The following is a 72,089-nucleotide window of genomic DNA, read 5'->3' on the forward strand; positions in this document are numbered from 1 at the left end:
GTGTGTGTGTGTGTGTGTGTGTGTGTGTGTGTGTGTGTGTGTGTGTGTGTGTGTGTGTGTGTGTGTGTGTGTGTGTGTGTGGTTGCTTTGGCCCAGCATGCCCGGTGACCCTCCACCTTTGTCCCCACAGCAGGCAGTGTGTGTGATTGTGACAAACACAGGCACTTTTTGGCTCTCAGGGTGAATCTGTTTGTACACCTGCCACAGATTTCCCTCAGCAACATGCACACAAACATCCTGTAAATGCTCCTGGGGGTTGCTGCTGCTTCTGCTGCTCTCACTGTCCATTCAAATGACCTGCTGGGCCCACCCCCCCTACTTTCAAACACTCTTGTCTGTATTCATTACTAGGGAGCCACTGCCTGAGCATTGACACAGCTTTAACTGTGCTGTGCGGCCTGGGAGAGCGTTAGTATTCATCAACAATACAGTTGTATTCCAACAAAACTCCAACCATGTCTACACAAACAAAAAACTCCAATACTTTTTTAGTTTTTTAATGTTTATAAAATAGGAGGACCAAAAGCCGGAATGCGGGACTTTAACATAAAAATGAACGTGTACATCAACCAAATGAGTTCACACAATGCTGTGTCCACCTGCCAGCAAAAATCTCTGTATTTCCAAAACAGTCTCACGACATTTCGTGTTAAAGTCACGAAATTAATCTATTGATTCGTGTTCACCAACACGATTTCCCCATTTGTTTCGCGTCACACAGAACGATTTTAAAAGCAATGTAAATAATAACAAATTAGAAGGAAAAATGCCACAATGTTCAGGGGTTGTAGAGTGTTTGGCATTTGGTGTTTCCCACATTGGCAGCCGGAGTGAAGACGAAGCAGTAGCTAGAAGTTTGTCGGTTTTAGGGGGAAAACCCTAAAAAGCTTCCAAGAAAGGTTATGTTGGATGCTCAAGATAAAAAAAACTACTCTGCATTCAAAGAAGGAATTAAAGTCGAATAAAGAAAATGATTGACTGCAACAACAGACACAGATCGCCATTGCTGTAGCTTTAACTCTTTTGAACGGTGTTGTTTTCTGAATGTCCATTTGTAATTGGTTATTTTTAGGTTTTATGGGAGCATTTTTCCGCTATCCTGTACACTAGCAGTTTGAAGCAAATGTGTGGCCAAAACAACTTTCTAGATAACTGTTGGGCTAACTGCTGAGTGTTGAAATAGGCCCTTTATGCTTTTTAGGTTTTCCCTTTCCTGTAGTGTGTGATATCGTTTTTTGTGAATGTAAATGGTCTGCAAAAGCTTACCTGTGTTCCCTCCAGAGGGAGTTTCTCTCCCACACACTCCCCCCCCTGCCTGAAACACCTCCTGACTCCTTTGTTTACTTCTGTGACCATTACATCGCGCTTCTATTGGATGGCGCTCCAACACATTGTATGTGAAAGACTAAGAGGCTTGACATCTCTAAGCAGTTGACCAATCACAACTGAGCTGGCCAGCTAACCAATCAGAGCAGAGTGTGCTCTGGTGACAGACGGAGGGTGAAAAGAGGTGCTGCATCACAGGCAGTATGAGAAAAATAAAGAGATTGTTGAACATTAAAGCATGTAAATATGTCACAATAGAAGCTCTGGCACTTTTCCCAGAATCCTTGCAAAGAGAAGTAAATATGGTAGCTTATATCCATAATGTTCTTCCGCTCACTACTCAAAGCTCATGACTAAAGGAAGAGAAGGAGCAGGTCAATGGAGAGCTTTGCTTTGATGCTAAGCTGCCCACATTACTCTGCCAGACTATACATGCATTACCACTTTGTGAAAGATGTGTCCTTAGTAATACATGTTGTATAATTCAATTCCCCCACTCATGTCTGATGTACTGTATTAGAAATCAGATAAGGGCTGTTTGTTCTCCGCTGTAATCTCGCTCAGGGCTGCTCTACCTCGGCGCCGCTGTCTCTCTGAGAGCTTGATCATTGTTCGCTTTAGCTGTTGATAAAACAAGGCCTCAAAGGGTTGAATGGATACACACACACACACACACACACACACACACACACACACACACACACACTCTTTTACACACACACAAACAACCACTTCGTTTTTCTAAAGTTCAAATGGGCTTGTGTGCATTTTTGTTTGCATTTTTTGGGCTTTTAAGGCCTTTTATTTCTGCAACATCAAAGTACCATTCAAGTGTTTTTGCACTTTTAGCCCTGTTATGTATACTTTTGCATTCCTCTCAACCATTTCACAAAGAATAGTGCTGTTTATTGTGCTTACTTCTTTGCAGCCGTTGGTTTAAATGTATTTCAACTTTATTATTACTTTATACAAATTAGTATTAGCATGCAGAATAACAACAAAACGACAACAAAAGTAGACCCCTGTTAAGAGGCCTGTCAGGCATCTTATCAGTGACATCAGCATGTTCCAAGATCTGAGCGATTAGCTGTAACTTGGTGAGAATGTATTATTTCACTGTGACTTTAAGATGTACACAGGAAAGAGTTAAATGTTTGGGTCCGCCTCACTGCTGGACTGGTTGAAGGCCTTGCAGCTTCCCTACTTGGCTCTCTGCCCATCTCACTGCCTGTCTGTCTGCCTGTCTGTCCCTCTGTCTGAGCAGCTGGCTGACTGTGCTACTGCATGAATAATGCTGAGCCATGGTGCCCTGCTGCCTTGACAACCAGTGGAGAGAGAGGGAGGTGTGTGGGGGGGGGACTGTGTGGGTAGAGAGCAAATATAGAAAACAGAAAAGGAGGAGGTGGAGAAGGAAGATGGTGCTGGGGGGGATCTAATAAAGTGAAAACACTGAAACACTGGAAATGTAGGGCAGAGCATGAGAGATAGGAGAGGTTTTGGAAGTAGGGAATTCTTTATTTGGGGCAGAGGAATGGAGAGCACATGCAAAGCATCAGGAGGAAAAGTAAGGGTAAGAAAGAGAAACGAGAAGGAGGAAAAATGAAGAAGAGATGAGGCTCAGCAGTTTTGGGATGCATCAGAAGTCTGCAGCTGCAGCAACCTGTTTTACAGTGTCACCAGAGTGTTGCATCATGGGATCAGGACCAGGGGGACGCTCACATTGCAGGATGACATCACCCCTTTATCGAGTCAGCACTTAGGGAAGGAGAAAGAGATGTGTGTGTGTGTGTGTGTGTGTGTGTGTGTGTGTGTGTGTGTGTGTGTGTGTGTGTGTGTGTGTGTGTGTGTGTGTGTGTGTGTGTGTGTGTGTGTGTGTGTGTGTGTGTGTGTGTGTGTGTGTGTGTGTGTGTGTGTGTGTGTGTGTGTGTGTGTGTGTGTGTGTGTGTGTGTGTGTGTGTGTGTGTGTGTGTTCTGTCCGTCTGTCTGTCTGTCTGTCTGCCATCTCATCTCAAAGCAAGCTGCACAAAGATCCAGATCACCAGATGAACAGAGGCGTGAGTGTGTGAGATATGGGTTAATTGCGTGACTCTCACGCTCAATGCGTGAGGGTTGGTAGCCCTGTTGCAGTAGGATGTTGTCTGTAAGTGGGAATAATAGTGTTTCTAAGAAAGTACAGTTTGGTATGTAAGTACGTTTTATTTATGGCCCAGACAAAAGTGTGTGAAAGAGAGTATGATTGTGCGTGTAAAAGTGTTTAGCAATATGTATAAAATAGTTTGTGTGAGATTCTGATATGATTTGTAAGACCACGTATGAGTTGTGAGCTAGACGGCCTCTCGTATGTATGTGTGTGTGCGTGTGTGTGTGCCTGCTCTGCTCCGTTCTGTTCCCCTGTTTGCCTCTCTGACTATCCGCTGCATCCAAAAACAGAAAGATAGAGCAGTTTGAGAGGGGAGAAATCATCCCTATTTTGAAATGCCACAGCAAAAATACATTACAGCGCAACAGTAGAAATCATATTTGTAGTCCTTGTATCATTCCAAAAAAGCACACAAGAGGATGACATGAGAGTTTTCTCCCTATCTCTCTTTCTGTCTGGCTAAATTTGGCATTTGTTATTTTCAATCTTGCGTTACAATATATAATGATTTCCCTTGTGGCTATTCCAGAGCCTCTGTTCAATGCCCCTGGGTACAAACAGTATGAATATGATTTAATTTAGATTCAGCAAATAATCACACACATGGCCTCGTACTAAAATGTTTTTTACATTTACATTTGTTCCTTTCTGTTACTCTTATTCTCAATGCTGTAATTATTTCACTTTTGACTGTCCCAGAGATTCTGCTTAAAGTCCGTGGATAGGTATGAATATCATTTTCCAAATTTGTATTAAAGAAATAATCACATCATGGCACTGTACTTAAATGGCCTTTCTCTTTTCCAATCATGCCTTGACCCATAACTGTTACTTTATTGTGCATTTTCCAGAGCTTTTCTGAATTTAAAATCAGCATATATCAATTAATATGACCTGTATGGGAATAGAATTTGTCATAGTTTTGTGATTTATATTCTCCCCTTTCCCTGATCTGGTTATGTTTTCTACTGATTAGATAAGTCTGGAGAGACTGATAGCACTGTTGCCATTGTTAGTATTGTTAGCACCCTTAGCGGCTAGCACCCTTAGCAGTTAGCCACCAGGTCTTTGTAGAATGGTTAAGAGCAATCAATTTGATCTGGATTATATTTTGAGAACCTTCGTTAAGAAAAAAAGACAATCATACATCATGGATCCATTCTAAAAGTATGGCTGTTATTACATCTTACATCTTGATTTCAACCAATCCTGCTACTTTTCACCGTATCCTATAACTTCTTACATGTTATCAGAGCTTCTCTCCAAAAAACAGTGGTATAAAATGGGTTTTCTGAATGTAGGAAGAGCAATAATCACTAAAACCCTATTATTTATACTCCTGCTCTTGTAATTATTTCTTATTTATCCATCCAAGCTGGGCAAATAATCCCACATAGCTATAATAAGTGAATTCCTTGGTTTTCCTATCAAAGACTTGATGTATGAGAACTCTCATATCACAAAAATGATGGTCTCAAGGATCCTTTGGGGTTCCCGATCAGAAAGTCAGTGTTCATTGGAGAAAATTGCACTTTGAAAAGCATTATGGTTATATATTCATGTAGAGCAGGGGTGCCCAACCAGTCGATCGCGGAGATTCCCAGTCGATCGCGAGATGTGTCTAAAAATAGACAACAATATTCTGTTTTATCGTTAATGTCCTATAACATAATCTTCCCGTGCCAGAATAATGCACTTGAACACACCAAAGCTTTGTGATTGGCCGGCGTGACCCCATGTGTGGGGGCGTGGCTGGTGGGCAGTGGGCACTATTTTGCTGACGTTCTCCGTGTCAACAGGAGTGACAGTCTGCACACAAACAAGACCGCAATTATGGCAGAAGCAAAAAAGCCCAAAATATATAATTTTCACTCCGAGTGGGAGGATGATCATTTTTGTATCTATTCCAATTCAAAGTCTATCTGTCTCATCTGCAATGTGAGCGTGGCTTTATCGAAGAAGGGTAATTTAGGAGCGGCATTTCAAAACAGTGCCCAAACGCTACGAGACGGAATTCCTTCCTAATTCTGCCCTACGCTCCCAAAAGGGGAGGGGCCTGAAATGACAGCTAAATGTACAGCAGTCCATTTTCACCAGGCCCAACAACAAGAGCAAGGCTGCTACCATTATGGGGGTTATTCCCTATCTTTATTCAAGAGCGTGGTATTTAAATTTGAGAGCATACTTTATGTATTTATTTCCCTCAAACTCTGTCCTCACACTCAAATAGTGCCTGATTGCACTTAGATTTGCTCTGCTTGTGCTCAAACTGTACGCTTGCACTCAGATATATTGCTGCTCAGAATTATTCTGTGCGCGCTCGAAACTTTTTCTGCTCTCAGAATTATTCTGTGCGCGCTCTAAACTTTTGTGCAACAATCCTGTCAAAATCCCTCAACCAATAGGAGGCCAGGTGTCCTTGCGGGTGCGTTCGCTTTACTTATTACAGCGTCCCGTCAGGGCGGTTACTCTTTGGTTTATAAACTCCAGACTTTTTTTTGGGGGGTGGGGGAGGAAGCACAGTTAGTATATATATATATATATATATACCAGCACCTTACATAATAGCTACGTTCAGTGGCGTACTGGGACTAAAAATCATCCCGGGAATCTCGACCGGCCCTCGTTATCGCTAGTAAATTGTCAACGGGAGGAGGGGGCAGCGCCATATAGAGAGCTCTGGGAGGGGGGATTGCTAGTGAATTTTCCGACCGGCCCACTTCTTCCTCCAGACTGTTGTTCTGCTCCAGCACTGTTGTGCTACGGCTTGGTTCGGCCCGACGCGAAGCGGAGTGTCGACAACCATATTGTATAGATATTCGTATATCACGGCCTGAAGTGAGCTATTGCATTTATAAAACGGTTACCACGTGTGGCTGGCAATGTGAAAGAAAAATACACACTCCAATTTAAATAGTTTTTATTATTAAATAATGATGTTCAAAATAAAATAGTCCCTCCGTTGCCTTCTGCACAAAACATAGTGCGAGGTGGTTGCTATGCAACAACAATAACAGCTAGAGAACATAATAGACAGACAGCATTGTCGTCGTTTAGGTGTTTTTTTTTTTCTGGAGATAGACACTTCTCAAGCCACTCCTCCATAGTAAGGCCACCCCGGAGGTCGAAGTTAACCTTAAATGTTTCCATTTTAAGCTTTGTTTGTTAGTTAGTTTCGTGACGGACGTAATGTAACAGTTGTAACCATATGGTTGTAACGGTTCTCAGACGCGGAGGGATACTGACTTGTGAAAAGTAACTACAATTATACCCGGGATATACGCTCATTATCAGGGTTGCCAACTCTCACGCATCTGGCGTGTGACACACGCTTTCACTCTCAATCTCACGCTCTCACGCTGCCCAAACTATTCTCACGCCAAAACAAGAATACCGAAGACTAGAAACGGTTTTGAAAACTTTTGTCATGTAGTGATCATCTTCTCAATAGAACATCTTTGATAATGTCTTCTGACCAATCAGAATCAAGATAACGGCGTGGTGTTGTTGCAGGAAGTCCCGACGGAGAATACTTTTGCTGTAGTACATCTCTATACATCGGTACAACATTACGTGTTGATAGAAATCAACACGTAATTAAATAAGACGCACGGTTTGATGATTGATATGTGTGTGGGCTGTCTTTCATTTTGACACACAGAACAATGGGGGCTATCCACCCTTATCCACTATGTAAAGTCATTCACAGCCTCTCCTCTTGTCTCTGTGAGGAGCAGCAGGTTCAGCTTTCAGAACAAAGTAACACAAAACTAAAATGGCATTCATTTTTTTTAAATATTTAGTAGGGCCGGGACTTTAACGCGTTAATTAAGATTAATTAATTACACAAAAATTAACGCGTTAAAAAAATTAACGCATTTTAATCGCACTTATTTTTGCACAGCGGAACGTTTCTCACTGGATGAGTTTCAGGCGTACCGATTATACTGGAGCACCAACTAACGTTCATGACTTCAGCATGGGACTTCAAACAACAACAAACCACGGTGAACAATAGTCAAACATGAACGAACAAGCTGATGAGACCGCTTTGGTCGGCCCCGTGGATGGAAAATGTTGTTTTAAAAACGGACGGATGGAAGCGTCGACAAGAGCACGGTTGTGTGCAAATTATGCAAAAAAGAATTTGCATATCACCGCAGCACATCAAGCCTAAAGTATCACCTAAATGCAAAGCATGTAGCAGCTAGTGTGGACGTTAGCTCGACTCCGAGTGCAAGGAACCACACCCTGACCCAACCCACACTCAACCAGATGACTGGTTTCAGGGCCAGGATAAGTAAGTCCACGTCTGAGAAAATAACCAACTCCCTGGCTCACTGGATTGCACTCAGGGCTCGACATTAAGGACTGCCCGATGGCCCGGGGCCATCTAGTATTTAGCTCGGGCAATGAAGCCTCACCTGCTGGTTGCCCGATCGGGCAATCTATTATGCCAGTATCATGCAGCTCGCGGATCCAGTAATGAGTGACCCGACAGTAAAACTAAACATATCTATAACTAGTTTAGGTAGTTTGAGAGGTAATTAAAATAGCTACGTGTGATATTCTAACCTGAAGTGTGTGTTTTGTTCCGCTCACCGCTGCATGTGATCATGCAGAGCTGCGTGTCGAGTCTCGACTCGTCAGCAGCAGCTGATCTCTCTCTCCCGTCAGATTAGACTTCACTCGCGTTTATGTCCATATCGATCAGATACAGCTAGTTCTAGCTAATGATATGACTACCTGCTTATTAAAAGACAACTACACAATAAGTGTCGCTATGCAACAGGGTGAGGCCACAAAGTATAGCGCAGCATTATGCATTTGTTTACATGTCCACCGGAACCCCGAGGCATTACCAACAGATCAAAGCACAATCAACCCATCCAGGACATCTCTTTCTCCACATTAAGTGTTACATTAGAATTGACTATTCTTGTCTGTCACATACTCTTCTTGTCTGTCACATAAGTGGCGCAACTGAAGCGGTATTGCTCTAAAGGGAAATTATTTTGACCGAAGATATTTAGATTTGCCGGCTAACGGGAACTCTGACGTGTGCTTCGCGGATGCGCTCGGCTCCTCTCGACTGCTGCTCGGGTCTGCTCGGTCAGCTTCCGGATGAGGAGGCATTCGTTCGACCAACTTACAGTAGTTAACATTAAAACATTTTTAACAGGGGCCATAATAGTGTAAATAATGTTTGTTTTGGCAGTTATAACTGAATGTAATGTTTTCTACTTTTTTCCATCTGGGAAGGCATTTGCCTTTTTTCAGAATAATTCTGAGCAGCAATATATCTGAGTGCAAGCGTACAGTTTGAGCACAAGCAGAGCAAATCTAAGTGCAAGCAGGCACTATTTGAGTGCGAGGGCACTATTTGAGTGCGAGGACAGAGTTTGAGGGAAATAAATACATAAAGTAAAAGTATGCTCTCAAATTTAAATACCACGCTCTTGAATAAAGATAGGGAATAACCCCCATACTACCATAGCATCTTATCGTGTCAGTCACGTTCTTGCGAAACACATGAAGTCTTTCAAAGACGGCGAAGTTGTGAAAGAAGCATTCCTGGAGGCTGCCGACACGCTTTTTGGGGGACAGTAAAAATAACAGTAGCATTTCAACAGGTTTTTGATATAATAAAAACTCAAGTTAGATACCAGCTAATAATCAGCTGTAAGTTTTAATTTGAACTTATTCATTATAATTATTGTACAAAATGGTATAAGAAATGAATGCAAACTTAAATTGATTATAGTCTATTATCAATTCAGGTTAAGAAACTAGTGTTGCTTGCATCCTATTTTAAAGGCATTTTTTTTTATACTCTACTAAAATGCAACAAAAAAGGGTTTGATTCTATTAATTTTGTCTTTTTATTGCACTTTGGTAGCAGATTCCTGTGTAGCTTCAGATCTGAGTTGTCTTATTAGTAAGCCTCATTTATACTTTTGTAGCAACACTATTTTTAGTCTTTTCTTTTTTCCTGTGTCATATGTGGCAGCACTGTTCAATGTTTCTTGAAAACATGACCCACTGTAGTATGTGACGTGTGAATAAACTCCAACTCTGTATCAACAACACTGTTGTGTAACTTCAGTTACATACTTGTATGTGTGTAGATTAGAAAGAGGTAAGATAAAGGATCTGCAGTATTTTATGGAGTATTAAAGGTCAGTTGACAGTTTTATACAAGTAGTAGTGTGTATTTACCTGGTAGTAGGCTGTCAGTAATGGCTACTCCTCTCTATTTGGACTGGTAGATCTCGGCAGACTAGCAACTTTAAAAGTAGCTCTCAGTTCAAAAAAGGTTGGGCACCCCTGATGTAGAGCAACACTTAAATCAGCTGTTTTACAGTAGACCGCGACAGTAGACTGTTAAGACACAGACACAAACTTCTCAGCAGGGTGTTTTGAATAATTAATACAAATCCTTTTAGTTACTGTGAGACTTTACTTCTGCCTGTCTGCCTGCAGTGTAAGGCGGCCTGACTTTGTACAGGTGGACTGGATCAGTCAATGCCGTGAAGGGAGCTGAATCCACTTTGAATAATAATGAGTCCTCTGGTTTGTTGGACAGAGAATGGATCAGGAGGGATAAAGAAGAGGAGAGCCCCTCATTGAATTAGCTGAGCTGGAAAGTTTGAGACAGCAAAGCTAATCGCTGCCTGCACACAGCTCGCTAAGACCAAAGCAGCCGATGTAAATCCAATGAGCAGGGTCCACCGGAGGCAGCGATGCATCAAAAGGCCTGATCAAACCAGCCTCTTTGTGTCTAGTCCATAATGTTTAAGCTTGGTCTTACCCCGGGATATGTTCATTCACTCAGGAGAAATGTACACAGCAGGGTTTTTTTTCTAAACTTCTTTGTTCTAGATGTGTAACAAAGCTGTGAATCTTTTTTTTCTCACCTAGGAATCGCATAAATGTTCCTGAAATAGGTTTTGCACAAGAACAATTCACTGTGCTTGTGGTGAGGTCCAAAGAGGACATAAGTTAATATTATTGATAAAAGTTGTTTTCTTGTGATCACAAGGTTACTCGGTTATCAACATAAATGTCAACACTATCTTAACAAGTGCCATCATGACTTTTTCTTCTCGTTTTACGATGTCGACATCACAAGACAGGTCACACACAATCAGGAAGATTACCGCATGGATGAAAGCTAAATGATTTGGTTGTGTTGGGATCTACATGATGGCTTGAAGTCCCTTTTAAACTGCTGCAAACAATAAGAATTTTTTTATCAATTTGAAGCCGTTTTCTCATATGATCTCCAAAGATGTTTTCAAAATCTGGTCTGCACATTGTTCTTAGTTCCAATTTCATAAATATAGCACACAAAAGCACTGGAAATACCCATTTGGTTTAGGCGAAGGGGGTTGGCCAGGTAAAACGTAAAGAACAGGACATGACGCAAGTATGGTCCTGTAGCTGGTTCCTAATTTGTCATAATCCACCAAATGTCATGCTGTTTCCTGAATCAAGCCTTAGATACAGATGTTCTGTCTCCCGATTAACACTTTTATGTTGGCGTCTTTGTGTAAATTACCTATCTTCTTCATCCTCGGATGTTTTATCTTCCTTAGTTTTCACGCCAGCAGCAACAGAAGTGTATCTCCTAATCACTCGCTGTGAATGCCATGGACAATGACCAGCTCTATTTGCAATCAGGCTAAATGGGACATTAGACCAACTTCCAGACATTAGGCTCTCACATCTTCTGATATCCTAATATCTTCAGGTTTGTATAGTGCATAATGTGAAATGGGCTTTTTGTCCAGGTCATTTTCTAGTTTATGTCGTTTTTATTAAGCAACTAGTCAGAACAGAGAGTATTCCTATCCTTCACATATCAGCGGCAGTACTAAGGGATTTTGTCATGTCAGTGGCCATATGTGCAGTAACAGGAAATATGGCCTCTCTGCATGGCTCACTACAGTGGCATGATCCCAATGACACCATGACTGTGCATGCTCTACACACACTCTATATACAGTTATCTACCTATGAGGCCCTTCTGTGACAGAAGACAGTGCTTGGTCCTTAATCAATGTCTATTCCTACTGTTTACCCTCATTCAACCTATTGTGGAACTTTGCAGTTTGAATAATAAAGAAGTCATCAGAAAAGGTAGTGTGTTACCTAAAAAAATTAAACTGCCACGAGGCACCAACTAGCGAATCATACGGAGGGAAACTATCCAAGTCCAGGCAATAATGTTGTTTTTGTGCATTTTATTCCGATGATCCAATGTCATACAGTAAACAATCCTCCCCTTTAGCCTTTCCTGTGGCTCTCCTCGTGGCCAAGTCACAGGGTGCCCAAAACCACTTTCAAAATAAAAGCATAAGGAATTTATTTAATTAACTAAAATAATTACACTAATAATAATGAATGTACTATAAACAAAAACTGCAAGAAAATAAATGTTAAACTATTAAATTAAATAAATCAGTGTATAGCTCAAACAGGTAGGAATACAAGAGCACAGACATATACACACATCCTGTAGGTAACACTGAGCTTGTCTGACCATATTTAACTTTTTTAATCATAAAGCAAGTCACGCCATCATGTGTCTTTTGACTGTTGAGTTATAACATTTGCCTAGATGTTGAATGTTACGACATTGAATGATAATAACATATACTAATGCTTTGGCATCTTTTGTTCTCAAACTTTTATCGGATTCAAGCCAGCACCCCTTTAATTGATCCACCATCGGCTGAGCCTTAAATATATCTTGATATTTTCGACATTATTTTCTACACCTACTCCATAAAGAATGAATGTGATCTTTGTTATCTTTGGAAACTTTTGGATGTGGACCAAAAACAGGCTGTCTGCAGATCATGAGTCTGTATGGTGTCTCTGGCAGAGTTTTAATGGCTTGGCAGTGTGTGAATGCTGAATGGAATGTTGCAAAAAACAAAGGAACAAAAATGTGAGCATTCAATCACTTGCTACGTTTAACGATAATTTGTAGCATTGATGTAGGCGGATGACACATTTTGTCCTGTCCATGCACCCTAAAAAAAGCACTTATTCATAATATATACAAAAGTGCCGTGCCATATTACGTAACTGTTCTCAGTGTGTGTGCTCTCCCAGACCCCACTCCAACAATGTCTATGTTTAGCAGCCTATTCGTGTTTACATTTCAATTGTACTTTCCACTCTAGTTATTACAGCAGCAGACGAAATATGAAAAGCGCTGAGGGCCATGGATAATAAGCACAGAAATAGAGCTGACAGTGGGCGAACCACAGCCTCATCATCACTGTACAGTCAAACATCCCCCCACTCATACATTTATGGGCTTTTATTTCCACAAGACAAACATGTCCCCCAGAACTTGAGGACAAATGGAACTCCTATCTCCTTTGCTCTCTTCCTTTAGCATCCTCTTTCTGTCTCTTCTTCATCGTTTGCTGTGGTCTAGTACTGCAGCCCCCCCCCCCTCCATCATTCTTTCAGTCTACTGCTTCTGTTACTCCCATGACAGCAAAAGCTCAAATCATAGGCTTTTTTTCTTTAAAATAAAAAAGAAGGTTTAACCACATGCTCAGTGCTGATAGATGTTCAGTCAAGATTCCCTGACACCGGGAAACGTGTCAGGGAGATAAACACCACTATTGTGTTGTTCTCTGAATCGCTGCTTTAGAAGATACACATACAGACCAAGATGCACAGAAAGATGCTCACTCAGGGGACCAATTAAACCTATAAAACACGAGCCGGAAAACTGCCCTTTTGTTGATGCATACAGTAAAGAAAAACTAAATGTCTTTAAGTCAAATAAAAAGGTCCCCAAGTAAGAATATAATATCTCCAAATGCTTCTTTGGAATGCCAGTCAAAGTGTTTCAAGGCTGTTCTATTCGCATAAATTCTAACAAAAGACAACAAATATGCCTCCTAAATTATGTCTGTTTTGCTTACGTCACACTAAGGTGATGTCATATTGCACATGCCAAACGTCCGGAGGCTTGACAGAAATAGAGTAAAGATATCCTGACTTTCAGTCCTGATTACAATATGCATCAAGTACCAAAAACAATGGATCCAATTATAACGATATATAGCATCTCTTCATTAGACCCTTGTTAAACCCCAGCCCATATCCTCATGTCAAAGACTCCAGCTCAAATAACACAGTTAATACCCGACGTGAAACCCAGTTTTTAAATGTTGGCAACATTTCTGACCATTAGTCCCCAGACTAATATAATGCATCAGCTCCACTCTTTCTTTTACCCTTCTTCAACTTGGCACTGTGAACACTTGCAACTCATGGTACAAATGGATGCAGATGACAGTCAGAGAGAGACATTTCTTTGTAACCAAACCTAAACCCTTATGCTGTTGGTGTGACTTGCATATGAATGCAGAATCTGTATCCAAGGGGCAACATGTTGGTGTTTGAGAGCGTTCTAGTTTATAGTACGAGCAGGCGTTGAGCTTGTGTTGGCTGAATGCAGGCTTAAAGTCCATGTGAAAAGATTTGGCTACTCATGAAAGTAGACATCTTTGTCTCACAACTCCAAAAAAAATGCACGCATCTGAATTCCTATTTGGGGCTTCACCAGAACCTTGAAATATTTCACATGACTAATGCCGTCAGACCTATAGATGATAGTTCGAAAGTGGTTTTCACACCATGCTGAAAACACAATATTGTAAAAAGTATGTCGACACCGGGACATAACACCAATATATAATAGCTTAACATGTGATTCCAATTCTACAACAGAGCCTTCCCTCTTCTGAATTCAAGCTTTCCACCCATTCAGCCTGAAGAGCATCATTATTCATCCCAGAGGTATTGGATAAGGTTGAGGTCAGGAGTGTGTGCAGACCAGACAAGTTCTTCAACACCAAACTGGGAAAAAACATTTCTGTATAGAGCTGGTTTTATTCACTGGAGCGTGTAATGTTGAAACAGAAAATGGAAGACACAAACTGTTCGAAAAAACCCACTAATGTCGACAACACCATAGTATACGGTTGCATTGAGATTCCCGTTAATAGACACACACACATTAATGCAGATAAGCTGGTGGTTAACAGGTGTTCGAGGGTCACCATAACTCCATTTAGCCAAGTCAGCATTTGTGGCCCTTCGCGTGGCGTATCTCATTTCACAAAGTACAATAGATGCTAAAAAAATAGATTTTGGGTTAAATTATTGTATTTTGCGATCGGACAAAAGACACCGTGTTCTAATGTGGAAGCAGTTGCCTGGGGTGCAGGTGGCACATGACCTTAGATAACATGTAAGTTAAAACAGATGCAAATCTCTGCACACACACTGACTCAGAAATTCAAAGATCCCATCTAGTTTACCAGACTGCTTGTTCTACTAAAGCATGAAACCCTGATAGACAAACAGGTGGGTCCATGAGTTCAAATATATGCTATAAAGCACACATTTTTGATAAAAAATTGTGAAATTTGAAGAGGTCAACCGGTGTGTTACTTTGGGTTTGACATGCCTTTATAATTAAAAATCATGTATGCATGGATTTGTACGTCCCTGCTGCATTGAACTCAGTAGGTGGCATATGATATGAGCTTCCAGACAGTGCCTTTGTCTGGGCTTAAAGCCCCTAAAAAAGAGACATTGTTTGTGCCTCAGTGAACGTTTTGGTTTCTATGGTGACAGAAATGGCAAACTCAACACCTGATTCCCAGGAGCTCACCTGGGTTCTCTCTCATGCAGTTTCTCTTATCCAATTTGTCTGTCACCCACACACACAAACAGGAAAACTACATTCATTGTTTCCCTTAAAGCTTGGGTAAATTTCATTGGAGAAACCAGAAAAAGTCAAGCTGGATTTTAGCGTTAGTGTCCAACTCTTTTTTCAAAGAGAGAATCTAGCAGCACTAGCTCCAAAACATGCTAAACCTAGGTTGTTTTTCTTTTGTTATCGACATTTAGAGCATTAATAAAGCAGAAATGTCTACCTGAGCAGAGAATGAAGTCACATTCAATCATATGCTCTGAATTCTGTATGGAGTGGCGAAGTTACGCCCATCTACTTCCGGTCCATGGGACCTTATTTCGGAAAAATTATGTATTGAAGTCAATGGAGAGAGAAAACTTATCTTTCGATCCCGTTTGAATTGTGCCACGAATTACACATAGGATGTTTGTCAATCTTAAAAAATCATTTCAATGTCAAAAAAGTCACAGTTTGTTGTAAAACTGTTGAAATATAAGACTATGAAAAATATGCAACTAGAAAGACTACAAATTCCAGAGTCGCGTAAGTGATGTCATAACTGATGTCACAATTGTTTTCCTCCGCTAAATATAAGAGATAACTAAGATAAGATAACTTTAACAAGATGCCTGTGTGCTTAGTACCAGGTTGTTATCATACCATCAATGGGTCTTGCTCGTTCTTTCGCTTCCCGTCTGATGAAAGGACCAGGAGTGGCTGGCTGGATCAAGTTAGCTACCTAGCTAGTAGCAAGCACGTTAGTTAGCATTACAGCCTTAGCCCATACTTGCCAACCCTCCCGATTTTCGAGGGAGACTCCCGATTTCATTGCCCTCTCCCGGTTTCCTCCCGGGGTCATATTTCTCCCGCATTTCTCGCGATTTCTGACAAAATTGGATTTACTCAGGACTGTTTCCACTCGGACTTTAATACAGCTACACCATTGTTTGGTTTCCATGGTAGCGCGTCTCTTTAGTAGCGCAAGCAACTGAAAGTCTGAGAGGGTGAGGAAGATAAGTCACAGAAAACAGAACAAGAATCGACAAAACTCCCCCCTGCTCACTCCTTTCCTGTATAACACAGGTCCGGCGCACACATATGCTCCATCAAGACATTGCACTTACAACTACAATAAGCATGTTAAGCTAATACAGCTCTGGCGATCCACTAGCACCCCCCCCCCCCCACGGTGGTTTTGAGATCCTGCCGATTTCTGAGGTCTCAAGGTTGGCAAAAATGCCTTAGCCTTGTCATTTTTATTAGCCTTAACATGAAGTAACATTAAGTCACCCAAAATGTTAAACAGTAAGAGTAGTAGTCATATTTTGTGAACCCTTTGAAGAGTACTGTCACACCGGTGTGATTATTCTATAATACACCAATTAAGCCCGGGGGAGAAATGCTAACGCTACATTAGCATCTGCGATCTTTTCTACTTCATGCTATCTGCACAAATGGTTGACATTAAACATTAAAAAGATCAGAATCAAAGGAAGGCAGGCAGGCAGCTATGCATGACATTCTTCTGGACGTGTTTCATTGTGGTGATAGTGAGGGTAGTCAATCGTTTTGTTGACAAGACAGTAGTGACGGCCATCTTGGTGACGTGTGTTGTTGTGCAAGACCAGAGATGTAGTTCATTGAGCGTTTCACACAAGCAAATGTGTTACTTCACAGTTTTACGACACATATTTTTTTTTTGACTGGCAAAATTATCTTTTAAATTGACAAACATCATATGTGTAATTTGTGGCACAATTCAAACGGGATCGAAAGATAATCTTTCTCTCTCCATTGACTTCAATACATAATTGATAATAATCCGAAATAAGGTCCCATGGAGGTCCACCGGAAGGGGAGGGACTTCACCACTCTATAGAGAACCTCTAAGTATAGAGCTGGAGTCATGACATAGCTAGCCTAGCTTAGCATTGAGACTGGAAGCAATGGGAGACACACTGTAACTTGGGTCAATGACTGCGTACTGTACAATTCAAATCTTCCATGGCATTTATGTTATTTTAATGAGTGAACTTTAAGTACCATCTGGCACACCTACCATTTATATTTTGTAGTATTTTTGACAGAGTGGAGGCGCACTGACAGCTCTGCAACAAGGAAGAGAATGCTGAAGCAGGTTCCCCAGCATTAGCATTATTCCAATGTTACTTTTCTGTCATCTATTAGTGCATTTAGCCAAGCTCGAAAAGTTGTACATACATTTTGCCACTTGCTGTTTATTATTTGCATTCTGTTGTTTTATGCGCATATTGAAATGCATCTGAAAACTCACAGTTGGAGACCTACATAATTGAAATTTGAAGTTTCATTTGGAGTCATGGGAGGGGCTGATTCATATGTGACTATGCTATTATGTGATTATGCATACACTATGCAAATAGGCCACTTGATGCCACTCGGCTCTATTGTTGGGGGGTTAAATGGGGACCAGTGTGCTGATGGCCGGGGACAGCGCAGATTAATACTGTTCCCATGGTCCTCCTCCCTCTGTCTGCCCCTCCTTCTTCCTCTCTCTTTCTCTTTTGTATGACTAGAGTCAGTTCCTGTGTCATTGTTAGGGATCCATCTGCCCAGCCACACACACACACACACACACACACACACACACACACACACACACACACACACACACACACACCACACACACACACACACACACACACACACACACACACACACACACAGAGCAGCAGCAGCAATTAAACCTCTTTGACACACTTGACAGAGACGAGCTTTAGGCTGTGTGTCCGGCACGAGCCATCTGTGAAACACACACACACACACACACACACACACACACACACACACACACACACACACACACACACACACACACACGTAGCCTACACTTTAGATGTGTGTGCCGCATTTAAATAGATTGAATTGACATTCATGCACCCCTCCCCCCAACTGGGGCAACTGGACTCTCTGTCCACTTTTTTTTGTGATGGACAGAGGAGACAGACAACTTTTGACGGACAGACGGATGGATGGGTTAACGGAGGTGACGGTGGATGGTGGTAAAGGGAGGGGAGTATATGGATGGATGGCAGATTGGGGAGCAGACCTTTCAATTATTGTTGCTCCCTGAAGTAGGACACCCGGCAGACAGTATATGTAGACAGAGCAGCTGTAATTACTGGTGGCAGTCGCCCCCATCTCAAGATATTGCATTGATATTACGCTGTTAACAGGAGATTACCATGTGGAAGACTGGGGGTCTGGGCTCGTCTGTGTCTCCACTGTGTGCTTTGGGGGCATTTGATTATGATGGGGCCATTGTTCTTTTTCTTTTTTAATCCTAAAAGTGCTCCACTTGGCACATGAATAGAAGCATAGATAGGGAATAATAGATAGATACAAAAAATTACAATTTTTCATGCATATAATTTTTTGGGGAAACGCAACACAACAGGAGGGTTAATCAGACTGTCATTACAATTGTGTGTACACACAGAACCCCCCCAGGGACTGCTTATGCAAAAATAAAAATATAAGTGGGACTTCCGGGTTTTAGGACGCGTCACTGTGGCACTCTATAGAATGGGACCGAATCAGACTGATTATGATTTGGACCCAATCTGACTTTGATCCAGGGTCTGGGTCAAGGTTTGATAAGCCTCTGGGGGCAAAGGGCAATCAGATGTATCCACCATGCATGTAGGCCAAGCCTTCCTTTTCCATGTACTAATCATTGTTTATATTCAGATCAGTGATTTGTGAAGAGAATGAAGTTGAAGTCGAGACACCACATCTACAACGCCATTGTTTGACAAGTAGCCAGTTTACCATCTTAACTGTGGTTTTGACGACTTCTACAGTTGTTTATAGAGGACTTCCTTCCCATTTAACAGCTTAATTTCATCTATTGTTAATACTAATAATTACATTAAAAAATATATATTTAAATATGATCTACAAAGAACAAGCCATATAAGTCCTGCAACAGAAGTGATCCCACAATCCTGAAAATCCATCATATCCATTTTAGCAGGTGTGTGTTGTGTGTTTGCAGTAATCCCTGTATTATAGGCTTCCTAATACATGGTTGCACCTCTCTAGCCAACACATCCTCACTCCCAGGTCGGCCTATGTTGACGTTATGTCAAGTCCCCTGCCGGCTTTTTCCAACGCAAGGGGGGGGGCCTTAGCGTCCATTTTCAACGCGAGGGGGGGGGGCCTTAGCGTCCATTTTCAACGCAAGGGGGGGGCCCTTAGCGTCCATTTTCAGCTTTCCGGGATGTCCATGTGCTTCTATGGACGCTCATGGAAGCACGGCATTCGTTTGTGTCAACTGCCCTTAAAGGCAATGAAGACACTACACTACCCAGAATCCCCAGCTATCGTTTGGACTACACCATGTGCTCTGTTTGACAAACCCCGTGATAGTCCTCAAGCTCTGTGATTGGAGAGTGTGCTCCGAGGGTTACCGAGCCTCGAACAGCACTTGAAATGGGATGGAACCACGGCAGACTGTTCAAAACTGGATTTGTGACCCCTCCTGTTGTTAATTGATAACATTACATTACATTACATTAATTGATAAGCCTGAAACATGCACTTGTCAAGGTTCATAGGCACATTTTGCAAATATGGCAGTAGCCATCGATCAGCTTAAGATAAGATATACTTTATTGATCCCAAGTTGGAACATTTGCGTTACATCAGCATGTGTAACAGTTAAATATGCAGTGGTGTTTATTTGTAAATCATTTAGTATAATCACACAAATTCTGTGTTTTATATTTAACAATTCTGTGTTCTTTATTTATTGATTGTTCAATACCTGACAAGGCCGGAGATGAAATATCTGCATACATCTTATAAGAGCATAATACATTATGTATAATATCAGTTAAAATAAGTGCTTCAACATAGTTAACATTGCTGGAGGTATGCACAAATATTGATAGATGTCTTGTAATGCACTATTGAGGAACCTGCGACCCAAGTTTTTCATTCAGTGCAGAACTACACCATAGTTGTGTAGGCCTATATGATCTGTCAATAAACCTTAGAAAATCTTGAAATCTTGAACGGGATGTGCAAAATAGTCATTATATACAGTCTTTAATTAACTATTAGTAGAGAATAACGAGTAATGAATATACTTTATAGGGATCCTATTAATATCTAATAATAAAAATAATGAAATTCAATAACATGCTTTAACCACCAGGTGTCTCTTTATATCATCTGTGCACCTTTATGGTGTAAATACAGCCTATCTACCAATTGGATCAAATATAAAAGTGAGCCGAATTAGTGTTGATACGGCAAAGAGACGTATTGTGTGAAAAGAAATGTAAGATGTTGTTTAATGGCTGATATATTTATGATCCACGTCACGTTTTCAGTTCCTCATGTTTGTCTTCTCATCAGGGCTCTATAAATACAGAACTACGGCAGATATGTAATATTTAATGCAGCCGAACCGTGTATTACAATGCCGTTATGTGATGACTTTCAAAGAGAAAAGCAAGCACACTCGGAATAAGGTATTATTTGATTTTCTTTAAACGTTTTCGGTCTGTTTCCGGTATTTGTTAATGACGATGTGCTGTGAGATGTGAGACTGGAATTGCACAGGGGGAAATAACGTATCTTTAGATGCGGATTTTGTTAACTAATATGTTTGCGCTGTGGACCAACACTATACATTGACGGGGAAGGGGGTAGCAATAAAGATAACACCATTAAACAGTTACACAACATAACAGAAATAATATCGATAGCAGCGTCCCTAGCAACCACCTTGGTAACAATGAAAACGTTGGACGCAATTTCCTGAAGTAATCTTCGTAATAACTAGCAAACTAAAGATCATGTACATCCACTGCACACATAATCTGAAATAACAACTCATATTTCTCGCATCAAATGACATCAAAACGCATTTTAATAGCCAAACTAACTTTAAAATAGGCATTTTACATCCAGAATAAAACGAAGTTCGGCCATGTTTTCTTTTTCTGCAGGGAGAAATGATAGCTGGGGATTCTGGGTAGTGTAGTGTCTTCTGCCATCATTTACTCCGAAAAAAGATTTGTTTCTCCGAATCGAAGGGGAAAAATACAAAAGCATTGCACACAATTTAAACCAATCAATGTTGTGTAATTAACAAGGATAATCTGGTGTTTTTTAGTCGATGAGTAGTGCAGATATCACTGTAAAATCAATCGTCAGTAAGGGGAATATTTACTTCCGGGTGTACAATTCTCCGCTATCCAATGAGAATGGACGCTCACATTGCCTTTAAGGGCAGTCGACACAAATGAATGCCGTGCTTCCATGAGCGTCCATAGAAGCACATGGACATCCCGGAAAGCTGAAAATGGACGCTAAGGCCCCCCCCCTTGCGTTGAAAATGGACGCTAAGGCCCCCCCCCTTGCGTTGAAAATGGACGCTAAGGCCCCCCCCCCTTGCGTTGGAAAAAGCCGGCAGGGGACTTGACATAACGTCAACATAGGCCGACCTGGGAGTGAGGATGTGTTGCTCTAGCATCCCTAAGCTTATGTTTAAGCTCCCATATCATTTGCTGTAACTGTACTTACCTGACTGTAGGCAGCTTGGTTGACGTTGTAAATGGCACCTTTTCCTCCACTGGAGTTAAACAAGCCCACTAAACAAACCTCCTCAACACACTGCCATGGAAAGGGATCCTATGATCAAAGAGGGTATATTTTCCTGCACTGTTTTAGGTTAATTTTTATCATATGATAGTTTAATACATTTGTCATTACCTTGCCTTGAGCAGGCAAGGGTTTAGTGTCACGCAAGTCACACAAGGGTAGCCGTGGGTGTGTAAACTTGAGGAACAACCTACAGTCACAATCTATAACCTCAGTCTCTGTCTCATTGTATGTCTTCTCCCTACATTGACCATTTTCCTAAACAACATTGTAGTGATTGGAGTTTTTTTAATGTGTTGTCCCTACCTTTTAGTCTGCCATTGTTTGAAGTAATTGCAATATTTTATGGAAATCAACTTGAAACTTGCTTGGCTTGTGTATTCCATTGTCACTTTTCATACAAATGCTGCTTCAGATGGAAAGTCTTCACTGCATTTCCATACAATGATCATTTAAAACACATTAGGTCATTGCCAATTATCCCATTGGTTCCTTTTGAAGGTTGAGTAAATGTTTGGTTTATTTTCTCAGTAATTTCCTAAAACAGCTGGGTACTGTCAGTGCATTGGTTGGGGACTATTTTCAGTGTCCAATAAATCCACATTTGGTGCTCCAGTGTGAAGTGCAGCGAGAGGATGTTTGCGGAACTGATTCATGGTAATGTAATACATGTCACCCAATGCAACAGTGTGGCTCATTGTTGTGTATTTAATAGTTTTGAGCTCTATGGTGAAAAGGAAGAAGATCAGGCTGTCATACATTATACAATATACTTAGTAAGTATACCTTTATTGTTGGCTTAGTTTTATGGTGAAAGAAAGCACATTCATACATGTAAAATAAATAGGTCTGCTTTTGGAAAACATAAGAATATATAATTTGTAATACATGGGCTAAGGTTATAACATGCACAAACACTGCCAAGGTCCTTTAAGAATGTGTGGTTGCTCCTTATTCATGTAGTTATGTCACATTCCAAAGTGGTTGCAGCAGTCAGTAGTTTGAAGTGACATACAGCCAGTCAGTGGGAAGGTGAGGATCTCACTGGAAAACCACTGAATTTGTAAGTTGCTCTTCAGAGGCTGAAGTAATTTCCCTATTGGCTTTCAGATGCAGCCGCCTGAGTTTGCGCACAGAGGCTTGATCAGCGTTAGGCCTGGGATAAAAAAAAAGGCGATCCACTAGGTGTACATAGTTTTAATATAACAAAGGCAGAATGGGTGAGTGTTATAATGTACGCATAATTTAAGACGCAAAGTAATGTTAAGCGAGATTCTGCTAATGTGTATTGCGTAAAGGATCTATTCATATTAAGTTTGTGTGTGTTACAGTAAGATAAATTACATCCCCCCCTGTAAACCGTGGCGCAGTGGTTTGTCCCAGCCGTTGTCATCCTCTGCCAGCCTCCTCCGTCAGTGCTCTTCTTAAAATGAAGCTAGTAAGCCGGCGATACCAGCGGAGAAGAAGGAGAGGGGACTGAAATGTAGAGCTGGCATCTACTTTCCCACCGTTTAAAGGACGCTTTTATATAAACATATACGTATACAGGGCATTCATGAAGAGCCCCAAGTTAATAACACTATTATTATGTCGGAGGGAGCAGTCACAGCCCGGTGCTTGCTGTACACAGTTCGTCTATTTATTCAAGTCTGAAGCAGGAATTCAGATAGAAGACTTTCAAGTAGATAGATTAGCCTATCTAATCAAGTGTTTTTATTAATACGTCAGTTTGTTTTTGTCACCAGTTCGCATTTTATACGCTTTTTTTCCTTTTTGTGGAGAAAGATTGTCAGGTTAAGCCACACGAAAGCAATGTATAATACAGTCTGGACGTCGGAAAAAGGCGATGAGGAAGGAGACTGGAGGGACGTGATGATGCCCTACTCCACAGAGCTGATATTTTATCTGGAAATGGACCAACCGCCAGGTAAGCAGGCCTGCGCCGGGCAACAGAAGCTAATATCGGACTGGATGTTGGGCTGGGGCTTGCATGAGAGTAGAGGAGGTGCTGTGTTTGGTTTGGTGCCTGTTCAAATTGGTGAAAAGTTTTTTTAAAGCGTACATCCTGGTGCTGCTCTAACAGTACTTCACGACATTTGGGTCGATTTTCCTGAGGGATTTTACATACGTCTGCTCCTTTTAAAGTGATATATTTTGTACATTACTTTTTGGCAGTGCCTCAATGTTGCCACAGTCGCCTAGCATATTCCCTTTTTGTTCTAGTAAATAAGCAGGTAACTTGAGCTTGAAAGAAACACTTTTGTCTTTAAATTTGACTTAAAATTCAGTTTCCGGTACCAATGACAACGCTTTGAACACAATTGACTCCATCTGTCCTGCTCTAATAGGCACCGGTTACATGATAAATGCTCCATTATACATGTCTGCTTATTCCTGCTGTCACACAGTAACATCAGCTGCAGCTATTCAAACCTGCACTAAGACTCATTCGGAGACAACAGTCCCATGTATTCTGTGCATTGGCAGCCTAACTACTCTTCAAACCATCTGCATATAAAATGACACGATAAATGAATAGTTAAGATGGCAGACATCGCACTGCAAATCATTTTGGACTAAAATGCAAAAAATAGCATCTCAATTAATTGTACCCGAATTTTCTCCTCTTAACCCGGCAGTTAAGTGTTGCAACTACTTGCAAATGTAAATCTGATATTACTCCACAATCAAAGTCTTTATGAAAAGGCTCTATTCGGATCATCCTGAAATTAGCTCTACCCGGTCTCGACTACAGGGAAGGGGGGATGGGACACGGAGAGTAGACAGGGACCGGGAGAATGAACACAACTGGGAATAAAACGTCCCGAGCGTTTCATAACCATAACATCGCTCACTGACTCGCATTTATAGGTCGCTGTGCCCCTTTCTAGCAAACTGTCTCCCCGCAATTTAATACGTTTCATTCATTCCTCCATGCATTCATTCCTCGGCAATTTTGCCAGTGTCATTTGACTCCCAGCCCCCCTCTCTTCTCCCCTCGGTGCGCTGAATGGATCATGGCGCAGATGTGGGACGTTGTTTCCAGGAGGCGCTGTTGAATGCAGTTTGCCCAGTAGCTCTGTCCCCTTTTTTGTATCCCTCCTCCTTTCACTCACCCCATGATTCTATTGAGATGTACAGTATATTATGCAGCCACCATAAAGTGCAGTATTATGTCTTATCGTTGCTGAGATGATATCAACAAAAAAAGAAAAGCCTCTTAGGTTAAGATGCTTTATCAACGATGTACGACCATCAGATTGCAGAGAATTTAAACTACATATACAATGTAATTTCACTTTATGTGAAGTGTGTGTCCGTAAATGTGGGAAAATATCACTGCAGATACATTTTTAGTAGGTTATTGCATCCTTGTGCAATGTTGATTCCTCAATTTGAGGTATGTTGGAGTGAAGTGGTGCAATATCTCCACTTTCTGCACATTACAAGTCAACTCCTCCTTTTTCCCCTTGGCTGAACAAAAGACCAATTCTTTGTCTTGGTCACTCTATCTCCATTTGACGATCATTGTGTTGGAGCTACAGTAGAGTGAATGGACTGTGCTCCTCAACCCAACACGTCCGGGCATGTGAATGCAACACACTTGCTCTTTGCTGGTGATTCACATACTTTGCTGCTGCTGCTGCTGCTGCTGCTGCTGCTGCTGCTGCTGCTGCTGCTGCTGCTGCCGCCGCTGCAGCCGCCGCCGCCGCTGCTGCCGCCGCCGCCGCTGCTGCTGGCCCTTGCCTTATATAGTGCCTGGAGCCATTCATTCACGCATACATGGGGTCATTGTCGTGGCTGGAAAAGACTGTTGAAAATCTGCTAATGTTGTCCAAGCTTAGCGGAGCATTTGGGCTCATTTCATGATGTGAACAATGCAGTCAGCAAAGACGCATGTACACAAATAAGGTGTACTTGGCATTTGTAAAAAAGCAGAATTAATTGAAAATGCAGATGGACTTTTGCTGTTACTCATACCTGCGGTGTTTCGCAATCTGCTTTTTTGTGTGTCACCCCATTTTCCGGAATGAGCTCATCCTGTCTGGATCTTTTTGTTGCCCACATATATAACCAAGCATCAGCTTGTCTGCGCCTCAACATATGCAAACTGTGTCTTTGTCTTGGCTTAACTGGCATGCATTCTGAAGAGCTACGGTTACGGGAGAAGGAGGCAAAGAGTGGGTGACGGGGAGGCTGAATGAGGAGGAGGAAGTGGGACACATTAGGAAGAAAGGATGATAAAGGGTTACGAGAAGTAGGGGAGAATGGAAGACTATAGCGTCCCACCGATGTTCATTAGAATATGTGTTAGACTGGAATCGAAACGTGAAAGCCTCGGTGTGTGTGTGTGTGTGTGTGTGTGTGTGTGTGTGTGTGTGTGTGTGTGTGTGTGTGTGTGTGTGTGTGTGTGTGAGGCCTTTGTGTGCAGGATGATTAGCACAGGTGGAGTGCCACTGCCCCCCTAGGGGAAGGGCAAAGCCTGCGTTTCCACTGGCAACTTAGTGGATGTGTGGTGCGCTGAGTCTCATCATTCAATGGAGAATGGGTGGGATGTTATAGTTAAAGGACCAAACCACAGTTTTTTTGGCATGTCTTGGCCAATTTAAAGCAAATTCCAGGTCGTTTCTATAAACATCCACACAGCATGAAAAGCAACTTGCACAGTCTTGACATTTGCCCTAATATGGCTCTTTATACATTTGACATAATGTCTGCATTTGATTTTGTGAGATGTGATGATGCAAGCCATTATGATGCAACACTCACATATATGCACCAAAACTGCCTCTTCTTAGTGTTGGCATACAATGAATGGCTAGATAGGGTCCTTTGTCTATGATGGTATGATCATATTATGTTGAATTGAACAATAAATGGTATATATTATGGATTTGGCGCAAAGTGAAATTAGTTTTGCAAATAATTTCATTTTTGATTGACCATCAATTTAAATATGTGAAGATGTAATATTGTGATATATATTGGAAAACATGTAATTGTTCAAATTGTGATCAACCAGCCCTGCATTTGTCTGTAGGGCCAGATTATAATAGATTTTTCTCCATGAGTGTGCTCACCTGCAGAGGGGGAACATATTTGTTTCAATTGTATCAAGCAGTCAAGTGCATAGCATAATCAGAAAAGGCTACCTGGGCAACAAAGCAGAACATCTTTGATTTGCAAAAGGCTTATACTTTGCTTTGTTCTTTGATCTGGATAAGCAGCAGTATAGACCTGCTGCTGTTGATATAAAGGGCATTCACAGTGGAAATGTCAAAGCCTCTTTACATTCAGAGTGTAATCATCTGGAGGGTGGGATTAACCCGTGGCCCCTATGCGATGTACTATATGTCCATATATGTGTCGCTGGGTTATCAGAGCCTTTAATCAGGGTCATCATCGTGTTCCTACTCAAATCCAAAGCCTGCTCATTGTCACATATATTGAAAGGTTTGTTTTGTCTCAGGTTAAAGTGGTACAGCTGCTGAGTGAAATGGTGGAGTTCTCAGGGGAAGGTGTTCACCACAATGTCGTGGCTTCTTAAACTGGAGGATGTGCAGCTTCTCTTTGTCCTAATATTATTACAAGTAGAATATCTGTACATGTTCCGACTGTTGGTCAGACATTTGAAGACTGCATCTTGGACTTTGATGAGCATTTTGCTATCTATCAGAGTGATAGATGAAATATATATCAACAATGGAATGTTTTGTATTTTGCAGACCTTCCTGTGCATTTAGTTGTGTTTTACAGCATAACAGTGCCTCACATTAACTGTGAATACGTGAGTCTCTGAAAGGCACATTCATCCGTCAGTCGCACTGTTCAATAGGAGACAACCTGTTGATTTAGCGCTCGATACTGCTGTGTGTACGAGTGTGTGGTGTCCCAGAAGGAATTGATATTACCCTCGGATAACTCCACCTCCCCTCCTTTCTTCCTTTCTTCCTCTGGTGAGGTCACGCCCCCCATGCCGCCTCCTGATTGGCGGAGGGGGCGGGCCTCCTTGCAGGGATTAGTTAGCGTGTCGCCTGTCTTTTAGGATCAGCCTCGCTCTGCTCTTTTCTTCAGTCTGACTGAGCAGAGAGCAGGAGGAGGAGGTGGCGGTGGAGGAGGAGGAGGATTAGGAGGATGAGGAGGAGGAGGAGAAGAGAGCAATAGAGAGAGAGAGTGAGTTAGAGAGAGAGAGAGAAGAAGAGAGGAGAGAAACAGCTGAGAGACGGGTGACAGCATGCAGCTAACGGAGAGTACGATGGTTGAGGACGGTAAGAGGCTGATTTAGTCTTTTGGTGGCTGTTTTCTTCTTTGTGTCTTCTCTCAGTTCATCACCATGTCTTTCCTTTAAGCCTCAGACTTCACTTCCTGATCCAGTTTGTACAATTATAAGCATTTTCTACTAGTTTAGCACTTTTTTTCTTTGTTGACAAATAAATATGTTCTCCTTTTTTTTAATGTTTTTGCTGCCCCCTCTTCTTTGATTCTTCTTGCAGCACATGACCTAAATGGAGTGTCTGTGTTTGTCTCTATTCTTACTCTGTTGCTTCGTGGGCTTTTGTACTCAAGAGTCCTGCAACTGTAAGCTTACCCACGCAACTACCTATGAAGCACACATGCCAGAAATGATGTGATTCCACCTCCTAAAATGTGACCAGTTAACGATTTTATACATTGTCAATATAATATATTTTAAGATTTTCGACCGTTAATCTCACAAATGATTAAAAGCTGGGGAAATGATGACACTTTTCTTACAGTTAATATTCAAAATGCATGTCTACTGTTGCAGACATGTGGACTCAGATTGAAGTCTTAAGCTCTTAAGCTTGTCCATGTGTGTGGGGTGCATGTGCGTGCTTTCACAGCCGTGACGCTGAAACACACCCCCATACTGTAGAGGCTCACACACACACACACACACACACACACACACACACACACACACACACACACACACACACACACACACACACACACACACACACACACACACACACACACACACACACACACACACACACACACACACACACACACACACACACCACCTGCAGCTCCCTCCTCTGCCCAGTTGTGAAGTTTTGGATACAGGTTGAGGAGCAGGCTGTGTTCATGCCACATGCGTTTGAGTTTTTTTGATTTTGCAATGTGTGCAGTCATTTCTTAGAGTGTAAACTCTTGTTGCAGAAAAGACCTTTGTTACTGTGCTCACTGATCAGCTGTGTGCACTTGCATTATTTTTGATAGCATCCCCAAAGGATGACCGCGGGCAGCATTGATGCTTTGTGTTTGTGTCAAGTGTGAGTGTTTGTCATGCGTGTGTGTCAGTCCGTGCTGACAGTCATTGTTCAGGAGAGCTGTGGTTTCTCCCTGCATGTGTGGTGACAAGTGATATCGCTGTGTGTGTGTGTGTGTGTGTGTGTGTGTGTGTGTGTGTGTGTGTGTGTGTGTGTGTGTGTGTGTGTGTGTGTGTGTGTGTGTGTGTGTGTGGCTGAGCATTGCTCCTTTGTCTGGTGAGGGGGAGGGGGGAGTAAGGAGGGGAGGGAGGCTGCGCTGACGGTCGCCTTTGTTCATCGTCCCTCTCGCTGTTTTATGCAGCACTTGTGACTGACCGTTTGTTTTATAGACTTAAAAGTGATACAGTTGTTTAATAAGAAACATTTTCATAATGTGTGACATGTTCAGGGTCCGTCCTCTGTGGTAGGATGGTTGTCATTAGTTAATTTGACTTGTTCTGTGCAGGAAAGATGTTTTAAAGAGCACAGGGTTTGCCTCTCTAGGTGTTGCAGAGTGGGGACCTTAATGCTATAAGTTTCCAATGGACCTGTGCAACAAAGGGGTGTGTGTGTGTGTGTGTGTGTGTGTGTGTGTGTGTGTGTGTGTGTGTGTGTGTGTGTGTGTGTGTGTGTGTGTGTGTGTGTGTGTGTGGTCCTGTTTCTCATTGTAGTGCTGACTGGGTTAGTGAAGACAATCCTTACGATGGTTTCAATAACATATACACAAGCATTTATCGGGTATTATGATACATGTTTTTACTCGTTTTAGGTTCTTACTTGTGTGCGGATTTGCTCCTTTTTTTCCTATTGTAAATTTGATATTATTTTTATTAAATGAATTTAGCTCATTTAAGATTATTAAGATTTAATTAATTGCTAATAGATAGATTAGCCTATTGTCCTTTTTACGATACCATCCTTTGTGTGGTCCATGTACTTCCACACTTGGACACACACACACACACACACACACACACACACACACACACACACACACACACACACACACACAACAGTGTCTTTCAGTTATATAGGAGCAGTGTTTCACTTTGTTACCTTTTTTTATTTTTTCCTGAAATGTTTAAATAGTGCACGTGCTTTTATTTAATATAAAGTGGACTTTTACTCTGTCTATTCTTAGACGTGTGTGTGTGTGTGTGTGTGTGTGTGTGTGTGTGTGTGTGTGTGTGTGTGTGTGTGTGTGTGTGTGTGTGTGTGTGTGTGTGTGTGTGTGTGTGTGTGTATATTAAATGCTGACGGAGGGGAACAGTGCAGCTGCAGAATGACAGCTTAGGCTTCTGTAACTGACTGACTGCCGTGGTTATGTGAAAGAGGAGGGAGGGAGGGAGGGAGGGAGGGAGGGAGGGAAGGAGTGAGGAGTCCCAAAGTGAGAGAGGAAAAAGGGAGAAGGACAGCAGGGTAGGAAAAGAACAAAGAGAACAGGAGAGGAAACCGAGCAGCAGCTGTGCTACACATTCCTCTGAACTGAAGCTCGTCTGCTGTGTGCGTTTCTACCTATTATTATTTCATTCGCCCTCCAACCTGCTTTGATGAGATCTCCTCAGCATGAAGTTTGCAAAAGGTCTCCGGCTGTTCTTCTGCTCTGCAACACACACTGCTGCACGGACACAGGTGTAGAATGACCGGTAACAAAGGGGAAGGTGAGCTAAAAAGCTCCTTTATGGAAATCAAAATATGTCAAACAACTCCAGAAAATGTCCTTTGTGACAAAGGGGACCAACCAAGTTTTGTAGCCCCCTAGTGGCTATAGAAGCCTTTTTAATTTGCCTCAGATCTCAGACAGGTTACATTTGTTTATATTGGATAATTAATGCAAACAAACCAGAGATTAAAAAAAAATTAAAAAGTAAATAATTGACTTAACATTTATCAAATGGATACAATCATGCCTCTATAAAACTTTATTGGCATAAATAATGTATGTCTGTTCTCAGAAACACGTGGAAGTAGCAGCTGTTTTTGTTTTGTTTTGGACATAATAATAATAATAATGTATCACCTGTCAGATTGTTTGTTCCACTGCCCCCAAGTGGCCAAAATGATTTTAAACAGCTTTTGATTTAAATACATTTCCAGAATAATTTATTTTATTTGTTCATTCAAAGACAACATAATTCTTACCCCATGTTACAGTAGAGTCTGGGGGGGGGCACACTAACGATGTGAAAAGGTTGCAACTTATCGGGACAGTGAGTAATGACCGTGCTGCCTGCACATACACTGACATCATATTTGTCTGGCCTTATTCAGCTCTGCCTCTGTGCATTGTGGGAATTCCCCTGTCCTTCGGTGGCATTTCAGGGTGCTTTCATCAGCGGACTTTCCCTTTTTAAAAACCCAAACAGTGTGTGCCTGGAGACTTCTGAAAACCCGTGGGGTGTGTGTGTTGGCATTGTGGGTTACACTGTTTGGCTAAGAACTTTGCAGCCAGTTCTCTGTTTGTTAGCATTCAGTCAGTTTGAATTCACCTTCAGACTATTTGAACGCTGCTCCGGCTTTGTTATCATTGCCCAAACTTAAAGGTGCAGTCTGTAGCTTCAATCCACATAAAAGACAAACGGAAGGCATTTCATTGTGAGGGGCCCCATTATGCTTGTTGGGGTTCTGCCTTTCCTGTCGTGTGTTATATTGTTTTTGGTGCATGGTCTGCAAAGGCTAAAATCCCCAAATGTCTAAACACAGGCAGGTAAAATAACTGTAATAACGATACTTACGCAATGTTCTTCACAGTATTTCTCAAATTGCTTCTTAAAAGGCACACTCTGTTGCACATGTATTTGATTATTTATTTGATAAGGAATCAACCCTAACTGTTGAAAGTTTTATAAAATGAAGGGCATCAGTCATGGAAAGAGCGCTGGGTGCAAAGCAGAAAGTAAAAGTCAAGTTTCTGTCAGATGTCTTACATAATCAACCACAGCGTATGAACAGGGGGCTTCCCTCCTGCAGCTCAGTGGGAGGACGAGTTCAAAGGCAGGAGAAATTGTGTGAAAACAAGAGTCCTGGCAGTTGTTACACACTTTCTTCCTCAAAATGTCCTCCATGCAGCCCATAGCTTTCACTTTGCCTGAGTGTGTATTGCAAGTGGTTTATGACTCAATAATTACTGTGATGATGTATGGGCTGTATTTGTCATGCCACTGTTTGCCTTTGTGATTAATAACAATGGGGTCACCAACTGCCCCGCTGCTGCATTTATGTGTGGATATAAAACAGCTCCTATGTTGTGATTTGCATATAACAGGTGTGCAGAAAGATCTCTATGTCTGGTGTTTGTGTAGCGAAGCTCTAAAGTAATGAAATATGTGAGTAATGTAACAATGCTTCGCCTTGACTCCATCTGCAGTAATATATAGGTGGCTGTAATGTGTACAGTCTTTCTCACTAATAACATGTCCTCTCTTCCTCTCCTCCAGCTCTTCCTCCAAAACCAGCAAAGCCACAGCAGCCCTCCTCAGTGGGGGGGGTTGGGGGCAGCACCAATGGCACCAAGGATGTAGGAGCAGGAGGCTCGCTGCAGGAAGCCGAGTGGTACTGGGGAGACATATCCAGGTAACCCTCACACACTAACATACTGTGTTTAAGGTAGGCAGTACATCTGCTTGGCCTATTGTTGCAGATCCTCGTCAAAAAACAAGTATCATTCAATAAATATAAAAAAAGAAAAGCAAAAATCTGGTCTCAAATTGCTCTACTTTTGGTTTTATGTGGGAAAGCTTGTACATTTGGTGTGTGATTCAGGTATGAAATGTGGTCCCACCCACAACTATCTTAATATACAAGTATTCATATTTATGAAACTAACTTATAGAGATGGACAGGAATTGGTGAGTTTATTACCCCATTACAGTTAAAGACAGTTCATTATTTATAGCAGTAGCTTGGCCAGAAACAATGAAGAATACACACAATACAAATCTATTTCGACAGAGAGCTCAAATCAAGAGCTCCTCAGGTTTATGTAGTATTCAGTATACAGTTACATTCCCAGATGTTTGCCATCAAATATACCTGTTTCATAAGAGTTGAGCAGAAATCCTTTTCATAAATGTTCTGTTTTCTTAAGTTACAATCATGAAGCTGCTGAGTCTCACGCTATTGTCACCGTCTTACCTTCATAAGTGCAGGTTAGCTCTCAACCACAATCCACACATAACTCCACCTACAGCGCAGACAGCCAGTCTGCCACCGTTTTTACACACACACACACACACACACACACACACACACACACACACACACACACACACACACACACACACACACACACACACACACACACACACACACACACACACACACACACACACACACACATACACACAGAGCAGAGAGACACTGTTGGCTGGGACCTGTCCTTCCAGTCACTCCCGACATCATCTAATTGACACACCGTTCAGTTTGAGGTGTGTGGCTGCGGGGGGGAAATCCCCATCGCCTGCCACTGATAATTGAAGGCAGACCTTTCAAATGAACACCATCTGTACACGGATCACTCAACCAACTCACTCTATGTATTTTTTTCATTTGTCTTCAGGGAGGAAGTGAATGATAAGCTCAGAGACATGCCTGATGGCACTTTCCTGGTGCGGGACGCTTCCACAAAGATGCAGGGAGATTACACGCTCACACTGAGGTAAGGCCCTTTGTTCCCACCAAAAATAGGTCATATCTGCAGCTATTTTTCAACATGAAAGCCCACTAAAATAGGCAATAGGTTCATTTCCCAATGACAGTGGGCAAATACATGAATTGTCCCAGGAATGAATGGCGACTGCAACCTTTCCATTTACACACATAGGCCAGATGTTGGTGGGTGTTTTTGTGCAGTTTGTACCAGTCATGAATGCACTGTGTTTAAAACCACAGGGGGATTAACGGAGGCTGGAAGGAGTGGTAGATGACTTATTCTGCTCCACTTTAATGCAGACATCCAGATTGAGGGAAATCATGTGTTGAGAAGCATTTTAGCCTACGCAGCATCCTGGTAAATTGGAACAAATCGCCCACTGAGTCTGAACTAGGGGTTGTTTGAGTGTGAATATTGGGGGGAATCATCAGTTTCTTGATGCATTCTTCACTCTAAATGTTTTGTTCTGTCTGGTTTAGGAAGGGGGGCAACAACAAGCTGATAAAGATCTACCACCGGGACGGGAAATACGGCTTCTCCGACCCGCTGACGTTCAGCTCAGTGGTGGATCTCATCATTCACTACAGACACGAGTCCCTGGCTCAGTACAACACCAAGCTGGACGTCAAACTCATGTACCCCATCTCCCGGTTCCAGCAGGTCAGCACACATCAAATATGTACCACACCTTGTGTATTCGTCATGACTTTATACACAGACATTTTATTTTTCGCAACTGCAATTTTTGATGTGCTATTAAAGGGTCCTTGATATTTTTGGTTAAGGTGTCTTTTCAAGCTGTACAACCTGGTAAACTGTAGTTATTACTATTTAAGGGTAGTTTGGGTGTGTTAGAATCCGTGATCAAATTACGGACTCATATTGGAGTAATTTGTAAAGTTTTCAAATTGGAAGCAGAAATCCCACTTTCTAGTAATTGCTACTAATTTTAAAACACCTTTTCAATCACCTAACTTCCCTGTGCCCTGTGTCTGGAGTTGGGTGTTTCCACTCCAAACTGCAGCAGCAGCAAAACCTCCGCTCACTGAAATATTGCCCCGTTTGCCGGCCCCCGTTTGCCGGCCCCCGTGCCACGCTCCCTAAATAATTGCACACATCTGCGGTGTCAAAGGGCCGCGGTTGCATTTATTCCCTTCCTCCCCTCGTTCCACTCGTTCTGCAGGCGAGTCATTACTCAGAGCGGTGAAATATCTCAGAGCGTGTGCACCGTGTTGCCATACACCCAGGGCATTGTGGGTGGTTAATTAACGAGCCTGCTCAGGAGTCACCCTCGCTAAGCAGAATCAGGGGTGAAGGGAGCAACACATGCATATGGACTTTGTCCCGAAGTACAAATAGCTCTGCATTCTTGAATGTCTAACACTTATGTATGCTGCCTTTTGCTTTTTCTTGATTCTAACGCTTACTATTTGTTGTTCTATCCCTCAGGACCAGCTGGTAAAGGAGGATAATATTGACGCCGTGGGGAAGAAGCTGCAGGAATACCACATTCAGTACCAAGAGAAGAGCAAAGAGTACGACAGACTGTACGAAGAATACACCAAGATGTCACAGGTAAGCAGGTTTTTGAATTATAAATGAACTTTTTTGGTTTTTACAGAAAATAAACTCCTATTTCCTGTCATGTCCTCTAACTTACCTCCTTCCCTCCATCCATCAGGAGATCCAGATGAAGCGAACGGCCATCGAAGCCTTCAATGAGACCATCAAGATCTTCGAGGAGCAGTGCCAAACGCAGGAGCGCTACAGCAAGGACTACATCGAGCGCTTCCGCCGCGAAGGCAACGACAAGGAGATCGAGAGGATCATGATGAACTACGAGAAGCTCAAGTCCCGGCTAGGGGAGATCCACGACAGCAAGGTGCGGCTGGAGCAGGACCTGAAGACACAAGCCATGGACAACCGGGAGACGGACAAGAAGATGAACAGCCTGAAGCCCGACCTCATACAGCTCCGCAAGATCAGAGACCAGTATCTTGTGTAAGTGCACAACACATTATTATTATAAGTAAAGCAGGCAGACGGACTGAAATATATAGAAAATATACTTTCAAAGTGTTTCATTTCAGTTTTTTCATGAACATAAATGCTAACCAAAACTTGGGTTTTTGGTTTATCCACAGAAATCCCTGAAATGTCATACAAATCAAGCCGTTAATCATGTTAAATACTTAAGAGGTAGATACCAGTTTAATATCCCCTCAGTCTAAAAAGACCCTGATGTTCTGTGACTGACACGCAGCGCAATTAGGAACTTGTTACTTCCTGTTACTGAAAGCCAAGAGATGTCCTGCTTTATTTCACCAATGCTGGCTTTTAACTGTCAGAAACTTGCCAATTTAATTTGTGTTCACTGCCTCATAAACAATGGTGTAAAAGATGTAGGGTTTTAAACTGATCCTTGTTGTTGTAGTAATGGTTCCCCCTCTCTCTCTCTTCTCTCTCTGTAGCTGGCTCAATCACAAAGGAGTTCGTCAGAAACAAATTAACGACTGGCTTGGAATCAAGAACGAAAACACTGACGAGTGAGTCTCAACTTTTACTGCCTTTCCGCTGCCAAAAAGTGGTTAACACGGTTACTGTACATATGTCTGTGGGCAGAGCAATGGCTAATATAATCTATACCTATTTGTACCCAAATATGACATTATTTCTCTGTGGCAAAGTGCCCCGTGTTTACCGTTGATCTTTTCCTGTGCGGCTGCAGAGGCTACTTTGTGACCGAGGAGGACGAGAACTTGCCTCACTACGATGAGAAGAGCTGGTTCGTCGGGGACCTGAACAGGACTCAGTCAGAGGATCTGCTCATCGGGAAGCCGGACGGAGCATTCCTCATCCGGGAGAGCAGCAAAAAGGGCTGCTACGCCTGCTCTGTAAAGTGGGTATACGTGCCTTTATTCATGTGCAATGTCCAAACTATTTCCACTCTTATATACATTTTGAGTATAGAAGTGCAATAGATGTGTATGAATTACTGTTTTCCTGCGTAGATGTTTGGTTAGCCGGCCATTAATAACAGTTAGCCTAAAAGGACTTTTTTACAGTTGATATATAACAGAAAAAAGAGATGCTTCATTGTTCAGTGAATAAAATACATTTACACTAACAGCCAATTACAATCAATCTATCATTAGACTACCAAATAAACAATCGCCATTTTATATGTAATTTGTTAACAAACTGTACTATTTTGGTCAGTCTCTTTTGGCATTTTCTTTCTAGCAATTTTATGATTTCCTGAAATGCAGATGGAAAATATTATATATATATATAATAAATATAAAAATATATTAAAATAACAGCTTTTTTAAATGTAACCACATTAGTTTGAAAGAATTACGTTTTAACTACACAAAACTCCTGAATTAATTAAAGCTGAGATAAAATGAAAAACAACATTAACTTTGAACATGTTTGCACCTATTCAATAATACATAAGCATACTGGGTGTGCTTATGTAAGCCTCTACTAACCAAAAATACCACAACATCCATCATGGGTGAAGCCACATTCTGAGCCCGCCTACTTGTAAGCCGTCCAATCAAATGCAAAGGATTGGATAAAGTATTTTATGTAAATAAAATGTGACATTTTTCTGGGGAATGTACGAAGGACGTTCTAGCTAACTACTTCCTGACCAGCGTGATTGAACCCTTCTTCTCTGTCCTCAGTGTGGAAGGTGAGGTGAAGCACTGCGTCATCTACAGCACGCCGCGGGGCTTCGGCTTCGCGGAGCCCTACAACCTGTACAGCAGCCTGAAGGACCTGGTGCTCCACTACCACCAGACCTCGCTGGTGCAGCACAACGACTCGCTCAACGTGCGCCTCGCATACCCCGTCTACGCACAGATGCCCTCCGGACGCAGATGAACCCCACCCACCTGGCCACAACCCCCACATAGACAATAAACCAACCCCCTCCTGGGGAAGGGAGAACGGGGAGAGTGAGTGAAGGAAGGAACAAGGGAGGGAGGGAGGGAGGGGGATTGGTTGAAATACAAAGCAACCCCAACACCAGACCCCGTAAAGATAGAAACAAATGAAACACTTGCTGCAACACACGTCAGCCACCTTGGAGTTATATATTTTTACAAGAACTATTTCGGAGGGCATTCTTTCTAAAGACTGCTTGATTTGCACAAGGAAGTTTTAAATGTTTGTGAATGTGAAAAACAAATAAATAAGCGACTGAAGGAAGGAAACGGAGTAGGAGACTTCAGAGTTTCAGTTTGACCCCGCTGCTACCTACAGTCCAGCTCAGACTTTTTACCAGAAACTACGCGAACGACTACGAAGGCGACAACAAAACATTCCCAAAACCCCATTTTGTTTAGTTTCTCCCGTTATTTTTGTTTTAGTTTGCTCCTCAGATGATTATATTGCAACCTTTTTGTTTGTTTCTGGAGTCGTTTCCTTTTGTTTCTCATAGCTTTGTTTGTGGTAAATGCAAGAGGAGACGATGTCAAGTATCTGTCCTGTCCCTCTCCGTACGAAAAAAGCAAATATAATGTAGCATAACGAGACAACGGACACTTGGTTTTATGAAGTGTTCCTCCATGTAGACTGCTGCTGAAGGGTTTAGGGGGAGGGGGAGGGTGGGGCATACGTGACAAAACATAGTTTTGAAGTCTTAAAGAAGGACAAAAGGCTTGCTTTTATACTAACTGTAGAGGGGTTCTTTTGTATTATTTCTGCTTTGCTGGAACATAGTTGATTTTTTCCGTTATTTCTTGCCAATGTGTACATGGCAATGTCACAGATCAGAACCAGAGACCAAAGTTGGTGTGGAGAGGGAGGGGGAGGGCAAAGAGTCAGCTTGTGTGTGTTTCTTTAAGTTTTTTCTTTTCTTTTTGTGAATGGTGAAAGAAGTGAAGAAAAGCAAACGAATGGTGTGTTTGAGACCACACATAAAAACCGAGTTTTGGGCCACGTGCTTGTGCACCAAATAGCCTTTTTTTGGAAAACCAAATGGTACGTAAACAGAGAAAGCCAGGACCTTCTGTAAATACAGATGGTCAAGAATGAAGCACTTAAACAAGTCCCATGTGTGACCTCAGCATTCTGGACCTGTTCGAATAGTATAGTTATTTCTCAGTTTTCAGTATTTACTGCTTTTTGACCGTTTTTAAGCAATTTACTGACATTTTATAGACTCAAAAGTCAATAATTAATAGAGAAAATATGCGTAACTCAGTGTAATAGTTTTTTCAAATTCATTATTTTCTACCAACTCACGGCTTGAGTGCTGAGGTCACAAATGTTACTACACTTAAACCAGAAAATAAAAGGTTAAAATGGTCCGTTTCACCAAAATCATCTTTTTGAAAGCATGAAGGACCAGTGAACCTGAAACCAATTTTATGTGTGGTTTAAAAAGAGAGTGAAAGATACTTACATGAATATATGCTAACGACTATGGGTTTAAAAAACTGGGACTGTTTGTGTTTTTGTTAAAAACCTTCAGAAATAATAAGCTTTGATAAAAAAAACTTTGTCTGCAAGACAGAGAGCAGGTAGACGGAGGCGATGTCTCGAGCTAAAGGCGCAGGCTTTATAAGAAAAAAACTGAAAACTTGAAAGAACGTGCAATCTAGCGTTGTGTTTATGAAGTCCAGCAGAGCGGCGCACTAGGGTCCGAGAGATAATCAAAGTGCACAGTGAAGCTTTTGGATGGAAATTCTGTCTGACTTCTCCATTTCCTCTTTTTTTTATTTTGTGACAATTTTGTTTTTTAAACTCAGAACCTATTGCCGGTGCTTGTCTTTACAACCAGTGGAAGCATTTTCTGTCAAAGACTAAAAAGCATCACACAATAAATAAATATCTTCAAAAACTGAAGAGAAAAACACAACCCAGTTGCATTCTATTTTTCCTTGAAATTTGAAATTTGCTGTTACTGATTGGCTGTTGGGACGAAAATAATGCCCACCCATTGGCTGTTTTTGTTTTGGAGAGGTATCTTTTGAACCAGGGTCAGCGCTGGTTCCCCGGACAGTCTGATAATCTGCAGCTATTCATAGAATGAAAAGCTAGCGAGTAAGGGCGCTGATACATCGACCCCGTTTTCTTTTTTCACAGGATAACGTTTTTGTTTGGGTCTAGCAAAGGAATCTTACAAAAGACTGGTTACAAAGTCAGACAGAGCACCCTCCCCTCTGGTTGTTTGCAGTCTTTTTCACAGTATGATAAGCGGAGTGTATGGGCTACACACACAGGTACGTCTGCAGGAGCGTATCAGGTTGTAGGAAGAGGGCCATTGTTTGAGTATCTGCAGAGGAGTCATTGTGAGTGAATGATACAACCTTGGTTGTACCCACCACATGTTTATCTACACCCCCGTCTGTGCTCCTCAACAGTAGTAACCCATGACGGTATCACCGTTATCTACCCCCACACACTTGATAAAGTCAGCTCACATTAGGTAGATGAGTTGGGGGAGGCAAGGTTTGTGGACCTGAAAGCCATTGATAGTAAGCGGTCTCTCCCGAATCAGACTGGGTGTCCCTAAAGCCGGCAGGATTCATCCGATTTGGCCTGTTCTCAGACTACTGTCCTGTCATGTAGACCTACAAAATAATGCAAAGCCTTTTTAGAAAATGTTGAATATTTGGCGTAAAAAATCAGTTAGTTTTAGTCACCTAGGATTACACAAGTATTCCAGATAATTATCTTGTGTTTTAAAGAATGGTTAGCCATTACATTCCATCACTACTTCCTCTAATCCATGCATTAACAGAAGCACAATTGGCAACATCGGTTTGTCTTTTTAAAGAAACTGAAGTTTACATATGGAAATGGAGCATTCCAATTATTTTGGTATTATCTTTCCAAATGTTCCATAGTTCCATTACTAAAGAGACAGATGTTCGAATGGACATAACTTGCAAGTTCCTAAAATATAAATGGAAAAACAAAGTTATATTAAAATAAGCTTCACTTTGTGAAAGCAGTGTAAACAGGCTAGAACTGAATTGAAGTATCAAACTGTTTTGATTTTGAGAACAGGCCAAATTTGGTTTAATTGATGCCGGCCCAGAGGTCCCGTTCTACCTTCCAAGTAGAAAGCTAAAGCAGGTTTGGAAGAACAAAGACGGTGTCAACACTGTTGGACAGTCGCAGCATAAAGGATGTGGGAGGTGTCGGCTGTGTCCCATTTCAGTTGTATATGCCTCCGAATTGGGACCCAGCCTTTTTTGGCGTGTTGTATCTGTTGCTGTCGACCAGTGATGGCGGTCTTTGTTCTTCCTGTTGGACTAACAGGGGACAACAAGGCAGGGATTGTTGATATAATCTTGAATGTACAAACAGGATCAGTCTGGGTCCAAAGCTTTTTTCTTTTTTTTCTTGGTATTTTCGAAGCACCAGAAATCATGCTTACAAGAAGATGATCATAACGCTAGAGGTGCTATCGAAAATGCATGCCTGTTCGATTTGGCAGACTTCTAACGTCTCCTTCACAACGTTTCTGGTCATTTACCCTCAGGTGTTACAAGTTTACCGTAGAAACGACCATACAACAAAGCCAGCTATATAAAAAAATCAATAAACAAATCAGGGTTTTTTTCAGCATTGATACTTAAATCACTCTCAGTCGATTAAGCTAGTTCCCCACGACTTTGGTTTTTGTAGTGTCCGCACTTCAGGAGACTTGTCCCTCGTTGCTTACCGTAGCTTAGACACAGCATCATCACCAAAAGGATGTCATAATCTCTCCTTTCCCCCCCATCACCACACAGTCTCATGTTTTTTTTGTTATTAACAGATTTTGTTTCGGGTTGAACACAAAACCCTAACTTTATTACTTGAACTATATTGCATTGCTCACTGTTGAATGTCTTTATATGAAAATATACATTTATTAAAGAAAGAAATAACGAAGAGTTCCCTTTTGTTTTATGGTGAGCAGGGCCAAGGTTTTTAGAGTTTTATGACAGATGTACAGTATTGGTTACAGGCAAACGTAGAGCTAATTTAGGAGGGAAAGAGGCGCTTTTTTGAAACTTCTCAGAGATATGTTCGGATCTTTTCCTTCACAGAGGGCTTGTCTGAAATTGCACACCTTATCATCTACAAGAGACTTGTGTTAATATTTACATGTGATATCTGCATTTTCATCAGGAGTCACATTTACACGGAGATGTTGTATCCATCATATATAGAAAGATAATACAGTTTTAAGGGTCGTTTTGAGTTGTTGTCGCTGTTCTTTGACTGTTTTCACCCCCCCCCAAAAAAACATTAAGACCAAAGATTTCAGTTCCTGTTAAACCCCTCAGTTGTCCATCATTGGAAATGGATGTTTCAGTGAAGTTTTTATCTCCATTGCCTTGATATTATCACAACTCAGAAGATAAAACCATGTTGTGTGAATGAGTGTCCCGTACAGCTAGCTAGGATTGTTGGTTGATCTGTTCATTTTGTGTTAAAAATAGTTTAAACAGGTACTTTTTGTGACACGTCAGGAAGGATCCATCTTTAGAGTCCTTGATGTCCCAATGTAAAAATCTATCAGATTTAACTTGATCTGCACTCTTCCGTTGATGTGTCGTTGGTATAAACGGACTTCTGTTAAGGATTTAGAAGAAAAAAAAAACCAAAAGTCACATCTTTGTCACTCATGCTACTTCATATTTTTGCACATGATGACCATAGCTGGAGTTTAGCTTGGTTTGCCATCTGAATATTTTCTATTTCTGGGTTGAAAATGTCCTGCAGAAATCTCGTGAACAAAGTAGTTTGTGGGGGTTTTCAGATTTAGTTTTGTTGTAATGCCAGTGTTTCCCACAGAATTAGAATTGCTACAGGAGATACGGAAGGTCAACAGGAACAAAATAAGTTTTTTCCGTTTTGTATAATGATACATTTAACACTTACAGATCTGAGGTTTCTGCAGGACCATTTTCCTTTGTAACTCACTCCACACAACATGCAATATTCCCTTTTCTGTCAACCAGGGGTTCGTGATAGAGGGGCCATGATTTACCTCAGGTGCATCGACCCCGCAGGTGTTTCTGAATGGGCAGGGGTTCGCTCGTAGTAGTACTAAGGCAGGGAGACAAGCAGTTTAGGAACGTTTTTGGACAAACCAAAATATCTGTTTTGTCAAGTTTTCTTTTACAGACTGTTTAGTTGGATTTTCACTTTGGAAAACTCAACTCTAACTCAAATAACTCCAGGAAATAGGCTTAGGTTCACTTCTGAGAATATAAAGGTACATTCAAACAAAGGTGCGGTCTCTGTGACAAAAAGGTACAATAAGTCTAATGTTACCTTTATTTTTATTGTGAGTGTTAATACTCACTTCCATGCCAGGACTGTTAAAATCTGTCTGTTGTTTCTCTACCACAGTTATTACTACCAATACTACTACGCGCCCTAAAGCAGTTCTGCAAAGTTTTATTTGCAGCCAGGTTTGAATATGTTTGATTCTCTGCGAGGAGTCGTGTTGTTCTTACCACTGCTTATCTGATCACAGTACCCAGCACAGCTTCGAGGAGTAACAGCTTCTTATATATATGAAAATAAAGAACTTTTAAAAAAACTACAACTTTAAAAAAAGAAAAAAAGATTTTTTTAAAAGTGTGTATGACACCCCCACCTTCCCATCCCCAAAACCTCTTTTACCCCTTTTTGACATACGTACAGATCCGGCATGCATATTTGGTACTCTTGACTGTTGTTTTTGTTGTGTATTAAAAGAAAATTGTAAAAAAATATGTCTTTGAAAAACAACTGTTATCTGACTGTTTATGGTGTATTCAGATCTGAATTTGATAAAACTAATTTAACATCACTGCTTACAGCTGAAGCAAGTTCCCGTTTTTATTGTGTCAGTTGTAAAATGCTATTAAATGGTAATACTGGGAGAGAGACCAAAGATAACAAATAAAAAATGTTATTTTAATTCCGATGTCTGGTAGCTTTATATAAATGTTTGTCTAAGGTTGGCAAATCAGGAGACAATAATGTTTGAGAACATTTAGCCTTGAATATATTTGTCTTTGTTAAAAGATTTCCTGATGACTTTAATCTTAAAGATGATCACCAACTCAACATTTCAAATCTTGAGACAGTGTCCTATTTTTCAAAACCAATTAGCAAAATGACTAAACTCTGATTTTCACATTTTACCACAAACAGACATGGTGATAATCCTCCCCCAGCTGATTACCTGTTATTGGTCTCTTTCTCAGTGTTACCCTCTGCCATAACTGCTACGCAATCTCTTGGTATTTTCTCTTTGAAACAGTTTCGGCCAATCACGGTTCACTTTACTTTCTCGTATTGGTTGCAATAGTTTGTTGGTTGTAGATTCTCCATTTGTTTATGAGCTGAACTCATGTACGTTTATCAGTGGAGCTCCACCATATTCAGTGCTCTTGCAGAATAAAGAAAATATTTTGTTCAAATACAAAAAAACTGAGTGTTTGTATTTTATTTTGATGATTGTCGAATTACGAAAGAAAACGATAAAGTATAGTATGTCGAATTATGAAAAACAACGACATCGTATATGTCGAAAATATCTGAAAAAATGACAGTATGTTGAATTTTCAGGAGAAAAAAAATAGTAAAGTATGTTTTTCATAATTCGACATACCATCATTTGTTGTTTTTTACGGAGCCCCTAAAGGGACATGAAGAAAAAAAAAAAAAAAACGGAGAAAAAAAAAAGTCAGGATAACGGGTTAGTATCTCGTGCGCACGAGAAACGAATCCGTTATCCTGACTTTATTTTTTTTTGAGAAAGTTACCACCAAGGAGGAAGTGGAGCACGAGACAACCATGTCATTGCAGACTGTTATGTTTACGTGGGGAAATGACAGTGCATACATTATTTGAGATATATATCGTACTTAGACTTCATTTTAAGGACATTTCGGCCAGGGGTGTGTGGTCACTCCAGGAGGCAGCGGGAGGTGTAACTCAGAGAAGAGCAGAACCAGCGCTCAAAGAGCTTTTACGCACCGCCTACACTGTGTTTACATTCATTGAACAGCTATAGATCATGGGCGGACTGGGACTAAAAATCAGGCCGGGACTCGCACCCAGCCCAGCCCACGTAAACTGTCAACGGGCGGCCCACTTCGGTACCGGCCCAATGGGAATCGTCCCGAACGTCCCGATGGCCAGTCCGCCACTGGCTGTGTGTGTGTGTGTGTGTGTGTGTGTGTGTGTGTGTGTGTGTGTGTGTGTGTGTGTGTGTGTGTGTGTGTGTGTGTGTGTGCGCGCGTGTGTGTGTGTGTGTGTGTGTGTGTGTGTGTGTGTGTGTGTGTGTGTGTGTGTGTGTGTGTGTGTGTGTGTGTGTGTGTGTGTGTGTGTGTGTGTGTGACAGCTGCGGGCAGCAGGTACTCTGAGAGTCACGGACATTAATTCTTAGATCAAAGCAGACTGGTTTACAGACTCTCCTGTTTTTTGCCAATCCGGTGCTTAAACCAATAGCTCTACACCCCTAGCCGAAATGTCCATACAATTAAGTCTGACTTCAAAATATATCTCAAATAATGTATGCACTGTCATTTCCCCACGTAAACATAACAGTCTGCAATGACATGGTTGTCTCGTGTTCAACTTCCTCCTTGGTGCATCGGTAACTTTCTCAAAAAAAAATAAAGTCAGGATAACGGATTCGTTTCTCGTGCGCACGAGATACTAACCCGTTATCCTGACTTTTTTTTTCTCCCTCTGTTTTTTTTTTTTTTTTTCATGTCCCTTTAGGGGCTCCGTAGTTTTTCAACATATTCTGCTATTTCATTTTTTCTGAAGATTTCGACATTTGTGGTTTTAAAATAAAAATACACAATATAGTAACTATAATGTGTGTTTTTCAGATAATTCGACATACGTTCAACATACTATGTCGTTTTTCTTACATATTTCGACATACTATGTCACTTTTTTCACATTTTCGACATTCTTTAACCCTTTCATAGATCACTACAGTGGACAGCTATTCAAAAGGTGTTTTCTTGTATATGCATTGTTTTGCATAGTTGCACCATCAGCCACTACATAGGACCCTATTGCATCATCCCACACACTGCTACTCAGTGCCAAATCAGTGTAAGTGCATGATACATTTCTCTAAACCAAGATGGACGACAGAAAGCCACATGGACCAAGTCACCCATCTATATATTGCCAATCCTTTTATGAAAAGCGTCCCCTGCAGGTATAAAAAAGGTGGTGACATCAAGTAACAACTAAGGAATCATATCATTCATAAATTATCAAAGTATTGATTTTATGTTTGCAGGAAATCATAATTAACCACCTGTCCACTACAGTGGACGTCATGCATCACTGGCTATATTGCAACTACAATTCATACTGGTACTGCTGCTGTTGTTCACAGGGCCGTCCCTCCCTACAGGCAGATCATGCAGACTTTGTGGGGCCTCACCTTGTGGAGGGGGCCACAACTTGCGAAGGGGGGCCTCATCTGAGACGCACCTATGCGCTTGGCGCAATTAGGGTGGCGCGGCATGGTTTCGCCGCTGCGAGGCTCCACTAGCACTCATCAAATAACTGTGCGTGGGGCCTCAAATTGGCCCCTGGCCCTGGTTATTCTTGAAAATACTTCATCTGCAATATCTTATTGGGCCGTAAATCAATATACTTATGTTAATATAATGTAATTTTAAGTTTGCACATCTTTATTTATAATTTTTTCAAAATGTACATCACCTAACCTGAGTGGACATATAAAAATCCATTTGAAAAAACTAGATTAAAAAAAACTAGAGTTCAAATCTTGTTTTTCATGCCCCAAGAACAATAATAACACTTGGTAAAAAAATCCTGACTGAGGTTTTCATAGTTCATGAATGAAAGGGCTAATGTCCTCATTTTCATATTTCCGACATACTTATACGTTATTTCCTATTTTTCGTGATATTATGTTGCTTGTTTGCATATTTTTTACATACTATATTATGGTTTATTTTCAGTAAAATCGACATACTATACTTTGTCATTTTATTGCATATTTTCGACATATATTTCTATGTCGTTTTTAATTTTTCAACATACTATACTATTTTGTCTTTTGAATATATTTGATATACTGTGTCGTATTTTTGCATAAATCAGAATACTATACACAGTGTCGTTATTTTGCAACATTTCAAAATACTGAACTACATTGTTTTGTCTGAAAATGTTAACATACTATAACTTTTCAAAATCATATACTATGATATTTTTTGTCAGTTTTTCTAATATTTGTGTCATGCTATGCCATGCCTTTTTAAAAATATATTTTAACATAGTATACTAAAACTACTGACTTAGTATACTGACTGAAAAACGACCTTGCATAGTTTGTCAAAGATATGAATCAATCTCAGCAGCCAATCATCGTACTGGAGCCAAACTTTAAAATGGTTCTCCTCTCTCCTGCAGTCAGCTGTGATTTCAGGTTTTCATCCAGTGCCAGGAGAGCTAATCCAAAGACCTCATCACATCCCCTCTTCATCCCATCTCCTCATCAAATCCAGATCTTCAGCATCATACGATTTCAGGATCGGGGTCTAATCGCTAAAGACTTAACATTTATCATATGGCATGTGACAATAAATGTTCTTTAAACAAAAATGAAGTCACTCCTGATTGAAATAGTCATAGTATAGTAAGTTTCAAAATATTGGCTGATTAATTGATACAAAAAAAAGTATTACAAAAATATTGTTACTCATTTCTTAATACCATCAGTATTGTACAGATTTTGTTGAATTTAAAAAGTCTCTTTCAACCAGAGAAGTATCAACAAAATGAAATAAACGTACTTGTAAATACAAATTGAATGGAATACAGTCGATCAACTTGTATGTGTATAAGTTTGTGTGAAGCCGTTTGTTGAAATCAATAGAATTGAGTGTTTCCTCTCTAAATGATTCCTGCCTGCTGCATTAATCCTGACTCTGCAGCCTTGAGTGTGGCCCTCTCTGCAAACCTACACTTATTAAAAAGACTATTTCTCCCATCATTATTCTGCTCTATATAAAGCTTAATTCTGGTGCATCAGTTTGAAAATGGAGGTCGTAGCCCCTCTGTGGGCTTACAACACATGCCTTGAAACACAGGATAGGAAACCCCAGGGGAACCCACTCTTAAAAGTACGGACTCCCTATTTGATCTCCTTCCCTTCTTCTTTCAGTCTCGCACTTTGAATTACAAATTCCATTCAATTAATTTTACATTTATGCTCCATTTCCGTTTTTTGGGCGTGTTAATTAAAAGCGGGGAGCGAGATCCAGAGTGGCTGTAATTAGATCTTGGCGAGACATTAAACAGAGCAGCAGGGCATGAATCACAGCGCTTTAAAGGTTCTTTTTTTCCTTGCTGACGGCCGTGTGACATGTGCCAATCAAATCATAGGAGTACACACACAGACAAGGTTACAATACGGAGGCTGTTATAGTACGGATCTTTTTTTTAAAAAGACACGCACACACAGACACAATACATGCAAAATACTGAGAGAGAATTCATTAAATACACCCTCTTCGGTGGCTGACATTTATCTTTGCTGACTCAAATACACACAGTGCACGTGCTTCCCAATGACACAAGAAACACACACTATGTGTGCATGCAATTTTTGATTGCAAATATTTATTAACATAATGCACAAGATGATAGAAATGTGAATATTGTTCAAGGTGATTATACCACCTTGTGATATCATATATATTAAGGGGGAGGTGCAGCTATAATAAGAATAGTGAGCTTTTGCTAAATGTGACTTTTCTTTCCTCTCCCAACCTGTTTATGTATTTCTATAGTCGTATGCATGTTTTAGACTCTCCCGTGTCCCATCACAGATGTCTTTTGGGGTTCTTGTTCCATGTTCTTCTATGGGTTCCTTCCCCACTCCTCTGTCCTGATGGGAACAAACAATCAATCGACAAGATTCAGAAACTAAACTTTATTATATTCTAAATGTCTGTTACCTGAGCCTGAACCACTGATGAGACAACATAAAATAAAATGCTGTCATACTACAGGAACATAGAAAACTGGGTAGGGGATTCAGAGGTCTGGATTCAGTCTACTCCAACACTTGAATTGATCCTGATGGACAAGCGACAATACACTGAGCCCCTTGTGAGCTAGGTCTAAGCAGACATTAGTGATTGAGACATAAACCAGTGGAGACTGTACTGGACTAAATGGATTGACTGGGACTCAGCAGAGGGAAGGGTGGTTGTTGTGTTAATGGCTGTGTTGGGGACAGCTAAAAACACCAAACACTTATATATCTGCTCCCATCATCTCCTCTTTCGGTTGGAAGATATATATTTTTATATATATATATATTTTAACTGAAAAATTGTATATCCTGTGTCCTTGGCTCTTCAAAATGTGCCCCTCTCATCATGTAAAAGAAGAAAGGAATCACAAATTAGGCTGATGCTAATTTAGGATACCAAAAAAGAAACAAATTATTTAAAGGGGCCCTATTATGTGCATTTTCAGGTTGCAATAATACATATGAAATCTATTTTTAAATGTCTCCAGTACCGATAAAAATATCGATAACGTTGGACCTTAACGGTACCACGGTCTTTAATAATTCAGCCCCGGGGGCCCGTTAATACCGGGGCTCGGTACCCATCTAATCCAAAACATACGCGCTCTCGCTAAGCGGTCCTACGACGCGGGTTATCAAGTGGATCGCTCAAGCCAGCTTTGCCCTATCTAGTTAGGTGCACGTTCACATGAAAGGGGTGGTATTTGGAGCATTCGACCAATCACAAACATGGACAAGCGTACTGACAGCGCAGCGCGTCATACTTCCTGAATGAAAAGTCAACTATAATATTAGACATATGAAGACGTTACACTTTAAACATCCATGACTTAAACACTTTATCCAGGATAAAAGCCACATAGCTGCACCTGCTAGGTGAATACAGCTGGTAAAAGAAAAAGTGTTTGAATGCGTACATTAACAGGTTTATGATATCACTGCCCCGTCTATGACACGATCTGACTGTAATTACATTTGTCTCGAGTGTTTCGTCAACTTAATGTGTTGCTTAAAATAATACTTCTGCATACAGTATGTGACACTGTGAGTGTTGCACGGCCAGACGTATCTGGCCGTAGCTCAGCTGACTCAGATCAACACACTCTCACTCCCTAAGCGTCCAATAGCGACGTTTGGTCAGTGTCCGTGGCGTCCAATTGTGACGCTCCTAGGCTCCTTCAGAGTCATAAAGGGACGCAAATAGCTTTCAACTGATTGCAATGTATTCCCATCTGCGTCGGGATTTGACGCTCATGGAAGCACGGCATTCGTTTATGCCAGCTGCCCTTAAAGGCAATGTGAGCATCCATTCCCATTGGATAACGGAGAATTTTACACCCGGAAGTAAGTACTCCTCTTACTGTCGATTGATTTTACAGTGATATCTGCACTACTCATCGACTAAAAAACACCAGATTATCCTTGTTAATTACACAGCATTGATTGGTTTAAATTGTGTACAATGCTTTTGTATTTTTCCCCTTCGATTCGGAGAAACAAATATGTTTTCTGAGTAAAGGATGGCAGAAGACACTACACTACCCAGAATCCCCAGCTATTGTTTGGCCTACACCATGTGCTCTGTTTGACAAACCCCGTTTTTTTCACCATTCATTCCGATGGCTGGCGTCTATGTCACGTGATCTTCAAATGTCTCCCTGCAGAAAAAGAAAACATGGCCGAACTTCGTTTTATTCTAGGTGTAAAATGCCTATTTTAAAGTTAGTTTGGCCATTAAAATGCGTTTTGATGTCATTTGATGCGAGAAATATGAGTTGTTATTTCAGATTATGTGTGCAGTGGATGTACATGATCTTTAGTTTGCTAGTTATTACGAAGATTACTTCAGGAAATCGCGACGTTTTCATTGTTACCAAGGTGGTTGCTAGGGACGCTGCTATCGATATAATTTCTGTTATGTTGTGTAACTGTTTAATGGTGTTATCTTTATTGCTACCCCCTTCCCCGTCAATGTATAGTGTTGGTCCACAGCCTAAACATATTAGTTTAACAAAATCCGCATCTAAAGATAGCCTACATTATTTCCCCCCTGTGCAATTCCAGTCTCACATCTCAGAGCACACCGTCATTAACAAATACCGGAAACAGACCGAAATAATAATAATACCTTATTCCGAGTGTGCTTGCTTTTCTCTTTGAAAATCATCACATAACGGCATTGTAATACACGGTTCGGCTGCATTACATATTACATATCTGCCGTAGTTCTGTATTTATAGAGCCCTGATGAGAAGACAAACATGAGGAACTGAAAAAGTGACGTGGATCATACATATATCAGCCATTAAACAACATCTTACATTTCTTTTCACACAATGCGTCTCCTTGCAGTATCAACACTAATTCGGCTCACTTTTATATTTGATCCAATTGGTAGATAGGCTGTATTTACACCATAAAGGTGCACAGTTGATATAAAGGGACACCTGGTGGTTAAAGCATGTTATTGAATTTCAATATTTGTATTATTAGATATTAATACGATCCCTATAAAGTATATTCATTACTCGTTATTCTCTACTAATTGTTAATTAAAGACTGTATATAATGACTATTTTGCACATCCCTTTCAAGATTTCAAGATTTTCTAAGGTGTATTGACATATCATATAGGCCTACACAACTGTGGTGTAGTTCTGCACTGAATGAAAAACTTGGGTTGCAGGTTCCTCAATAGTGCATTACAAGACATCTATCAATATTTGTGCATACCTACAGCAATGTTAACTATGTTGAAGCACTTATTTTAACTGATATTATACATAATGTATTATACTCTTATAAGATGTATGTAGATATTTCATCTCCGGCCTTGTCAGGTATTGAACAATCAATAAATAAAGAACACAGAATTGTTGAATATAAAACACAGAATTTATGTGATTATACTAAATGATTTTCAAATAAACACAACTGCATATTTAACTGTTACACATGCTGATGTAACGCAAATGTTCCAACTTGGGATCAATAAAGTATATCTTATCTTAAGCTGATCGATGGCTACTGCTATATTTGCACAATGTGCCTCTGAACCTTGACAAGTGCATGTTTCAGGCTTATCAATTAATATAATGTAATGTTATCACAGGGGTCACACACATAAGACCAGCTGTTAAATAAAGCTCTTCTGACCTTAGCTGGCATGTGGGTATATATAGTAATACTGCCCATAATGGGCACAAGCAATTTTCACCCATTTATTAATTATATGTTTTAAATGTGAGTGTTTCCTGTCCCCTAAACCTCCAGGGATGTACACAGTTTAATACTGGCAACTTCTTATTATGGGAAATACGAAAACGTCTTTTAAAACTACAACTCCCAGTAGAGACGTGCCATAGAGAACATGTTGGAAACAGAATAGCCAGCATGTGTAGTTCTGGGGACGGGGAGGAGGGACGCGGTGGACCCGTTCAAATCCAGTTTTGGACAGTCTGCCGTGGTTCCATCCCATTTCAAGTGCTGTTCGAGAATCGGCTTAACCCTCGGAGCACACTCTCCAATCACAGAGCTTGAGGACTATCACGGGTTTGTCAAGAGCACATGGTGTAGTCCAAACGATAGCTGGGGATTCTGGGTAGTGTAGTGTCTTCTGCCATCCTTTACTCCTGGGAATGGACGCTCACATTACCTTTAAGGGCAGCCGACATAAACGAATGCCGTGCTTCCATGAGCGTCAAATCTCGACGCAGATGGGAATACATTGCAATCAGTTGAAAGCTATTTGCGTCTCTTTATGACGCTGAAGGAGCCTAGGAGCGTCACAATACACGGACACTGACCAAACGTCGCTATTGGACGCTTAGGGAGTGAGAGTGTGTTGCTCAGATAAGGAAATATATGACACATTGGGACACATCGACGTCTGCACTCACAGTGCCGTGGACTGTACGTGATGTTACCCGGTTACTTATGTTGTCGCAGATATTAGGGATGAGAACGATTAATCGAATATTCGAAATTATTCAGGTATTCGAATATGAGAAATTAATATTTCTATTGTCATTTTTATTTTTTTTAAATAGTTTTTTTTTGGGTGGGGTACCTAAGTTGATTACATATTATCAAAAGGAATAATTCAACGTATACGACAGTGCCATAGCTAAGTGTGTTAGGTCTAACGGCCCGTCCACACAACGGCGTGCGTTGACGCCTCACCATTCACTTTGAATGGGGTGACTTCACTTTTCGCCGCACTGCATCGCGGGAAGCGACGTGGAGCGTTGCTGGCGTGGCTCGCTGGAAAAGATGAGCAATGTTCAACTTTTGACGCCTCGGCAGAAGCGTCAGCCAATTGAATCATATGCCAGTACAAGCTCTGGCCAATCAAACCGCTGCTTGTGTGTCAGGGGCGGGAGATTCATGTGATTGGTTGTTGGTCGAGTTTCAGACACGCCCCCCGGCAAGCGTCAACGCACGCCGCTGTGTGGACGGGCCGTAAAGGTGTGTTTTGCTCCGCTCACCGGTCCCTCATAGCGGGCAGAGCTGCAGGTGCTGATCTCTCTCTCACGTTATATCCAAATCCATCAGAAAACCAAGTTATGTTTTAAGCATGAAAGCTGTAGGCCAGAGGTGCCCAGTACGTCAACCGCGGGGGCAATGCTGGTAGATCGCGAGTCATTCATAACAAAAAAAATCCAGCTCCGTTAAAATAGGCATAACAAGTTTTGATCCCTCCTCCCTTGGCCTCCCTGCCACTTAATTCAGGAGTTTACTTGATTGACAGAAAAAGCGACCTATCGCTTTCCAGTCTGTTAACCCAGAATGCAAAGCGATACAAAAATCAGTCAAGTGCCCGGAAAACTCAAATTAAATTAAAGAGACAAACAAGAGACTAATAACAAAATGAGTGCGGGACCGAGCAAAAAGCTAAACATATACCACTTCCACCCAGAATGGGAGGAAGAATATTTTGTTGTGATGTCACATTCAAAGGTTATTTGCAAAGCAAGCGTCGCTCTGCCAAAGAAAGGTAACGTGGAGAGGCATTATCGGAGTGTTCACAAGGCATATGACAGCGACTTCCCTCCGAGTAGCGAGTTGAGAAAGGTCATGTATTATTGCTACACAAACATTATCTCGCAGTCTTAGTGTCGCCAACTCGTTTCTAATATGCAAAAAGACAAACAAATGTGTATATGTTCGGTGTATTTTCGATCTTTCCGATCCAGACTAGATCTCTCTCCCCCGTGTGCGATGGGGGCGTGGCAGTTTACACACACACGCAGCTGCTCCATGCAGCAAGACACGGCGGGGATGGCGGAGAGAAGCGCTCCAAGGTGTGGTTAAATGTTACCCGTCTTTTTTTTATTTTTTATTATTATTCTTTTTTTTTTTTTTTAGTTATAAAATAAACAGACATTGCTCCAGATAACAGAACATACAACAACACATGTAACAACAAACAACTAAACAAAACTTAACGGGGGGGGGGGGGGGATGACTTCCTAAGACAGCTGATTGTGACATACTACATAGGACATTTCATACACCATACATTATACATTACACAGGAGATGCCATATTGACAGGGTCAGATAGGAGGGCTGCGGACAGTGAACCGCAATCCTCCTGTCTCCCCTCAAAATCCCCCAGCAGAGAAGCTGCACGCTCCATGTTCAGTAGGTCCATATACTCCCTCAGCCATGAGTCCCTAGTAAAGCAGGCTGGTTTGCGTTCCTTCCAATTTAGTAGGATGAGTCTTTTTGTGGCTAAACAGCCCAATGTCCAGAACCGGTCGGCAGTCCTTGCAACATTGCCATCTGGCTTGAGACCCAGTAGGCATGCAATGGGACATGTAGGGAAATAATTTTTTAAAGATTCAGACAGTGGCGGCTGGTGGAAAATATTTTTGGTGGGGCTATTGATAGAGTGAGTACAAAAAATTTTTTTGGGACAAATGACCCCTTAAATTAGGACTTCTGGTGATGTAATGGCGCGTTTCCAGTGCAGCGTGGAGCTCGCTTTAATGCTGCGTTCAGACCGGACGCGATGCGAATATTCGCTTCGCTCTAAACGCTCCTATCGCATCGCTCTAGTCGCTCGAGTTTCACCGCAGCTGTCAGCTGTGTTTACTCGCATCATTCAAACAAGACGCGCTGGCCCGGGAGCTACAACAACATGAACATATTTTACCGTGATTAAATTGTAATACACGTTTCTAAATGATGCCGACGTAACAACATACTGATACCGGTTAGTAAAAACCATGAATTAATGCTTTGACAAGTCTGCAGACAGACGGCAGGCGAAAAACCTTTTAGAATGCTTGTTCCCTGAATGGAGCTTGGCTAAGCTAACGCTATATATGCTCCGACCGTACACACTCACAACAACGGCCTACAGACATAAATAAACCAGCGACTGTATTCTCCATGACACAGACAGTCTGTGGTTTGTACTTGTTTAACTTTTGTCTAGTTTCTGAACAGATCGTATCTGTCCCCGGCTGTTTGAAGAGCAAGCATGTGAACCAAAAGATAGCATTTACCTGTTTGCATCCAGCTAGCCATGTGAGAAGCCTTGTTGATACGTTGTATTTTTCACGAGCCTGCTGCGATATATACAAATCGGGTTGGTCCGGTCCAAGGTCTTTAAGTATCAATTTATCTCCCAAACTTCTCCTTTCAAAAGGATTGGAGAGTAGCTCTTGGGCGGACCGAGGCTCCGGCGACTCCACCTGCACACCATTCTCATCCAAATACTGCGTCACCTTGGTTACTCACGAGTCTAAAAAACAAATCATGTCAACGCACGTAAGCAACATGGGCGCCAACGTGAGCGCCCACGTGACCAAAATATTTGACGGCGCTGATTGGCTGAAATTATGTTTCGGCGGCACAGTTTACTATTGAGACTTTTGCAACCTGCTGGTTGCTGCTGTTTCGCTCGGGGGCTCTGCCCCGTAATGATAAACTAATGCCATGGGTAAGGCCAGGCAGGAAACAGGTGACTTATCAGTAACTTTAGACATCGTAACACCATTTTAAACGAGATTGTATTGTAGATTATACATTTTTGTGATACTAATTGTATGATATTTACCTTGTTCATTAAAAATTTAAATATAAAATATATATTTTTTTTAAATATATATTTTTTAAATATATATTTTTTTATTTAATATATATATATATTTTTTATTTTGTATCTGGCAAGAGGTGGGGCGGCGCCCCTAGCGCCCCTATGGGCCGGCCGCCACTGGATTCAGACATTAAGGATATTACTTCTGACCAAAGTTTTTTTACCGCTGGGCATTCTCAGAGTAAGTGCAACAATGTACCTCGCTTGCCACATTCATGCCAGCATAAGTCTCTGTGTTTATTGTCCATCTTGGATTTTGTAACAGGGGTGATGTAAGCTCTATTGAGAATTTTGAACTGTATGATCCTGAATCTTACACATTTAGAAGAGAACATAGCTGACCTCCAAATGGAGTTCCATTGCAAAGCAGACCGAGAGATATTCAAGGCATGCTCCCAGGACAGTTGGACAGGAGAATAGGTATTCGGGGCAGCCCTAGATAATAATTTATAAATGTTAGAGACCACACCGGATGATATGATTGCTTTCTTGAGGCGCTGGTCCTCTTCCATACATGAAGCAGGCATGGCTCCCTCCTTACATTTTGTACTAATAATAGATGCTAGTTGTGCATATGATAGAAAAGATGAGTCTGAGAGACCATACTGATTTTTGAGTTGTTGAAATGGAAGGGTTTGGTCTCTATATATCTGTCCAATTGTAGTAATACCAGCCCTCTGCCAGATATTATTACTTAAGGTGCCTCCTCCTGCAGAAAGACAAGGGTTACTCCAAATGGGGCAAGATGGTAAAGAGAGCCCCTCTATGTTGAGTCTCCTGTGCAGTTGCTTTACAATAGAGCATGAAAAGCGGATGATGATGTTATCCATTGAGGGTGGTGGTTTTGGGCAGTACCACATTGAGGCCAGAGATATGTTTTGGTTTACAGACATGATGGATTGCTCCAGCCATTGCCAACTGCCTACCGCAGAGGCACTTTTGTATGCCCACGATAATGGATACTTTGCGTTGAAGGACAGATAATACTGGAATACATCCGGGACTCCCAAACCTCCCATTGATCTTGGAATGATCAACTTATTATGTGCGATTCTGGGTTTTTTATTATTCCAAAGGAACTGAGTGAATAGGGATTTGATATCTTTAAACCATTTTAGTGGGAATTCAAGAGGGATAGAGGAGATAATATGAGAAAGCCTTGGGAGAACATTCATTTTCAAGGTTTCTGCTCTGCCCCATAGAGAAAGTGGTATGGCCATCCATCTGTTGATGTCCTCCTTAATGGACTGGAAAATAGCAGGGCCGTTAAGGCTAAAGATTTTGGAGATAGGAGAGACGATGTTAATTCCCAAATACCTCATTCCATTTGTTTTCCAAATAAAGGGGGTGTTCATTAGGTTGTGCTTATATGTATATGAGTTAAGTGGGATTGCTTCACTCTTGTTCCAATTTATCTTATATCCAGAGAAGCTGCCAAATAAATGTATCATATCAAGAACTGCGGGTATAGAGAGTGCTGGCTTGCTCAAAGTAAGAAGTATATCGTCAGCGTACATATTTAATTTGAAGTCGTGTCCATGAATGTTCACACCATGTATGTCACCATTAGAGCGAATTGCACAGGCTAATGGTTCTAGTGCCATAATAAAAAATAGGGGACTAACTGGACACCCTTGCCTCACACCACGGTGTAAGGGGAAAGGTTTTGAGATTAATCCATTAGTTCTAACAGAAGAGAAGGGAGCGCTATACAAAGCCTTTACCCAGCTAATCAACTTGGGCCCAAAGCCACATTTTTTGAGCGTGTAAAATAGATATGCCCATTCTATTTGGTCAAAAGCTTTCTCAACATCTACCAGCTTGGTACAGAATTTAGATTGATCTCAAAGAAATCTAAAATGTGGTCTTTAATGAGCAGTGTGCATTTTTCATTTTTGAGTAGAGATGTATTAAGTCGCCACTGTCTGGATTTGCAAGGGTTGGTTGGAGGGAAAAATGTGACAGATACCGCAGCATGATCACTTAATAATATACTATGCATTTTGATCTCAATAACATTCTGGATCAAATTTGAAGACATCATTATGTAATCTATCCTTGAGTAGGAGTTATGCGCACCGGAATAGAAAGAGTACTCTCTAATGAGGCGCCACACATCTGTAATACCGAGCTCAGATTGGAAGTCCCTCAAGGCGGCGGAAATGTTTTTATCTGAAGGGAGAGGGTGGCTGGATCAATCCACTATAGGGTCACAGACAGAGTTGAAATCGCCAGCTATAATAAGAGGACCCTCTATGGACTGCAATATCTTTGGGCACAGCGAGGTAAATAATTTAGATTGTAAACTATTTGTTGCATACACATTCACTAATGTCACCATTTCATTCTGTAGCAAACCTGAGACAATTACATATCTTCCCTCTTGATCAACATGTACATTGGATGATTTGAAAGGCATATTCTTAGAAATTAAAATACTGACTCCTCTACTAGCTTTTCCTCCAGGGGAAGAGAATATCTGCCCTACCCAATTCTGTCTTAGTTTTTTAGATTCCATCGCATTCAAATGAGTCTCCTGTAGCATAGCAATATCACAATTTAGAGACTTTAAGTACAACAAAATCGTATGCCTTTGGATTCTGAATTCCATTTACATTCAGACTAAGCAAGATCATTTTGTTCAATTGTTTATCCATTTAAGTAAGGTAACAATCATATCGGACGCCCGGCTAGTATTTTGGTCAAATTGGAAGGGTGTCATCGATGCATCAAGGGAGGGGAGGGGAAATATATAAACAACAACACAAGACCGTAGACAATACAACACAAGATTACATGAAAACATAGAGATGCTACCACCCTTCCCCCTAACAATACACACATACACACAACAACAAAAAAGGTATTGCCAAAAGGCAATACGACGGAAAATACATTGAGATGGAGGAAAGTCCATCTCTATCCGTGAAGAAAAAGAAGAGCCGCGGAGCTCAGGTGCGGAGAGGCAATCCAGTCCTTCAATAGCCTATAGGCCTATTCATTTGTCTGCCATTAACCAAAACTTTGCTAACTAGTTGGGGGTTACATTACAGTATAGCCTGCATCAAAATCCTAATGAGGGTGTGTGCGACTGTGAGTCAGTCAGGGTTGGGAGGGTTACTTTGTAAATGTAATCAGTTACTGATTACTGATTACATGGCTCTGAAAGTAATCCGAATACAGTTACAGTTACGTGTCTTAAAAACGTAATCAGATTACTTTTAGATTACTTTTGGATTACTTTCTTTTTCCATCACAGATGGGTATGTTTTGGTGAACAGGAGACACAAAAAAGCAAAAGGAAACTGAACGTGTTTTTACTGTTTTAATGGCTTATCAAGAGCACAACTGAAACATCACATCTGAAACGATGTAACAACATAATACACGTTTTGGGGATGCAGCTTGGGATGTGAGGAGTGAGGGACACGGCTTAGAACGGGCGTGTCGCCTTCTGTCCTGCCAGTGTTGGCAGGACATGAATTAAAATGTCGAACTCAGACTTCATTTTAAGGACATTTCGGCCAGGGGTGTAGAGCTATAGTTTAAGCACCGGATTGGCAAAACAGGAGAGTGTGTGCACCAGTCTGCCTTGATCTATGAATGCATATCCGTGACACTCACAGTATCTGCTGCCCACAGCTGTTTTTTAGAAGGACAACCTCCTTCACTTCATGACATCTCTGCAGCGCCAGGAGGCAGCGGGAGGGTTAACTCAGCCTCTGAGAAGACCAGCGCGCCGCGCAGTGCCTTTCACGCACCGCCTTTCACGCACCGCCTTTCACGCACCGCCTTCACTGTGTATACCTTCAGAAATAATCATTAGTAAGACTAAAGAGCGACCGCAGGCTGATGTGTTCTAACCACACACACCTATATATACACACACGCGATTTAAACGCAGACGTGTGTTCCTCCATGTTTCGTTGTTATTGTTTCACTGAGCGAGCGGACACGCGATTTTTTTTCAAACGCTATTTTGGTCCATCTGCGGCGGTAATAGGTTTTGTGGGCTGTGATGATTCGGCTGTTACTACTTGAATATTAAATGTTGAGAGGAAATCTTTCCACCAATAATTCCAATAAGTAATCCAACATGTATTCACTTCAGGTTTACGAAAGTAACTGTAATCAGATTACTCTTTTTACAAATGTAACGCGAGCTGAATACAGTTACTTGATTTTTGTATTCTGATTACGTAACGCCGTTACATGTATTCCGTTACAACCCAACCCTGGAGTCAGTGTATGTGCGGGCATGCGTGTGCGTCAGTATAAATGAGTGTGTGTGTGTGTGTGTGTGTGCGTGCGTGCGTGCGTGCGCGTGCGGTGGGGGTGTAGGCCAACTCACAGTCTTGTGGTAATGTCACATCCCAAATAAGTCAGGTCTCTTTTCTTTTAGAACTTTCTCAGCTTCCTTGGGTTCTTTGAATATGAAAGTCTCCTCGTTGATGGTTACGATGAGTCTGGCAGGGTACAGGATGCCGTGCGTTTTCTTTGCGCAGTATGCTACGGAGCTCTCTGTATGAATCCCGCTGGCGCTGTATCTCCATTGGGAAATCCTGAAACATGCGAAGATCATGTCCGTCCCATGTCAGCTTTCCTTTAGCAGACGCCAGCGTCTTAAACACCTCGTTCTTATCGCTCCATCTGAGAAAACGTATGATGATATGCCGCGGAGGGTTCCCAGGGTCTGGGATGGGACGCAGAGCGCGGTGGGCACGCTCTATCTCAGGTGCGGGGATTGTGTCACTCAGCTTCAGGAAGTGTCGGAGAATTTTATCCAGTAGTGGGGAGATACCACCGGCTTCTTTACCCTCGGGGAGGCCGGCTAGGATGAGATTATTTCTCCGACTTCTAGCTTCCAGATCCAGCATTTTACCCTTACCCGTCTTGAGGTGGACAATGCTCGTTGTCAAGAGTGTTTAGCATGTGAGGGCGGTAACACGAGCAATTTGTCTAAACATTTAGCAAAAGTGCACCACATTCAGACGGAGGAATGCACCGGGTTCGACTGTCTTTCTAGTAGCTCTGTAGCCCCCCCATCCACGAGTAACTTGTCCACGTCAGGTGTTATGCTAGCAGCAACACACGGAGTTAACTCAATTATACAAACATGGGTTTATGATTAGAGGTAACAGAGTTACTCTTTATTTTGTTAAAGTTTCAGCTATTCTGTTTACAGTTCTGTCATCAGATTATTTAATATGATTTGTTAAAACATTGTTGTTTCTTTTGATGTGAAATATTATTTATTTAATTTAAATAAAAAGCAATGTCAATTTTGTAAACAATTTGTTAAGTTAATTTAATAATATATGTATTTTTGAATCAAGTATTAATCTTTATTGTCTTCATTGTTAATTCCCACATGCCTAAAACAACCTCAAGCTAAATCTAAAAGTTGATGGCTAAATAAGAGCGTTTGAGAAATTGTGCAAGGCATACAGTAATAGTCCGAATAGTCGATTAATCGTTTCATTAATCGATAGATTAATCGATTATCAAATTAGTCGTTTGTTGCAGCCCTATTGTAGTAATACCATGTAGCCTATAAATAGTTATTCAGCAACCCTTGCAATTTTATTTTTGGTTGGTAGACCTCGGTGAGCTGGTCATTTCAAAAGTAGCTCACCAGCCAAAAAAGTGTGGGCACCCCTGCTGTAGGCCTATAGCTGTCAACTGATCAAACTGTGATCACTAGTTCAATACATTTGACAAATTCGACTTGGTTTCTATAATTATTTGTATTTATTTATTTTTCAAAATTATTATTTTTTGTTGTTGTAATGTTTCCCACATATTTTTTTTTTTATAGGATATGTACATTTCGGTTAATCGGTTAACCGTTTTTTGCGGGGTCGAATATTCGAATATACATTTGCCTTCAAATTCCCATCCCAAGCAGATATTTAAGTAAGCTTTCTTAACGCTAATGTTATATTAGTCAGATTGCTCTGAAGATGGGAGGTGATATTCTATTAATTTTCACGTTCACAAAGTCGGTGATTTTTGCCGGCCGTCTTTCCTGCAACGGCAGTTTAAACTGTATTTCCTTTCTCCTGTAATATGACTAGATCGCTTTAAACTCCGCACAATGAGCTCTGATTGGTCAGCAGGCGGTGCTTTCACTGACTTGATCTCTTAGCCTGCAACCTAACCTGCTCCGGACCAGGGGCCTATACTACGAATCAGGATTTTCGTTTAGCGAGCTAACTTCAGGGATTTCCGGTCCTACGAAGCTGATTCACTTTTTAGCGGGCTAGATAACTTATGCTGAGCGGCTAGCCTGCTCCGGAGCAGGATAGGCTACAGGATAAGAGATCAACTCAGTGAAAGCACCGCGCCTGCTGACCAATCAGAGCTCAGTGTGCGGAGGAAATACAGTTTAAACTGCCGTTGCAGAAAAGACGGCCGGCCAAAATCACAGACTGTGTGAACGTGAAAATGAATAGAATATCACCTCCCATCTTCAGAGCAATCTGACTATTATAGCATTAGCGTTAAGAAAGCCCATTATCATTCACATGATATCACATCATAATGTATCATATATTTCCTTATCTGAGTCAGCTTAGCCGTGTCTGGCCGTGCAACACTCACAGTGTCACATACTGTATGCAGAAGTATTATTTTAAGCAACACATTAAGTTGACGAAACACTCAAATGTAAGTAAGTAAGTACTCGATCACCGCGGGTCTTAAGGTGGGTACGTGGGACAGACAGTACATTTTGCCTGTGAGACCTGAGTGGGCGGGCTGATGTATAAGGGTGAATTAAGTCGGCCACATAAGCAGGAGTCTGACCATGCAAAGCTCTGTAGGTGAGAGTGAGGATTTTGAACTTAATCCTATAAACTACAGGGAGCCAGTGAAGGGATCTGAGAATCAGGGTAATGTGGAACCATTTGTTTGACCGGGAGAGAAGTCTTGCATTCTGGACTGACTGCAGACAACCAAGGGCAGACAAGCTGAGAGAGGAGAACAACGCGTTGCAGTAATCAATGCGAGATGAAATTAATGCATGGATAATCATCTCTAGGTCGGGTGTTGAAACTACAGATCTCAGTTTGCTAATATTTCGTAGGTGGAAGAAACATGCTCTCGTCAGTTGCTTAACATGGGTATCAAACGATGCGGATTGGTCAAATATTACCCCTAAGTTGCGTAGTTTGGAGTTGGCAGCAGAGGAATAAAGGTCCAAGACTTTTGAGAATCAATTTCAAAATTAATCATTTCTGGTGCAACAACCAGAACCTCCGTCTTATCAGCATTGAGTTGTAAGAAGTTATCTGCCGTCCAGTCCTTAATGATGCTAAGACATTCTAAGAGTCTTGATATCCTAAAAGCCTCACTAGGTTTGAATTAAATGTGAAAGCTGGATATCGTCCGTGTATAAGTGATATGTAATGTTAAAATTATTTATGATCTGTCCTAAGGGTAGCAAATATAGGGAGAATAACAGAGGCCCCAAGATCGAGCCCTGCGGGACACCACAGGACAGTGGAGAGGAGTCTGACACAAAGTCTCCAATCGAGACGGTGAAACTTCTATCAGCAAGATATGATGCAAACCAGTCTAATGCTATGCCAGATATGCCCACCCAGTCACGTAACCTCTTGATCAGGATATGGTGGTCTACAGTGTCAAACGCCGAACTTAGGTCAAGAAGTACTAACACAGAGCAATCACCCACATCAGAAGCCATCAGGATGTCGTTAGAAACCCTCAGGAGAGCCGTTTCAGTGGAGTGCTTTTTCCCGAAAACCTGACTGGAACTTATCGTAAATATTGTGCCTCTCCAGTGCAGCAGTGAGTTGGTTGGCCACGACCTTCTCTAGAACTTTTGAGAGAAAGGGTAGTTTAGATATAGGCCTGTAGTTCACGGGCAAGGCTGGATCTAAGTTAATTTTCTTTAATATGGGCTGAATAGTGGCATGCTTAAAATAGGAAGAGACACATCCTGTAGACAAGGAAGTATTAATAATAGTTGATACAGCACTGCAAATGGTTGGTAAAACTTTTAAAAATAGGGAAGTCGGTATTACATCCAGGGGGCACGAAGACAGAGTCCTGCATCGGTGACCCGCAAAAAAAGTGATTCGCGGGTGGTATTTTTTCAAACGCTTTTTTTCGGGTTCGGTTCTGGGTAAAACAAAGATGATGCAGGTCGGGTCGCGGGTGTTGCATAATAAATATATTAAAATAATAATAATTTAGTCTAATGTTTAAATCCTCAGACCTCTCCCCCGCGGGATGGATAAATTCCATATTCCGTTGCCACGTTTCAGTCAGGAATAAGAAGGACAAATTCTCCCTTACAAACAAGTCATTTAAAGAGCCTGTGACAAGAGTTTCCCCCATCATCCAAACCCATCAATTTGAGTAAATATTGTCCCCTTGAAAATCGTTACTGAACTGATTTTGGATATTTGTACTTTGATAACCATTAATCTGCCCTTCAATGTTGACCATTTTCTGGATCTTCTCTGGGATTCTTCAAGTCCCGCCAAATTATGTGTGACGTCATTGCGGGCACAGCGCTCGAGCTGCACCGTTCAGGATCCCAGCATCTGCATGTAAACACACGATGGTGCACACAGCAGCAAGCTCAGACAGCGATGACAGTTTAATTTTGAACGTGTCTGAGAGCTCATGAGGCTGAAGGATCGGTTTATGTTGTATCTGTTTGAAGTTTAGGAATTAGGTGCGTCAATATTGGCGATAATACAGTCATGTAGCCAGTGGTAGACTGGGACTAAAAATCATCCCGGGACTCTCGACCGTTCCACTTCGGTACCGCTAGTAAATTGTCAACGGGGGGAGTGGGGGATGTGCTAGTGACTTATCCGATCGGCCCACTTCAGTGCCGGTCCGCCACTGCACCCAGCCCAGCCCACGTAAACTGTCAACGGGGGGAGCCTCGCTGCGGGGAAACGGTGGACCGAGTGTCCCGATCGTAGTGGGAATAATAATAATAATCCGTGCATTTTATCCATTAATTTCCCCAACATTGTGGTGAAAAAACCACACGTTTAATCCATGTTGGTGTACTACAACTACAAAAAGCATCAGTTTGTTTTTTCATCAGGAAATGCAGACCGGCTCAAACAAACTGGATGATGATTTTTAATCATCATCCTCATGATCATTTATTGTATCATATGTTCGCCGAATTGACATGAAAGCACTAATAAATGTAGTTTCATCCACTTGAGTTTACAACTACAAAAATAATCGATTTGTTTTTATATCACATCCGACGGGAGGAAATTCAGCAGCTCCGATTGTAATCCTAATTTAATCATCTTCATCACGATCATTTATGGTTATGTTCGCCAAATTGACATGAAAGCACTGACAAATATGAATATACTGTAGTCAACTTCATTACAACGTTATTAACGTGCCTAAACTCAGTAATTCACCATTTATACGCATGATAACACACTTTGTCCGTGTTTGGCTCTCTCGCCGCGCAGTGAAGCGTTCCCACATTGACGTCACTTCCGGCTTCCCCCAAAACTTCCAAATGAGTCGAAGGAATTTCCCCGCGATGTTCGAAATTATTGATATTTATCGGAACGGTATCGCACCTTCTTTTTTAAACTGATGGTTCGAGATGACTAGTAGCCCAATATTTCATTGCACAACAGTTGTTGGGAGGCTGTCACAGGCTCTTTAAAGTGTGAGCCTTGTTTGCAACAGAGCGTGCATTAATCAGACACATTTTAGCTGAGGAAGCCACTGTATCACCATCAGCATAGGAAGCTTTGATTATAACTGGACTGATCACTCTCGCACCACGGCAATTGTGATCATAACAAGGGCATGACCGCCGGTCCATAATTCTGACCGGGATCCCCATCGGCATTGAAGTGGAAGCTGAAATACGCACAGGTTGGGGTATAGTTGTAGGTGACCCACCAAGCCACAAGGGGGTGCTAGTGTGGTTTGTAGGGGAAACAGTGGGCTGAGATGACACCACCGGAAAGGGGGGTGTGTGAATGTGGAGCAGCAAAAGTCAGGGAGACGTCTAAACGGCGTGCTGCATGTTAGCCTAGTATGCGGCCACCCAGCCTGCTGGGGTGGATTCCATCAGTGCCGAAGAGGGCGGGTCGGTCCCAAAATAGATTACAATGGTCAATAAAACCTCAATTGTGAGCTCTGCAGGCGGATTGAAGCCAAGTGTGGAGGCTGAGGATCCTACTGAAACGCCCTGCTCCGCGGGCCAGCGATGGGATCGGACCTGAGATCAAAACTGACTTTTCACTGCTCCGTAGAAGAATAAAAAGTTTCTTAAAATCTTTTTTTGTCAGCTCTGACTGCTGGCTGTCAATCCAACCGCTGCTTGTGTGTCAGGGGCGGGAGATTCATGTGAATCCATCCGCCGGCAAGATTTTTCCAAAGCCGCTGTGTGGACATACCGCACCGGCACGTCCACACAGCAGCGTTAAAAAAATCTTCCAACGCTTCTGCCCATTCACTTTGAATGGGGTGACGTCACTTTGCCTCACTTTTTTCCAAACTGCATTGTGGGAAGCAAAGCGGAGATTTCCAGGCATCTCAGGCTTCAAAAGTTGAGCAATGTTCAACTTTTGAAGCTGAGGTGGAAGCATCAGCCAATCAAATCCCGTTTATGCAAATCTGACAGTACAAGCTAAACGCAGATTTCACAGAAAAAACAACTTTATTCCAAGGCTAAATTAAACAAAACAGAACTCAACGTCAAGACACACAAGGAACTAACAAAGACAGACAGAAAAACCAGAACTTAAATACACACAAGACTAATCAAAGAAACAAGAGACAGGTGAAGATGGAGGAGAAAACACAGGGGCAGACAGGAGGGAACACAGACAGAAAGCAACAGGCAAGACAGGGGGTGAACACTTTTCAAAATAAAACAGGAAACCAAAGACAGAAAAAGACAAGACAAAACAAAACACAGACAGATCGTGACAATTGTAGTTCTATAGAACTACAATATGTGAAATATTATAGCAATATCCTGTACAATTATGTGAAAACGAATGCTGTCAAAATTATCGCGCTAACGGCGGTAATTAATTTTTTGAATTAATTGCGTTAAAATATTTAACGCATTTAACGCGTGCAGAATGGCCAGCCCCATACATCCCACCAGTGGCAACGCCGGGGTATGGCTGGGGTAGGCTACACCCATACCAATAAATGGCTTAGCCCCACCATGAAAAATGATGGTAAGGTAAGCAAAATAAAGTCTGCCAACTCGTGCGGAGTAAATTGCACAGACAGCAGTTAGTAAGATTGATTTCAGTAGCCACTTGTCTGGAAATACCGAAGACCAGAAACGGTTTTGAAAACTTTTGTCACGTAGTGATCGTCTTCTCAATAGAACATCTTTGATAATGTCTTCTGGCCAATCAGAATCAAGATAACGGCGTGGTGTTGTTGCAGGAAGTTCCGACGGAGAATACTTTTGCTGTAGTACAGGGGTGCACATAACTGGTTCGCAGGTTATGTGCGTAATCTGAAATGCGTACTGTCACTTATGTCACAAAGCGCATTTGCGATGTACTTGTGAAGCTTTTCCAGAAGGCGGTTAGATCACCGGACGACAGAGTCGGTCTCCGTGTGCACAGACAGGGCTGCTGTTAACGTCGGTCTGTACAACGGAATTGTGCCAAAACTACGCCAACCGGCTGCGGAGGGAGACTCCCCCCCCCTTCACTGGAGAACTGCGCTAAAACAGCTGATCACAACGTTCACACTCTGTGGTCACGAAGTACTCCACTAGCCCCCCCCCCCTGTCGACTTTCCTGAAGTACTCCCCCGTTGATAGAAATCAACACGTAATGAATTAAGACCCCACGGTTTGATGATTGATAGGTGTGTGGGCTGTCTTTCATTTTGACACGCAGAACTTTTTTATAATAAACATAAATGGCTATATCCGCCTTCTTTCATTTATCTTTCCATTCCCACAACAATATACATATAAAGAAATGGCATATTTTGGACATAGTTCGAATGGTGATTAATCATGATTAATTAATTTTTCAGCTGTGATTAATCTGATTAAAAATTGTAATCGTTTGACAGCCCTAGTGAAAACATGAATAAAACTACACATCTTCAGATGTTATGCATACATAAGTGTCATACACTAATAAAACAAAGTTATTATGGCATTGTATGCTGTGTGTTATTTGTAACATCTTCAGAAACTACCTTTCCAACTCCTCATGCAGTTGACTGTTACAGGTCTATACAGGTTCATGGTAGTAATAATAATAATAATAATAATAATAATAATGCATTTTATTTATATAGCGCTTTTCACAACTCAAAGATTATTGATGCATAAGCTTCAAATCGAGAGACTGAAACTGTATTTTTCTTTACCGTTCTGTTTTAATATCACAATAAAGTTAATAGTCATATTATGTTTGATATCATTATGTTTTATTAACTAGACCACTGTTTTTTTAACCCGCACCGCCTAGTGGTTAAAGCACGTTATTGCATTTTTTTGTTGAATAAATATTTCATGAAAACATTTACATATTAATAGTAGCCTACATACAAAATAGGGGGAAAGTAGAAGGTCAATGATAGACATATAGAATAGAAAATATCAAGAAGATACTGTAGTGATCTCTACAATAAAACAGCTAGTGGAGGACGTCCAAAGATATTAATAGGAGGATGTGCAAAACAGACAAACTAATAAGGCTTTATTTAAACATTAAAGAATACTTTAAGTTAAAGTCTTCTTTTGAATAAGAATACAATTTGGGGGTAAAAACAGATAAATATCAAGTCTGACAAAGTACTTAACGTCTAATATATTGCATAGTATATTTTGGCACTTGACAATCACCTTCCCTGAATTTTACTCAGGTGTAACTAAAGTCTGATTTAAGGGTTGTATATATTTCACATAATTAATCAGAATCTGCAAAGTAACTAAAATAAATGTAGTGGAGTAAAAATACCAGGTTAACCTCTGAATTGTAGTGGAGTAGAACAAAGTAGTACATGCTGCTGTAACAAAAACATTTTCCAACTTGGGATCGATAAAGTATATCTTATCTTATCTTAAGATGATCGATGGCTACTGCCATATTTACAAAATGTGCCTCTGAACCTTGATAAGTGCATGTTTCAGACCCGTTCGAGTCCATTTTTGGAAAGTCTGCCGTGGTTACATTCCATTTCAAAGAGCTGTTTGACACTCGGCGTAACCTTGTCGCACTGCCACTCCAACCTCCAATCACAGAGCTTGAGGACTAATCACGGGGTTTGTAAAGCAAAGCGGATGTTGTAGTCCAAAACGATAGCTGAGGATTCTGGGTAGTGTAGTGTCTTCGGAAACTCTGTAGTGTCTAAACTCCGAAAAAACTATTTGTTTCTCTGAATCGAAGGTTAAAAACACAAAAGAATTGTACACAATTTAAACAAATCAATATTGTGTAATTAACCAGGATAAACTGATGTTTTATAGTGGATGAGTAACGCAGATATCACTGTGTAATCATTTTACAGTGAAGGCAATATTTCCGGTTTTATTATGAAAACTTTGAGACCGGAAATACTGTTTTCACCCTGTGAGGGTTGACGCCAACTTTACATGGGCGCTGCGTAAAGACGTAGTACACGTTCTCCTGGCAAGACCTCAAATCATCTTCGTAATATCTATCAAACTATAGATCCTACACATCCACTGTACGTAGATTATAAAAGTAGGCTACAAGATACACTTCTCGCTATAAATCTAATCAAAAAGCATTTTAATGGCCAAACTATTCCACAATTTAGGATTTTCCAGAGAGGGTTATTTGTGAATAAACGACACTCCGGAGCGTTTGCAATCAACGGGAGCATGTTGTTTCTTACACGACCACTAGAGGTGTTACACTTTAAAATCTGACTATGGGTCGTAATGAGCTGCTGAACAATCGACCTATTTGGTCGTGTTTTGTAGGAGGACAGGCTGCAAAATAAACTGAGAAAAAGTTGTTCAGGGGGCAAACAAGAACAGAAGGACACCAAGCAAAATCTCTCTCTGCAAGCATGTTAAGAGAGGGTGCAGCTGAAAAAAATACTAAAATAAGTTACCTTTAGCAATATAACAAGTAAGATAGGTAAACTAAACAGGAGAAACTGCATCAGATGTTTCATTGCATTGAGTCTGTGATTCAGAATATACAAGTCATCAACAAATAGTTATAGCAAAGAAGTCGGAGATATTATTTCAGAGTCTGCCCTTCAGCTGCTCATGTGCTTTGGAATAAATACAAAGTATCAATCATGTTATTTAAGTGGAAAACTTAAAGAGAAACTTTAAAGCCGTAGTTATCCCTGTACGGCCCTTTAAAGACCCTGGAGAGCAAAACTAATCCATTATAAAAAGTCAACAGTGAGAATTATGAATACTGACACGTATGCTCTGCTCTGAACTACAGGACTTAAAGTTTGGAAGAGAGCGGTCATGGTCCACAGCTCAGGACCATTAACCATCACATCTGTCCTCTGCACTCTGCTGTCACACCGCCAACACATTTTTAACACTTAATCCTAGAAATATTTTGGAAAACTGTTGCCTACGTGTACCTACAATTTGTGGTACATGTTTTTGTATTTTGATATACAATCTACAGGGGTAATAGGGGATATGTGTCTAAATAATTCAAAAGGCTAAGCTGTTCTCTTAAAGTGGACCTATGTCTGTGAAGTTTTTTTTTCAAAATACCAAACAGATCATGCATTTTAGCCATGCCTCATTTCGCTCTATTTGCTCCTGTCCAGCCCTGTTTTTGCAAGGGCTGATTTTGTGAGAAGTCTTCTTCGCTGCTTTTGTGGCAGACTACAGCGCCACTTACAGATCTGGCATATGTACTACAGCGTCTCCAGCGCTTTTGAGCGACAATGGCCGTGGCCCAACCCCCCATTCCCCTGATAGGTGGAGAGTTGCCCATATAGGCGGAGCACCCCTTTTCTGACGTCAGAAAAATTGTAATAATAATCAGCAAGTTGCAGCCCCGTTTTTAGAGATTTGGGTATGGAGGAAAAGAGAGAGGGTTGTGTTTTCTGACACTTGGTGAGTTCCCTGACACACCGGGGATACATATTCATGTATAAAAGACGTACAAAAGTGCATTTTGCATGATAGGTCCCCTTTAATACGGGATATGTGTCTAAATTATTCAAAAGGCTAAGCTGTTCTCTTTTGTTCAACTCAACTGCCGGTAAAATAATTTGAAACGCACGAGAGACAGAATTCTAATTACATTTTTTAGGCACATTTTATCATATTTTAGAAATATGTTTTCTTGCCGTCAATGCAAACTCCATAGTTATACACCCATCCACATTTTAGTATTAATATCCAAACATTAGTATTTTTTATCAGAATCTAGTTTAAATACATTTCCGTTATATATAATTTATTTTTTTATTGTTTTTTTATTGTTTTTGTCTATGGTATAAGAACTTTTTATTTATTCATGGAACATCCCAGCAGCATACAAATAGCTGAGCTTGTCCTGAAAAGAAATATGGATATTACTATATTGCGCAGGGTTAAGGTTGTACAAGCATTTATACAGAAAGAGACTAGCTAACAAAAATACGAGCAAATATTTTTCTCAAAATTTGTTATTAGAAATATTGAAAATATAGGTTGGAAAATCAGGTCATTTATATCTGGTCATACAGCGTTTTTTCCCCAAAAAACAACAATACATGTAGACCGTTATCCTAAAATTTCTTTTTTTTCTTTTACTTTGTCCCCCTTAAAGATGGCCAACGGACGTATCCAAAAATGGAACAAAGAGCCAGATTCCCTCATCTACACCTCCACAACCAAACCATGCAGACATGTAACTCCACATACACAAAGACATGTCACAGATTATTTTGTTTCGGCATCTCAGTACCATCACAGAAGTTAATTGCCTCTTACTGGCTCATCATGCATTGATCATACAGAAACCATGATACTCATCCAATTAGCATATAATTTAACAGAGCATTATAGGGGCTTCAGAAGGATCCAGAGCCTTCCACAGGCACTTCATCTGCAGCCTCGTGAGAATGAGATATCTGCAGGTATGTTGTTTGACAAGATTAATGACTTTAATCTACAGATCTGGACC

The 72,089-nt window shown here is 41.2% G+C and overlaps 1 protein-coding gene across 2 annotated transcripts; it reads left to right on the plus strand.

Moving 5' to 3' along the window:
* The first annotated feature begins 23,299 nt into the window (after positions 1–23,299).
* Positions 23,300–44,218, plus strand: LOC117445092 (phosphatidylinositol 3-kinase regulatory subunit gamma-like). 2 transcript variants are annotated; one of them, XM_034080499.2, is made up of 9 exons: positions 23,300–23,784; positions 32,572–32,707; positions 33,693–33,791; positions 34,265–34,445; positions 35,235–35,360; positions 35,467–35,786; positions 36,257–36,331; positions 36,514–36,684; positions 37,478–44,218. In XM_034080499.2, exons 1-9 carry the CDS (start codon positions 23,670–23,672, stop codon positions 37,674–37,676), a joined length of 1,422 nt encoding a protein of 473 aa, XP_033936390.1. In that variant the 5' UTR covers positions 23,300–23,669; the 3' UTR covers positions 37,677–44,218. The 2 variants fall into 2 exon arrangements, with proteins under 2 accessions (XP_033936390.1, XP_033936391.1); XM_034080500.2 differs by lacking the exon at positions 23,300–23,784 and adding an exon at positions 27,983–28,126.
* Positions 44,219–72,089: the final 27,871 nt, after the last annotated feature.

This window comes from Pseudochaenichthys georgianus, chromosome 4 (assembly GCF_902827115.2).
Source record: "Pseudochaenichthys georgianus chromosome 4, fPseGeo1.2, whole genome shotgun sequence".
Classification (NCBI taxonomy): domain Eukaryota; kingdom Metazoa; phylum Chordata; class Actinopteri; order Perciformes; family Channichthyidae; genus Pseudochaenichthys; species Pseudochaenichthys georgianus.

What these genes read in the sequence shown, in the direction of transcription:
- LOC117445092 (XM_034080499.2), top strand. Translation starts at nt 23,670, where the DNA reads ATGTATAATACAGTCTGGACGTCGGAAAAAGGCGATGAGGAAGGAGAC. An exon ending in GATTACACGCTCACACTGAG is followed by an intron (nt 33,792 to 34,264) that starts GTAAGGCCCTTT and finishes TGTCTGGTTTAG; the next exon opens with GAAGGGGGGCAACAACAAGC. An exon ending in AAGAACGAAAACACTGACGA is followed by an intron (nt 36,332 to 36,513) that starts GTGAGTCTCAAC and finishes GTGCGGCTGCAG; the next exon opens with AGGCTACTTTGTGACCGAGG.